General features: G+C 41.0%; 4 protein-coding genes and 2 long non-coding RNA genes across 6 annotated transcripts; 2 read left to right on the top strand and 4 right to left on the bottom strand.

Annotated features, from left to right (window-relative positions):
• Positions 1–11,014: 11,014 nt before the first annotated feature.
• LOC120461354 (uncharacterized) lies at positions 11,015–15,968 on the bottom strand. Its single transcript, XM_089120143.1, is given in 7 exon segments — positions 11,015–11,142; positions 11,474–11,624; positions 13,239–13,275; positions 13,277–13,453; positions 13,741–13,792; positions 13,994–14,414; positions 15,804–15,968. Coding segments are annotated over 7 exon segments (1,131 nt in total).
• A 65-nt stretch (positions 15,969–16,033) lies between these two features.
• LOC148997593 (uncharacterized) lies at positions 16,034–17,077 on the bottom strand. The gene is made up of 3 exons (XR_016147452.1): positions 16,972–17,077; positions 16,330–16,383; positions 16,034–16,087 (listed from the first exon to the last, which is right to left on the bottom strand). It is a non-coding gene; the product is annotated as an uncharacterized LOC148997593 (long non-coding RNA).
• A 1,511-nt stretch (positions 17,078–18,588) lies between these two features.
• Positions 18,589–29,745, bottom strand: LOC148997592 (uncharacterized; the record flags this gene model as incomplete). Its single annotated transcript, XM_089120136.1, has 4 exons — positions 18,589–20,344; positions 20,492–20,523; positions 29,205–29,320; positions 29,703–29,745. Coding segments are annotated over 4 exons (1,947 nt in total), but the record flags the coding sequence as incomplete, so codon positions are not given.
• A 20,634-nt stretch (positions 29,746–50,379) lies between these two features.
• LOC148997591 (uncharacterized) lies at positions 50,380–51,355 on the top strand. Its single transcript, XR_016147443.1, has 2 exons — positions 50,380–50,718; positions 50,959–51,355. It is a non-coding gene; the product is annotated as an uncharacterized LOC148997591 (long non-coding RNA).
• A 110-nt stretch (positions 51,356–51,465) lies between these two features.
• Positions 51,466–58,415, top strand: LOC120469700 (uncharacterized). The gene is made up of 2 exons (XM_089122915.1): positions 51,466–57,778; positions 58,019–58,415. The coding sequence occupies exon 1, from the start codon at positions 51,509–51,511 to the stop codon at positions 57,395–57,397; it is 5,889 nt and encodes a 1,962-aa protein (XP_088979041.1). The 5' UTR covers positions 51,466–51,508; the 3' UTR covers positions 57,398–57,778; positions 58,019–58,415.
• A 3,442-nt stretch (positions 58,416–61,857) lies between these two features.
• Positions 61,858–65,224, bottom strand: LOC120494825 (uncharacterized). The gene is made up of 5 exons (XM_089123135.1): positions 64,876–65,224; positions 64,076–64,778; positions 63,084–63,979; positions 62,737–62,896; positions 61,858–62,651 (listed from the first exon to the last, which is right to left on the bottom strand). Exons 3-5 carry the CDS (start codon positions 63,468–63,470, stop codon positions 62,536–62,538), a joined length of 663 nt encoding a protein of 220 aa, XP_088979261.1. The 5' UTR covers positions 63,471–63,979; positions 64,076–64,778; positions 64,876–65,224; the 3' UTR covers positions 61,858–62,535.
• Between the last annotated feature and the right edge of the window lie 6,865 nt (positions 65,225–72,089).

Below are 72,089 nucleotides of genomic sequence, written 5' to 3'. Positions count from 1 at the left end.
TACTTTATTAACTGCGAAATAGTTAAGTGAATGTTTGTTTTTACTGTAATTCTTATATTTATGTAACAAATTTGTTTAATTCCCAGGATTTAAAGATTTAGTGTAGCATTTATGATTATTGTGTGTTTGTGTGTGCTTTCTTAAGAGCATAGTAAAGCTATGGGTATCATGTATAAATAGGTAGACATGAATAAGACCAGCATGCAGGCTAGACCATTATTGTTATTGAGATAATACAAATGATATAACAAAGTTTTCGTTTTTACATACAATTTTTCCATTTTTATTTTGATTCAGACTAAGTTACTTTTTAATTGATTGCACTTGAGCAAACGTCACCAAACCTATGCACCAAACCAACCCCACGTCAATCTGATCGTACACCTCCAGTGATTTCCAGACTCGGAATTGCTCACATGTGTAAAAACTCCTCACCAATACCTCGTCATTTTTTCATACAGGACATTATACAAACTGCAATGTGTTAACTTATATTTGTTTACACTCGCAATAAAACACAACATTGTGCTTTTGTCAAACAAATTCGTGCGTGTTTTGAGTGAGTTTCTTTCCTGTTTATGCTCGCCAGCCATAATCTCCGTCGTTGTTCGGACAAAAGCTTAGTCTTCTCACATCCATACGGCGTCTAATGACGGGTATAGTGTAAAATCCCGATTTAATTGAACATCCGGCACGATTTTATCATCCATTGACCCAGCAGGAGATGAGCATTTTCACTTTATAGCACGAAACTCATTTCACTTCAGGTAAAAGCTCCAGGTTTACACAGGCTATGAATGTTTGATTGTCGGCCTAGACAATTTATTTATTATCAGAGGAGTTTTCGCAGGAGTTCCATCAGTCGCTAAATAAAAAGAGCATACTTTGTTCTCTTTCTTTATAATATATTCACACTTTAAATAAAATAGTTTTGTTTGTCATAAACGAAAAAGTGAATCCAAACTGTTCTGTGGGTCAGTAATTTCCTATTTAGAAAGTGGAGATGGTCAAATAAATGCTGCTCTGCTGCCACCTACTGATTAAAGTGTTCATCTCATCTTATTCTGTTTAAAGTGTTTGTTTTTCCTGCAGGCGAAAACTATGCAGCATTTGCTCCTCTTCAGGGACGTGCACAGGGGGGTTGCTCAGGTTGCCCGGGCAACTGCCCATATGCCCTTCTCGACTCATGTTGCCCTTCCGAGGAAAAAAAAATCGTACAATGGATGTAGAATTTCACGTAGGCCTAGACAAAAACATAATATAAAAATCGCAAAGCCTCATTCACTTCCATTCGGGCACTGAAAGGGAAAGTCAAACTGTTTACGTGGCTGCAGTGCCGCACGCGACCATAGACTGCACGCGACCGGTGTGTATGGTAAAGGCACAGCAAATTACTCAGGCCGCGCCTCCATCCCGTGTTGCGCGCTAATTAATGTGTACGAAGTCCATGACAAAATGAAGCGAAACTATCCTTCTCGTCACGAAAAGAGGAAGAAGAATTGCGGGAACAGCAGTAAACTTGTGTTCTCTCCTCTCTAGTTTGATGTCAGCAAAGTTTGATGGTTTTTGGTCTTGCTAACCTATCTGGGCAGGCAGTGCATCTCTTGCATCACTTTTTGCCTGACAAAAGTGAGAGTAAAATACCATTATTTATTACGTTTTATTTTTTATAAACGACAAAGTGCAACAACACAACACAACAGTGTTTGTTTACTGCAGCTCGGAAAACATAACCGCGTCGCGTGTGTTGCGTTCATATGCGCGTGCACGAAATGAAACTCACATTTTTTCAAGCAGAAATGTGGAGACCAGAAATACTGTACAATACGTGAATGATGGCACTCCCAATCAAAGTACACATTATAAAGACACTGATTATCTAGTCTCAGTGTAGTTAAAAACTCTAAACAACTGCACTAATTATGCAAGATAGAAACCAATGTATTGGCAATTTGACATTGATTGACTATTGATTTATAGGCTATATTGAATTTAAAATGATGATTAGCTGGACATTCTGGTCAATATGAATGCAAATTTCCTTCAACATGCATAAAAAAAATAAATAAATAAAAATCATAGGCTACTGATTCCGAAAATACCCTGGCTGTAGAGTGAATCAAAATTAATCCCAAAAGCCAAAGTTCAGGGTTGTACTTTATTATTTTCTTCTTATTTATGTTTACGTTAATATTCACTTGTTATCTTAACATTGTATAAAAATGCTTTATTCAGTAAATATTGTTTGTTTGAACCTCATTCTGTTCTATATTGTTGTACTTGTTCTTTGACTGTTTTGTTTAAAGGAGGGAGGATTGTATTGGGCGGTATTGAGTGGCAATGGCAAATGGTTTACATGGCTCATGGCATCACAGATCAGGTAGAGGGCCCCTTAGCAGAATTTTGCTTAGGGCCCGAGGGGGAAGTCAGGATTGGCAAAAAAGGATTGTATTTTTTCCCGGAATCTAAGCGTTTTTTATTTTTTCAAGTTTTTCCATTCAATCCAGATTATTTCTTTTCAAATAAATAAATAAAAATAATTTAAAAAAACAATAAACAACAATATGAGGAACTCTTTTGCTCATTTGTCTCATCTCTGACATTTTGCAATCTTTATAAATAATAATAAGACCATAAGATGAGGCATTGCGTTTGGACATAAACACGGCCAGATAAGACAATTTGGAAGGTGACAAATTCAACTAAATATATATTCCTTCATATCGCCCGTGAGGGGGGGGGGGTGCCCTTTTTTCAGGTCAGAGCAACTGCCCCTCAAAATTCCTGTGCACGTCCCTGCTCCTCTTACTGTATTTATATGGGCTGTCAACTGTTTTGCCTGACTTGGGCGAGATTTTTGTATGCTCTCAACAGTAGCAAAAAATGTGTAGTATGACTAGACGACATTTATAGGCTTTATAAAAAACTTTAGTGCAGCTCTATTAAATAGTACATTTAAAACATGTTTAAATTGAATGATTAATTACTTGTTCAGAATAAGAATGGCAGTAGCCTGATCCAAGCAATCACAGGCTAACTAATTTTAGTTTAAAATCCAATAAACTCTAAAATGGTTTCTGATTAATGCTGGATGCAGCATGAGTGAACTCAAGGCATGCAGACTGTTGCTGGCTTGCTGCAGAGCATTAACACATCTGAAACACACTAATATATAATGATAAGACTCAGTTTTTCTGAAATTTTTTAGCCCATTTTATTTTTTTTATCTCTGAAGATCGAATAATCAAAATAGCCTACATGCCATAGACTTTTATTAAAAAGTTACATCTATCATTGGGATTGGGATACCAAATGTATGGTACATTACCAGACATTCAGTATTATAGAAATAAGTGTCCTACATAAAATGTGCCAAAATAAGTCACGTTTTTAAACTTAGATTGTGGCAGACGTGCAGACGTTCAGACGTGCAGACGTTCAGACGTGCAGACGGGCAGACGTTCAGACGGGCAGACGTTCAGACGGGCAGACGTGCAGACGTTCAGACGTGCAGGCGTTCAGACGGGCAGACGTGCAGACGGGCAGACGTGCAGACGGGCAGACGTTCAGACGGGCAGACGTTCAGACGGGCAGACGTTCAGTATGGCGTTCCGATAGGCTCTTTAATATAACTTTGCAACATGCACTCGTCTCAATGAACGTGACGTCTGCGTCTGCCGAACGCCTCGTCTGCGTCTGCCACATCACTCGTTCGTCTGCCGAACGTCTCGTCTGCCGAACGTGACGTCTGCGTCTGCTGCGGGTGGCGGGGTGGCTGGGTGGGGGGCGGGGTGTACCAAATAGCTCATAAGGAATGCATAGGCCCTCTTCAATTATGTTTGTTTATAAATTAAGTGTTTTTACCTTGCTTATACATATATTTTTTTTCAAATATAGCCTAAATATTCATTCACACAAATTATTTTATTAAAACTTTTGTTTGACATTGTTTCTTGTCAATATTCCCAAAGAACAAGATGTTATTGCATCATGTATAGCCTATTTGAGAAATGTAAGCATATTTACGGCATTTATTTTAAAATAATGAAAAGGGTAATCTAAGACATAAGGACAGGGTGACCCTGATATTTACGGAAATCCGTCATATAGCGACGCATAACTTGAATCCCTGAATATGAAGTGTATCACTGAATATTACATTATATATTAGTAAATATATTGTCTCACATTTTTAAATATATGAAAATCTCTTAGGCCTATGTAATATGCAATATATTGTACTAAGACCTTATAATTCTGTATATTTTCAAATATACTGTCAAACCATGCAGCGTTTCTCAAAGTGTGGGGCGCGCCCCACTGGTGGGGAAATAGAAACGTGACAATTCGGGCGCGACAAACGGGAGAAAATAAATGTGGTTATTTTTTTTGTCCATCTCCAATAATTCTTTTATATATTGAGCGTAAACTCAAAACACAACAACGACATAAAGACTATAACTTTTATTTTTATTGTAATATTGAATTGTTTCTGTAACGCTTGAAATGTATTTTTGTTGAATTGTTTCATTTAAAGACATTTCAGGCTTTAGAAAGCTTGAACTTTCTTTAAACGAAACAGTTCAAAACTAGAATAAATAGATTACTCTTTAGGCTAGGCCTATTTCTCATAGTTTCGTTTAATTTATGACGAGATGTGCTTCAGTTAACGAGTTTCCGCGGCCGTGTGCAACTCCATGCTTATGGCTGTCTGCTATATTTGCTTTATTTATTAAATCCAGGCAATTGGTTGATGAAAAATGTATTAAAATGAATACAATTTAGGCTATACAAAACGAAATTTACTTTAAATAAAGCCTTTCTTCTAAACAAAACTTAATGAAGTGGTCAAAATCATCTCTGTCGACCCACGTCTCTCGATATATATTGCCTATCTATTTTCATAATCACAGATGGAAAAAAATAACATTATAACAAATATGAAACTACTTGCAGACTCTTTTTTTATTAGAAATGGCTGCACATTCATTTAATTCTGAAGTTTACAAACAAGTTGAAAGGCATTCTTTTGTAATATCTGCAACATTTATCAAGTACACAGATAATTTTGCATGCATTTATAAATTATTATGTTAAATCACAATAAAGTAATAAATAAATATGAACGCAACTCGTTTAATTACACGTTATTAAGCATTTTACTCCCATAGAAAATCATTAAAAGAACGTTTAAAGTGGTTTAATGCAGATTAGACCAGGGGTTTGTGTGTGGACCACTATTTAATCAAGAATTTTTGCATTCAGTCTGGTTGAAGTCCCCATTAGGATAGAAAAACATGAACACAAGTCCTATCACAGACGCAGACGTGACGTTATAAGACAGACGCAAGTGTCACGTTCATTGAGGCGAGTGCATGTTGCAAAGTCATATTAAAGAGTATGGCGCTCGCTTTGTGTCATTCGATTCCTAGCCAAGCTTAAAGACGTGTTAACGTGCGTGTGGAGAACGTCTGTGCGCTTTAACGACTGCCTATCTGGACGTCTGCCCGTCTTAACGTCTGCCCGTCTTAACGACTGCACGTCTTAATGTCTGGAGCTAGGCTATCTCCATTCAGCTTTTTTTATTATTCAGGCAATGGCGATCCGTCTTAAGTTCTGGTTTTCTATCGTTGTTAGGACTATGTTGTAGCCTAGCTCATTTCGTTTTCATATAAGGGGGCCAAGAATTTTTTTTATTATGATCTGAGAAACAGACTTCTCACCAAAACAACGTAGGCCTATTATTACTCAAGTAGCTAGATAGTCCATCATACAAACTAGACCACAGCATTATAAATATAATAATGTTTCAATGTTTCGTTTTGTGTAATAAAGCATAGCATAGCCTATCTTTCTGACAGGCGGAGGGTGAACCAAGACGCTCTTCCCATTTAAAAACAAGTTTCAAGTTACTTTTCACGTGACTGTCCGCTCAATATCCACTCTTTGCCAGTTTCACATTTGTCTAAATATTACAATAGGCTTTTGTTATTTAATTTTCATTTATGTTGATTATGAACACAGTGAACAGCTTGAGTACTAAGAGCAACATCATAGGATGCAATATGACGGGAGACAAGTGGGTCAGACATGATTTTGACCACTTAATTAAGTTTTGTTTTGTAGAAAGACTTTCTTTAAAGTGAATTTCGTTTTGTATCAATTATGCACGAGCATGCATGGGAATAGGCTATATAGGCTAATAATAATACAAAAAATATAGATATAGCCTAGTAGAGTGGCAGTGGGTGGAATTATATTCTGAAATTCTATGTTATAAAAAAATCGTTATAACGAGTTGTAGCCTAAATCCCGAAATAAAGGAGCTCGGCCAAACAAATATGAAACTACTAAATATAAATATAAAACCGCCAGTAGATGGCGGCAAGGCACTGTTCTATTGACATTACTGGTTAATGTTCAAACTATTCTTTCAAAAAAAACAAAAAACAAAGAGGCTATATATTTAATATCCACATAACTACTCCTTTAAGACAATTGCAATTGTTCTGCTGTGGTGCTGTTTGGAAAAAAAAAAATTATTGTGTGAAATGTCATTAACATATTGTTTATTTACAGGCATTCTGGTTTTCTGTTTTATTAAAAGAAATATTTACAAATGGGTTTTTACTTGGTATTTTTTTCTCAACTTTTTGTCTCAATTGGCAGTTAATTTTCATATATTGCGGGTTGATATTTTCCTAATTATGTTACCCAGAAGTTAAACATTATGTGAATTTAAAGTGACTGCGTTATAAATTGAAATATAGCTAGCCTAAATATATATGCCGTTATTGGTTCCAATGACATGCTACATTTTAATGTTTTAATGACAGCAAGCATGTCTTGGCTATACATTTTGCATTTCACCAATGAAGGGGAATGTAAAGCATTAAATCAACCAATGATCAACCAGTTCTCTGAAGTAGCTCAGAGGTGCATCTCATGAAGCTTCATCTGGATATCTGGGAAATACTGAACAAGTACTTTCATATCGACAACATCAAATAAGCATTTTGAATATCTTGTTTGTGAGCAAATACACAAGGACTATTCAATGGTACTGATATGTTCATTGACATAAATACCACTTTTGAGAGATGAACTAAGGATTTGAGGAGGTACAGGCTTTTGCAGGCAATCCATGGACTGCTATTAATTATTTTGAGAAATGCATTTACTGGTTTGCAAAACTTAAGGATGATTCAAGAAACTACCAAAGTGACTGAGAAAAAACTGTAAAATGACATTGAAGGCAGTATGTGCAAAGGGATTTAGTGAATGGATGAACATGATTTCATGAATGTTCCTGAATCAACATCCTTTTTGATCATTGAGCAATATTACTACAACTATTTGAGGAATAAGTTTACAGTTAATGTCAATTTTCAGGATAGCTATAACCAGCAGTGTGAGGTTTACACAGCCTAAATGTTTGATTGTCGGCTATAGACAATTTATTTATTATCAGAGGAGTTTTCGCAGGAGTTCCATCAGTCGCTAAATAAAAAGAGCATACTTTGTTCTCTTTCTTTATAATCTATTCACACTTTAAATAAAATAGTTTTGTTTGTCATAAATGGAAAGAGTGAATCCAAACTGTTCTGTGGGTCAGTAATTTCCTATTTAGAAAGTGGAGATGGTCAAATAAATGCTGCTCTGCTGCCACCTACTGATTAAAGTGTTCATCTCATCTTATTCTGTTTAAAGTGTTTGTTTTTCCTGCAGGTGAAAACTATGCAGCGTTTGCTCCTCTTACTGTATTTATATGGGCGGTCAACTGTTTTGCCTGACTTGGGCGAGATTTTTGTATGCTCTCAACAGTAGCAAAAAATGTGCAGTATGACTAGACGACATTTATAGGCTTTATAAAAACTTTAGTGTTGTAGCTCTATTAAATAGTACATTTATGTTAAAACATTTTTAATTTGAATGATTAATTACTTGTTCAGAATAAGAATAGCAGTAGCCTGATCCAAGCAATCACAGGCTAACTAATTTTAGTTTAAAATCCAATAAACTCTAAAATGGTTTCTGAATGGTTAATTAATGCTGGATGCAGCATGAGTGAACTCGAGGCATGCAGACTGTTGCTGGCTTGCTGCAGAGCATTAACACATCTGAAACACACTAATATATAATGATAAGACTCAGTTTTTCTGAATTTTTTTAGCCCATTTTATTTTTTTATCTCTGAAGATCGAATAATCAAAATACATGCCATAGACTTTTATTAAAAAGTTACATCTATCATTGGGATACCAATGGTACATTACCAGACATTCAGCATTATAAAAATAAGTGAATGTCCAAAATAAGTCTTGTTTGTAAACTTAGATTGTGGCAGACGGGCAGACGTGCAGACGTTCAGACGTGCAGACGTTCAGACGGGCAGACGTGCAGACGTTCAGACGGGCAGACGTGCAGACGTTCAGACGGGCAGACGTGCAGACGTTCAGACGGGCAGACGTGCAGACGGGCAGACGTGCAGACGTAATCCACACGTTAAACTTTTAACGTGACTCCGCCGTGACGTCTGCATAGATCAACAGCTACACGTTATTGACGTGTCTACGTGACGTGATATTTGCGTGTACGTCTCCATTTGTTTTATATGGAGACGTACACGCACGTATTCACGTGTGTTATCTGTCTTGCTTGTCAGTCTCGTCGCCGAATGGAACATTCCGAGCGCCATAAAAGAGCCGATCAGAACGCGCAATACACTCGCTTCACTGAGCCGTGCTGTACTGTGGATAGCGTGTTAAATACGTGTAACAATAAATAACTTCACTGCCACACGTGAATAACGCGTGACGTCTGACTCGACACTTCACTGCCACGCGTGATTTGCGTGACGTCAGCGTCACGTCAGCGTCACGTCTGCGTCTTAAGTTGAATAGAAATAAATAGCAGAATAAAAAAAAAAATAAGACGTTGAGTGAGACGTTCATTGAGACGAGTGCATGTTGCAAAGTTATATTAAAGAGCCTATCGGAACGCCATAGTTCAGACGTAATCCACACGTTAACTTTTAACGTGACGCCGCCGTGACGTCTGCATAGATCAACAGCTACACGTTATTGACGTGTCTACGTGACGTGTGTCACAGTCCTCCGTCTGCATCAGTCTGTCTTGTCTTCAGCACTACACTTCCCAGGATCCTCTCGTCACCCTATCCCGTGTTCACTCCCTCATCAGCCACCTGTTCCTCGTCATCGTCATCTGTTTCACCTGTCTTCACCTCATTATGTTTGATTCTTCTGTGTATTTAGTTCCTTCTGTTTTAGTCAGTCTTTGTCGGTCGATGTTGTTGTTATGTTAATGTTACCCCGTGTTCCGCCTGCCTGTATCCTGTTTATTTGTAATAAAACCTTTCGTATTGGACCTTTCTGGACTCTGCCTGTTCGTCCTTCTGCCTGAACCCGCACCGTGACAACGTGATACTTGCGTGTACGTCTCCATATAAAACAAATGGAGACGTACACGCACGTATTCACGTGTGTTTTCTGTCTTGCTTGTCAGTCTCGTCGCCGAATGGAACATTCCGAGCGCCATACCGATAGGCTCTTTAATATAACTTTGCAACAAGAGTAAGATTAAGATTGATCCTATAAATGACAACTATAAACCTTCGACTTTTGATGATGGAGGTAATCTGTATATCACATCCCAGTTTAACTCTCCCTCAGTTGTCTTCCACTATTTTATCTTATCTATTCCTACAACCAGCACAGCTGAAATCCTGTTCCAAGTGAGTTATGATCTTTCGAGGTCTAAATCAACCTATAAATCCTGCTGCAGTCGAAATACAAAGACAGAGTTTTTGTAACCAAAAAACAAACAAACAAACAAACAAAAACAAAAACGGTCAGTTAAACTGGAAAGGGAAAAAATAAACCCTAAGTAGATTTACACAAACTGAGAAAGTCAAAAATCTTTAGGTTGTGCCCCGCTCTCCCCTATGTATACTCAAACAAAGATCTGCTTGTGATCCATCTTCGCTGTGTTGACGACACATACAAAATTCGAGAGTATTTGCTAAAAACCGATGCTCACATAATTTTCAGTGTAATTAATGACATTTTGATCCGTGGTGTCACACACACACAAGTGAACTTGATTGCCGTTGCCTAACCACCGACGAAGAATATTTTTTTGGGAAGTTTGTTAAAATACTCTTCACAAAGGCTCGGTCTTCTACCGGTTGATATTTGTTGCATGCAGCATGTATAATAGGCAGTGGGTTAAATGTTGGCCTGTTGGATTCGGTCTCTTGACTGTGGCAGCTAATGTGAAACTCTTCTAAAGAATTCTAATGATAACTGTACTCCCACAAAGGATATTGTATTGGAGATATACATTCAAAACATATTAAAGGGTAATATGAGCAAAGACTAAGCTAGATTCCTGTAAAAACAAAAAATAATAATACATATTATAATATATATCATGCCTGACGTTGTTGAGTGCCTGAACCACAATCAGCAATAATAAGTATAGTTCAGTAAAAAATACATGCATAAATACCTTTAAGTGGAATGAATAACTCTGCTGTATGGCGTCAGTCTCATTGTTGGCAGATACCTCAAAATAGACCTATAGAGAAACAAAATGAATAAAAAAAAAATATATTGTTGACCACAATATCATGTTATCATAATAGTTAAATGAATTTTTATAACTACAAGCAATGTAACATTATATTTGTAGCCTACCTCATTTAGCTGATTATTTATCTATAGTCTTTTTCTCAATGAAACAGCCTGGGGCAATTTAAAAATGTTTTAACCTTTAAATATTTCAGTAAAAAGCCGAGAGTGTTATAATACTGTAATATTACATATATTTTAATATAATTTTAATAAACGTATAGTATATTGAACAACTTAAATTATACACAATTTATCAGTATTTTAAGAATAATTTAGAAAAATGTACGGAGTAGTTATTACAGATAAACTATATAACAAAACTGTAATTAATTTTGTTTGACACACAAAAAAATCAACAATTAAATAACAGATGATCTTCTGCCACTGCCACCCTCTCGGTCTGGAGCATAACGGAGCCATCTCTTTACTGCCTCGGAAAAGTCTGCCTTGGAGGCCTCTTTTCCTTGGGCTGTATTTCTTAATGCACCTGAAACATTATGGAACAAAATGAAGAGTTCAGATCCAAAAGCCTCTAAGTGCCATTTGAAATTTTCTTCTATAATGATACATTTTATCAAGCTTGTATATTTAAGTTCAGTAATTTCACTCAAATTGAAATGAAGATTACCTATTAATTGTCATTTAAGTGAAATTACTGAACTTATACAAGCTTGGTGATAGAAGAACATTATAGAATAAGATTTTCAAATGGCATTTAGAGGCTTTTGCATCTTCAAATATAACTGACATGGTTGCACCAAAATGAACATATCTTATAGGGCATTTTCAAACCTGAACTAAACCAATCTATTACTTACGGAACATTATCTTTGAGAGATTTGAGGTCTCGAAGCTCCTCTTCTCTCCACGTCCTGCCCAGTTCAATGACGAAGCCAGTTTGTTGCTTAAAATGTGGCTCAACATTTTTCTTATAGTGCCTTCCAATTTATGCCCACCTAGAAGTGACAGCTGGTAAATCTAATAAAAAGGGGATCAGTGTTAAAAAAATTATGCCCAATTAAATGCACACAAAAATACATTTTCTATTAACCTTTCTAAATAGACTTTATCTGAGCCATACATACAGTATGTTTCTACAGACTTTTTTTTTTTTTTTTACTTTTCTGTTGATCTCTCTTCAAAGTGCATCCACAGACTGGACTATGTTTATATATTTATTTTCAAACATAAATGGTGTCAAATTCAGTTTTTTCTGTTTCTGGGTATATTTCCTGGGATGTCTCTAGAATTTACTCAGATTAGTGCCAAAAAATAAAAACATGAGAGGACAACAGAGAATGGTCTGACTCGTTCAAACTGACAAAGTATACAGTAAATTAGAAACCCACTTTACAACTGTAATGAGAAAAGTATCTTAGCATGGTATTTTTAGATTTCCAAACCTCTCTGTAGATTTGTTTTCAGACCATATGTAGTATAAATGGTTGTATCCTATTAAAGGGATAGTTCACTTTGAAATTAATTTTTGATATGTTTTAGCTTACCTCAAGGGCCTCCAAGATGTAGGTGTCTTTGTTTCTGCAACAGTTTAAATTTTGATATTTTTAGGTCAAAGCGTTCTTGTCTGTAAGTCATATAATGGAGGTCTATGGTCACCACCTCAAAGAGCATGCACTATGGGATGAATATAGTATCAAAATGATCAACACGTGCAAGCACAATTATCAATGAACTTGATACATGTTGTAGAAATGTTTTATCCATGCCTTTCAACTTGCGTGTGCAAAATTCAAAATTGAATGAATGTGTAGCAATTTGTACAAATAGAGAAAATTGTGTGAATACATGTTTTCTTTTGTGGTGTATCATAAATTGCGCATGCGCTGGAAGTGATCTCTCTCGCGTGTTGTGCATCACTCATTGTTTACACAGAGATTTCGGAAGTTTTACCTTTCACTGTGAAGATCTAAACATATTTCGATATACAGGAAATCGCAATGGAAGATTATTTCAATATATATCAACAGACAACGTTGAAGTTTTTCCGCAACCTTGCGAGAGATCACTTCCGGCGCTTTCTGGCGCTTGAGCAGACCGAAGCGCCCACGCCCTCAGATCACTTGGACGTGGCTGTGGTTACAAGAGGTAAAAACATCAATGTGTACTAATACATTTTTACGAGTAATTAAATCATGTTTAATTTGGACTTCTCTGTGCATGCTCTTTGAGGTGGTGACCATAGACCTCCATTATATGACTGACAGACAAGAACGGTTTGACCTAAAAATATCAAAATTGAAAATACTGTGGAAACAAAGACACCTACATCTTGGATGCCCTTGAGGTAAGATAAAGCATATCAAAAATTAATTTCAAAGTGAACTATCCCTTTAATCAAAATGGTAGCATTATTTTCAGGATTATATTTCTACTGTATATAGTACAGTCATCTCTAATAGTTTCTGTTTTTATGAAAACTGAATGGGGCAATCGTTTAGAACCATAAATATTTTTCAGTAATCTTTATGTTATTTTTTCCATACTTATCAAGACCTGGAAATTAAATAAAATTCCATATTTTTCCAAACTGCGTAGGAACCCGGTTAAATATAATTGCATTACAAGACATACCAATCTATTTTTTTCGGTCTCATCCAATCTCCAATTCCTCAAAATCTTCAAGAGATTGTAAAGGTAACTGCAAGCCACATCTTATTTCCTGAACAGGTACAGCAGGCACTCCCTGTAAGTTTTGTATCATTGCTCTCTGCTCTTTTAGCTCTGCCTTAACTTCCATGAGAAGTTTAAGCACATTCCTCTTGAAAGGAGACAACTCTACAAATAAAGTAGACAAGTAAATAAATATATTAAGAGAGATAAACTCTACTAGTTCAGTAATAACCCTAATCAGAAATTACTAACAGGTTTAGTGTTTAAATTAATACTTGAACATGGAATTTTTGTTTTTGATTTATTACCGTTGGTATGTTCATTCCCCTGCGATGTTAGTTGTGCTCTTGGATTTTCTGAAGAAAACACAACAGTTTTTTTAAACTTCTTATAAGTTCCTAAAACTCATCTGTAAAACAATTAGTCTTGAAGAGGTTAGCAGTTTGAAGAATCAGCTGAAAAAATGTCTGAAACAGTCAGACTGGAGTTTTGGTTCATGTATTTTTCTTTAAAAAAAAAAGAGTGACAGTAAATACTAGCAGCAAAAGATAGGATGGATGTCAACATTTATAGTATAATTATATTTTAGCCTGTAAGTCCCACCTAAAAGGACATAATAATAATTAAAAAATGACATAAAATCAACATAAAGGCCAAATAAAAAGTTCCAAATAACTGTTTTCAAAATAAATTAAAAAAGTCATTACCATTGACCAGTTCAGTCAGTGTGCCCTGATGTGCTCCGTACTGTGATCCCTGGTGTGCTCTGTTGTTTGCGTCTTGGTATGTTCCCTGGTGTGCTCCGTTGTGTGGTCCCTGGTGTGCTCCATAGTTTGATCCCTGGTGTGCTCTGTTGTGTGATGCCTGGTGTGCTCCATAGTGTGATCCCTGGTGTGCTCCATAGTGTGATCCCTGGTGTGCTCCATAGTGTGATCCCTGGTGTGCTCCATAGTGTGATCCCTGGTGTGCTCCATAGTGTGATCCCTGGTGTGCTCTGTTGTGTGGTCCCTGGTGTGCTCCATAGTGTGATCCCTGGTGTGCTCCATAGTGTGATCCCTGGTGTGCTCCATAGTGTGATCCCTGGAGTGCTCCATAGTGTGATGCCTGGTGTGCTCCATAGTGTGATCCCTGGTGTGCTCCATAGTGTGATCCCTGGTGTGCTCCATAGTGTGATCCCTGGTGTGCTCCGTTGTGTGATCCCTGGTGTGCTCCATAGTGTGATCCCTGGTGTGCTCCATAGTGTGATCCCTGGTGTGCTCCATAGTGTGATCCCTGGTGTGCTCTGTTGTGTGGTCCCTGGTGTGCTCCATAGTGTGATCCCTGGTGTGCTCTGTTGTGTGGTCCCTGGTGTGCTCCATAGTGTGATCCCTGGTGTGCTCCATAGTGTGATCCCTGGTGTGCTCCATAGTGTGATCCCTGGTGTGCTCCATAGTGTGATCCCTGGTGTGCTCCATAGTGTGATCCCTGGTGTGCTCTGTTGTGTGGTCCCTGGTGTGCTCCATAGTGTGATCCCTGGTGTGCTCCATAGTGTGATCCCTGGTGTGCTCCATAGTGTGATCCCTGGAGTGCTCCATAGTGTGATGCCTGGTGTGCTCCATAGTGTGATCCCTGGTGTGCTCCATAGTGTGATCCCTGGTGTGCTCCATAGTGTGATCCCTGGTGTGCTCCGTTGTGTGATCCCTGGTGTGCTCCATAGTGTGATCCCTGGTGTGCTCCATAGTGTGATCCCTGGTGTGCTCCATAGTGTGATCCCTGGTGTGCTCTGTTGTGTGGTCCCTGGTGTGCTCCATAGTGTGATCCCTGGTGTGCTCTGTTGTGTGGTCCCTGGTGTGCTCCATAGTGTGATCCCTGGTGTGCTCCATAGTGTGATCCCTGGTGTGCTCCATAGTGTGATCCCTGGTGTGCTCCGTTGTGTGATCCCTGGTGTGCTCCATAGTGTGATCCCTGGTGTGCTCCATAGTGTGATCCCTGGTGTGCTCCATAGTGTGATCCCTGGTGTGCTCTGTTGTGTGGTCCCTGGTGTGCTCCATAGTGTGGTCCCTGGTGTGCTCTGTTGTGTGGTCCCTGGTGTGCTCCATAGTGTGATCCCTGGTGTGCTCCATAGTGTGATCCCTGGTGTGCTCCATAGTGTGATCCCTGGAGTGCTCCGTTGTGTGATCCCTGGTGTGCTCCATAGTGTGATCCCTGGTGTGCTCCATAGTGTGATCCCTGGAGTGCTCCGTTGTGTGATGCCTGGTGTGCTCCATAGTGTGATCCCTGGTGTGCTCCATAGTGTGATCCCTGGTGTGCTCCATAGTGTGATCCCTGGTGTGCTCCATAGTGTGATCCCTGGTGTGCTCCATAGTGTGATCCCTGGTGTGCTCTGTTGTGTGGTCCCTGGTGTGCTCCATAGTGTGATCCCTGGTGTGCTCCATAGTGTGATCCCTGGTGTGCTCCATAGTGTGATCCCTGGAGTGCTCCGTTGTGTGATCCCTGGTGTGCTCCGTTGTTTGGGTCTTGAAGTGCTCCGTGGATTGCCTCTTGGTATGTTCCCTGATGTGCTCCATAGTGTGATCCCTGGTGTGCTACATAGTTTGTGCCCTTGTGTGCTCCGAGGTTTGTGTGGTCTGACCCCTGGTATGTGCCCTGGTGAACTCTGTGTGAATTTTCTGAGAGAAATGTGCACAGTTTATTTTTAGGCATGAAATGCTTGTGTTAAACTGACAAGACAACCAATGTTTAATAGACTACATTTCAATAATATATACCAGCTGAAGTGATGTCTGATGCAGGACTGGAGGCGTGGTAGTTCATGTGTCTCTCTGAAAAAAATTAGCAAAAGACATTAAAGGTTATGAAACAAAGGGCAAACTTTTGCGCAATGTTGCAGGGTAATGTTTAATCAACTGGTAACCAGGTGAGATACAGGGCCCACAAACTAAAGTATCAAGATAGAAATTTAATTAAAAAAAGATATTTCAGAATTTGTGGAGCTGGAAGTGCATTTATTACAGCTGTGATACAATGTAAAAGAGGCATTGAATTGAATAACATAAACACATACCAAGTGAAGAGAGGTTTGAGACAGCTGGACTGGTCTCAAAGTTCATGTGACTTTCTAAAAAACAAAACAAATGAACAAGTGTAATTAACAGCAGGGTTTTGAGTAATGAAATTGTGTGCTTTGAATTCATTCAGTCATGTTTGAAAATCACTAAAGGCGGACATTTGTGAACTTTCTCAATTGTTAGATTTTAATGATGTTGCTCTTAAGGACATTTTTATAATGGGTTAAATTAACCATACGTTCAAGGATGCAAGGGAGAAGAATACATTTTTCCCTGGCCCAATATATAGATTATGCCATGCTGCAGAGCCTGTTCCTATCATGCCTGCCACACCAGGGCCAGTTGGTGACGGCTCCAGCATCCCTGACCAGCGTCCAGTGACTTATACAGTCCCGTAAGGCCGCTCCATTTCACAAACCCATAGCTTCTCCAAAGAACATTTTGGGGGGAGCTGTATGTTCATTCAATTTTATGGCAGGTTCAGTGCATTCCAAATTAAATTGAACTAAATTTTCTTGTGAAGTTTTTTGGGGAAAAAGTTTGAATCGCCTTGAAATTCAGGGACATTTGATCATGAATACCTTTTTTTTTTTTTTTAAAGTAACCACAAAAACAGTTTAATTATACTTCCACAATACCTGGAAAAACAATTGCGGGAGGAGCTGCGAGCCGTGATTTTTTTGGTGCATCATCATCCTGGTCAGATTCATTTTCTATAAAGTTTAGGAAGCGTGGATTAGGCCTGTAAAGTGAAACATTCAAATTACTTCTCAATAGGACAACACTTATAAAAAAACAAATCATCGGTATTTATTATCATTAAGTTAACCTTTTCTTCCTTTTCATTCTTTCATGGCCCTCTTCATCAGAAGTTATTTCTGACGTATGGATATCACAGTCCACATACTTTTTTAGCATCTTCTGTGCTTTTTCTAGGGTTTCTGTAATATAGATATGAATAATATAATATAAAATTGAGCAAAGCATGTAGTATCAGTGCATAGAGATAATAATAATAATTTTTAAAAAATCGTACCACACTTTTTGAGCAATCGGACAGGCTCAAAGACTTTCCATCCATCTTGGACAGGCTCTTTTCTCTTTACTGCTGCCTTTAATTTTGCTTGGTTGTAATTTGGCCAGTAGCACTTTTGTTCAAAAAGCCAATTATCTGGGACAACATCTGTGCTTTTGTCTGGAAATTCTATTAATGAGTAACATGGGTTCACTTTATCCATTACTGTCTGGGAAAGATAAAAAAAAATTGAGAAATGTTGACCCCAGCTATGATTAGTTCTGGGTTGCTGCGTGTTCAGCTCCCTTACCCATACCAATCACAGTGGAGTAAGAGTCATGCATGAATTAATTTATTTGTATGTAATGTAATGTAATGTAATGTATTTATTAGTATACAATGAAAAAAAAAACAGAAAGAGTGGGTGTTGCATCACTTAGAAAACAAGTGAAATTTGTATTTTCTCAAAGTTCAGTCACTACAACAAACTACCCATTAGTTTACTCGAAAATTAATATTCTGTCATCCTTACTTTATCTTAGAAAGACATATTTAGATATTTTTTTTAAAGATTTTGGTCACTCCAACGACAGTACTACAGATAACCAAAACGTTATAGATTAAAAAGCCTAGATTAAATCTTTCCATCGTATTCATATTTATACTTTGTTCAAGAGTTAGATTACACCTCTCAATTCATTTGGATTTGTTTCAATGTTATGACATTTTTTGATCTAAAGATTTGGTGTCTGGACTGTCAATGGAGTGACCCGAATCTCTCAGATTTCATTAATATGAAAATGAACGAAAATCTTATGGCTTTGAAGCAACATGAGAGTGATGATAGAATTTTCATTTTTTCAGGTTAACTAACTCTCTATGATACGGTACTATATACAGTATTTTGAACAATTTGTTTCCACTTTTTCAATATGTTATGTTTATTTAACTGTAAAAACATTTCCAGAAGCCTGACACTACACCATACGTGCTCACTCTGCTGAACAAACACTATCTGCAATGGAGAAGGGGTATTGCAAAAAAAACATTCTCGTTTTCAGGAAGAAGTACATACTTCTGTTTCACACTGGACAAAGGTACGATTTCAGTCTTTTCTTGCAAGACAGAAACTCTGTAACATCCAAGTGCAGAAGAGTCGCATGGGTATGTGTAAAATGATACTCGTTTTAGGAACCTCTGGCACACTATATGAATGCTTTCATTCTGTTTGATTATGTCCTTAACGATGGCTATGTCTGTGTCGATTTTGATACAGTTGTCTTCTTTTATTGGGTGACAGAACACAATTTGACAAATGCACCTTTTTTAGCTCTTTTGAACTTGATGAGAGAAGTAGATCTCCATTTGGTTGGTGAGATTCTTTTGGAAGCATTTCTGAAAGTCTTTTGACAACCTGCTGTAAAGGTCGATCTGGTTTTCTAACCAATCGTTTCAATCCACCCAGGTAATTCTCATATGGAAATGCTGAAATATTATCAAGAGGGCCGAACGCTTTATACTCGTCTGCAAGATGGATAACCTGGTGGACATTGTAAACCACTTCATCTGCGCCGTACAATCTGATGAAATGTGTTACAAATGACAACAGAGCCTTGTTGGCAAATTCAATCATTGAATCAGAGAGGCCAGGACTAAGCAGCTGAAACATGCCAACAGAAAACAGAAGAAAGTTGTCATAAATTTCGGATTCAACACATCCTTTTAAAACAACGGGACCCGTGTATATCATGAACTGGCGGAACTCTGTGGCCTTCCATCTATCCACATCTGTCAAAGAACGAGGTTTCCTGGCAAACTCTTGAGGCATAAACGAACGGAGAGCAATTAGTCTGTCAGAAATCTGTGTGATACGCTGTGATGACAACCTTGTTCTAAGCTTTTTCCCTTTCATCCACATTTGAATTAATCTCCTCATCACTCCAAGACAGCGGGTGTGCATGTAGTCTAACGGGAATTGGGTTACCATTTTTACTAGTTCGTGCAAGGGGCTTAAGGTATTGTTCAAATGGTGTTCTTCATTTGTCATCATTTCATAATCCATGTCAGTACGCAGTGGAGCATCTGTTTCAGGATATGTCATTTTATTAGACCATACTCCAGTCTGGGAACATTTGTCACAACCAAAGTAGCCATTGTGAGACTTGACATTTTTGAGGAATGCTCGTGCAGGGGCGTCGCAAATAAAGGAGGAGACAACAACTTTGAAACGAGTACCATTCTTTACAATGCCTTCTCGCAAAACCACTTTTAATTCTGCAATGAATTCTCTCAAATACTCCCAGACTGAGCTCGGTTTACTATTGCCACAGAACAAACCGATTACAAATGGGGATCGTGTTTTATCACAGTCAACTGTTGCAAGAATTGGCCAAAATTGTCTTCCGGAGCTTTTAAACAGGGGGATGCCATCAATATTAAACTGCAATGCAAGAGTTTGGACATATTCAGAAATATTGGAGATCCTACCTAATATGTTTTGCAAGCCATTTACCAGGCCAAAATGGTAATATTCGCCATTGCAAATGTTTACCACGGGTACATTTGTCTGTGTATCAAGAAGAGTCCTTGCATCCTTGGGCAAATCAGGAAATTCTGGTCTTAAGATTGCCAATAGTGCTGTTAGAGCTACTAGAGGGATGCAAAAAGATGCTGCCCATGTTTGCAGTTTAGTTTGCAACTGATTAAGTGAATTGTTGCTACTGCTGTCAGATTCTACATTTGTTTGGATGCTGCCAGGATCGGAGAGATTGTCAGAATCAGAGATGAAATCAGACTCCGTGTTTTTTTCCAGGTCACATGAGTTCTCATGTGGGGGCAAAAGAGAGGAAACTTCATCACAAGAGGATATATCACCACTTTCAGTGTCTTGACGTGTGTGACCATGAACACTAGAGTCATCAGTGTTTTCAGTTTGTGTTTTGTATTCATCCAAAATCTCTTTTTCTATCTGTTGTACACTGGCCAAAGTCTTTCTCCTTTTAGTCCAATAAGACATTGAGTGTTATTGTCAGTATCATATATTTCGTTTTGTAAAAATTAAATGTACAGGTATTTCGTTTTCATACAATCTAGTTGTTAATTGATGTGTTGTCACGTGTAAAGTGGTGTTTATAATTATTTACTTCTCTAGCATCTGTTCCTTTGGAAAATCCTCCTGAAAGACAAAAAAAGAACTGTATGTTGTAGGGATGATACAAATTACAAAAATATATTTTTATATTTATATAAACTTTATTTTAAGAAAATTAGTCTTCCAGGTTTTGATGCACTCTACATTTTGATGCATTGATGCACATACTGAAGAGAAAAAAATGTGATGGTGTTGGTCCAAAGAATTTGTTTAAAAGTTATGTTAGGTAACATTGAGAATGATTAACATCAGTACTTCTTTTAAAGCTTAATTTCATAAACAAATTAAGTATTTTATATTTTGTGTTTCACAAAAGAAAGTCACATGGGACCATCGACTTATCGTAATTTTAAAACTTTTAAAGGGTTAAGCACCTGAAGGCAGGGCAGGATTAACCATTGGGGCGGAGCGGCAATCGGGAGAGTCGAGAGTTTCCCCTTTTTTAGTTCGAATCCGCCTTTTGCCGAACATATGAGATGTAAAAGTATAACCTTACATAAATGTCTCTAGCGTTATGTTTTGCCACTGAAATAATGATATGGCTTTGTTCCTTTATAAAACAGCACAAGACTTAAAGAATAGGCAACCTGTTTGTGCTGTGATTTAAAGAAAAGTGTGCACTTTGCTCACGCGATCAGCATGGTCATCTGGTGAAAACAAGCTCAAGAATTTATTTCTTGCAAGTGAAGAAATAAGGACAAAAGTATTTTAATTGTCCTTTATTAAAGTGTAATATAGACTAAAGTATAATTTAGAAATATTCATTTATATTGTACATTTAGGCTAAATGGATTTTACGTCATAGGAATAATTCTATAAATCATTATTACATTATTATAATACTTGTTTGACATCCTAAAACACCATTGATGATGTAACGTAGACAGAGACTCTCATAACTAAAAAGATGTTTGAGCCCTCTTTATTGTCCTGGTACAATTCAATGCTTTATCTTTGTTCAACGAGCAGTTTATGGGTTGAATCTCTTAATTTGATATCTCAGAGAGCACGAGATTGATGCATTTAATCTTAAAATCTACAAAATTTTCTTGCGGGGGAGCATGGCCCCGAACCCCCTAGAGGCACAGAGGTGCACCCAACATAGTTTTACAAAGTCCTATGGGAAAGAACGACCATTTATGAACTTTACTCGAAGCATAATACAAAAGCTCAAGTCAGTAAAACTGTAAATGCCATATTAAAATGTCCTTGGACAAAACATATATTTTGCCTGCCTGAGAGGGGGCCTACAAGACATTGTGTCCAGGGGCCTCTGAACTCTTAATCCGGCCCTGCCTGAAGGTCATTCTTTTTCATAAATAAGACCTGAAAAGACTTCATGGACCAGTCGCTCATTTATTTATCTGTAGGCACTTTAAAATGCAATTGGTGTCAAGCCCGAATTATCATTCGGAGTCAGAAGAAACAGTCTTCTGCATCTCTGAAAGACTCCAAATGATGATTAAGACTATATGCCATTAATGTCTTTATCATAACATCACTATTGACTAATTGCTGCATGATGTAGCTTTAATTCATTTATCAGCATTTATCAGTAAAAATATACTTACAAAGCTAATGACGATGTGTTTGGATGGCTCTTAAAAGAGCCTTTGGTTTATTCAGCTGCTAAAAGGAGAAACAGAAGAAATATCACTGAATATGATTTGGATATTGCATGTCTGTACAAATTAAAAAAAAAAGTTTAATAAAATGATTTGGTCATATGGTTTGAACATGTCAATTCAGAAGATGACTGCACTTACAAAAATCAGATGGCTCAGATGGCAATCGGCACTAAAAAAAGAGAAAGGGATAATTATTTTAATGGTCCAAAGTTAAAAAGTGATTCATGAATATATAAAATAACATTTGAAACTGCACAGAGAGATCAAAGAATGTAAAGCCCAATGCATTTTATTAGACTTTCCAACCCACCAACAAAAAATAGATCATAAAAGTCACAGTTAAGATACATTATTTTATTTTTATACACTGGCCATATTGTAGGATGTTTCATACATTATTATTATTATACATTTTAAAACATTTCATTATTATTATAAATGATGGATGACTAGAAGGCAGCGCTAGCAGCGAAACCTGTGAATGACGTCACATAAATATAACGACATTACGGTGTTGAAGACTGAAATGATGGTAGCAGAAAAAGACGGAAAGCCACTGTTTGTGTGAATTATGTTTTAGATGTAGGCCAAGGCCTGCTGGAAGGCAGTCCATCAATTTTATGGTAATTTATTATGGTTTCATATCCGAAAACTGCCTATATTTCATGATACAAATAGCTTAGAAAAACGAACGGTTTCCGGTCTGATTGTCCTGTTTAGTAACTCAATTCGTTTTATTAATTACATTCTTAACATTTTTAAAGGTCAATGATACTTGTATTAACGGTAAATGCTAAATTTCAAACAGTAATTTAAATAAATTTGAAAGAAAAAGTACTTTACCTCAAATAAAACTTTGTCAGGCGTAGTCCTCTCACTCCTCTCACTCGCGCGGGGTGTGCGCGCGATGGGCACAGACCTCAGCTTATACCCACTGCTAGATTCTTTCGCGGGCTTTGCACGGGAGTGTAAAAGTAGCAAAGTTTATATATATATATATATATATATATATATATATATATATTATATTTTAAAAATATAAATCAAAATAAAAAAAATTCTATTTATTCTATGTAAAAAATAATTTTGTGTATTATTTGTATGTAATTTATTTTTAAAAAAAATAAAATAATAATAATTTTAAAAAAAATCTAAGTAGGGAGAGGAGCAGGGCACAACACATTTTGGTTTTGGCTCAATTATTTAAAAAAAAAATTAAGTTAGATTCAAGATAAGCAAAAATACGTCCGAAATGGAATAGCTACAGTGGCGTAGGTGGTAGGACGATTGCATATAAAGCTTTTGATGTGCTCCACGCGAGTTCGAATCCGGCCTTTGCCGAACTCTCTCTTCTCCCTTTTCCCAACACATAGGCCTATGTAAAGATGTAAAATGTGTAACCTAACATTAAGGTCTCTAGCATTATATTTTGCCAACAAACTAAAATTGAAACCATAATATGGCTTTGTGAATTAATAAAACAGCACAATACTTTAAGAATAGCATCATGTTTTTGCTGCATGATTACTTGCTCACGCGATCATCATGGTCATCTGTTTTCTCCTAAATAAAAGCTGAAGGGTTTTTTTTCTTGCAAGTGAAGGAATTAGGACAAAAGTATTTTAATTTTCCTATATTATAGTGTAATGTAGGCTAAATATATACTTTTGAAATACTAATTTTCACTTATATAGTAGCCTACATTTATAGGCTAAATGGATTTTACGTCATAGGAATAGTTATATAATAAATTTAATGTACATTATTACATTATAATAATTGTTTGGCATCCTAAAACACCATTGATAATGTAATGTAGACTGAGACTCTCATAAAGATGCTTGAGCCCTCTTTATTGGTATGAAGAAATAGAAATTTATTCAATGTTTCATTAAGGTTTAACAGTATTTTCAACTGTAAAATGTATACAGTGTTTACCATTTTGAGGCCAATAAGATTAAGCCAAGCATTCCAGGTGTCACACATTAGCTTTTGTCTTTATGCGCTTCCTGGCCATTAAGTTCAAGATTCAGCTTTGCTTTTGTAATGGTAAAAGTGTGACCACGCTGGTCAGACTGATTAGATTAGCGTCTCTGGTAATCTGCTGAATCATTTACATTTGCTTTGTTTCAAGAGACTCCTCCTCAATGTAACTCCTCCAGATTAGCATCTCAAGGCACAGAAAACTGCTATGCTGATGAACTGAGGTGCCTGTTGAATCATATTCATTTGCATGCTTTGTTTCAGTTTCTCCCCCCGCAATGTAAACTCCTCCCCTCTAAATGTATAAATTGTAAGGGAATATTTTCCCTTAGTTAGACTATCTTTGAGATGACTACAGCTACGCAATAAAGAACTTCTGCGTGTAAGATACCTCAAGAGTCTCCTGGTCTGTTGCGTGGAAGAAGAAAAACTTCACTACAGATGGTGCCGTGACCCGGATAGAGAAATCTTACCTGAATCCAAAACTTCAAGCAACAAAAGATTTCAACAGAGAAATCTTACCTGAGTTCCAGAACAAGATCAACAAAGTGAACTGAGTTCCAGAACAAGAACAAAAAGAACTTTTCTGACTGAGTTCCAGACTGAATCTTTTCATACAAGCAACGATTCGGTGAGTTTCACTCTATTCAAAGAACCAGACCAGTACCAAAGTTGTGCCTCTGTGCCGTCAGAGAAAGAGTTATCAGGCAGCTGTAGTGTTTGATTAACTAAAGTTATCCTTTAAAAGTGGTCTTTTAAAGATGATAGATATCCTCTGTTGTCAGGCAGGGAAGATTGACATTAAATGTTAATATTTTTGGGATCCTCTGAATAAGTCAGGGAAGTTGTAAGATATCCTCTGAATGAGTCAGGGAAGTTTTGTTCAACGGAATAGTGCCTCTACGTTGCTAGAGAAGGTATCCTCTAAACTTAGGGAAGATTAACATTACGTGTTAATATTTGGTGATAACCTCTGTTCACAGAGAAGGATTAGCATTTTTGTGCTAGTCATTTTTGGTCATCCTCTAAAAAGTTTTGGAAGGTGAAAGATCCTTTCCATTTTCTTTCAGGGAAGATTAGCGTAACATGCTAATAGTTTGTGTTGTTTTTTTTTGTTTGGTGATACCCTCTAAAAATTTACTTTAGAGATGAAAGTTTGATCCTCTGTACAGGCAGGGAAGATTAGCATAAAGTGCTAGTAATATTGTGGATATCCTTTGGTCTGCCAAAGAAGGTTTAACAGTCGATCTGTGTAAACAAGTGTAGCCTCTGTTTGATCAGAGAAAGTTTAGGTTTTGTGTGTAAAAAAGAAAGAAACTCACAAAATGGTTAGGAAAAATGCTAGGTTGGTTCCTACAACTGAGAAAAGTGGCCTTGCCGCTCCATTGTGGTCAGATAGCGAATTCAAAGCACTGTTAGGAGAACAAATGAACCTAATAGTTACTGAAAAAGTTAGGAAAGAACTAACACAGAAATATGAGATTCATCCAGACAAGACTTGGTCGGTAGATGACTGTAAAAAAGTACTAGGAGCATGTATCAGAAAGAAAAACATGAAAGGCATAATCTGTTGCCATAGAGAGTTTGGTTTAGCACTAGCTTCACAACAGTCTGAGCAAAAGTCAGAGCTAGAGAAAGAGAACAAAGAGCTACGGGCTAGAGTTTCCGCATTGACCAAGAAATTGAACCGCAACAAAGATGCAGAAAAAACTGATGTGGAAGTAGTAAGTCAGCCTGATAACATCTACCCTGATTTACAAGCATTCTTTGAAAGAGATGTAGACATCCCATCAGTAACTGATAAGCATGTAAATTCAGTGAATGTGTGTGGGGCTAGAAAAAGATCGCAGGGAATTGAAGAGTCAGAAACTGTTCCTTCCAGTGCATCTGTTGTTCATATCCAAACTGTTGCCAAAACGCTTGGACCTAGAGATATAGAGAGATTGTCACAGAGTTTGCCTTCAGCACGCACACAGTTTTCTGAATTTAGAAGAGTTTTGATCAGCAAAATGCGTCTCTACGACATGTCGTTAACAGAGGTCACACAGTTAATGTCTCAAATTTTAACTGAATCCGAATTCAACAGTTTTGAATCTGCAGTGACCTCTGAACTACAACGTGCCAGTAGAAGTGATATGAGAGAGGGTGTTTTGAAAATCCTAAAGAATATTCTAGGACCCAAGATAGATTGGTCTAGAATTACTAACTGTGTACAAAAGAAAGACGAAACGGTGAATGAATATACTGAGAGGTTTTGTCAGTCAGCTGTAACGTACAGTGGAATAGTGGATGATTCTGACAGTGTACTCGATGACAAAGGACCGCTGGTCCGCATCTGGTCAGATGGCCTTGTAGTTGACTACAGAAGAGCGTTGCCATTTTTAGATCTGACTTGGTCTCACAGAACTCTAAGAAGTAATCTGGAAAGGTTGGCAGCATGGGAAAAAGATGCGGATGTTAAAGCCAAAGTGAGAGTAGCAGCAGCAGCTACGTTTAGCACAACCCAAACAGAAAGCAGGTGGCCTAAAAAAGAAGGCAAATGTCACTATTGTGGAAAAGTAGGGCATTGGGAGAAAGAATGTAGAAAGAAGTTGCAAGACACAAAAAGAAATGCCATGCATAATTCTGGTCCTCCTCAGCCTGCTTATAACCCTGACGCAGTTCCACAAGTGTCCACTGAGACTTTAGGACAGCTCGTTCAGGCTCTTCTAAGAGCACAAAAAGACCAGGAAAAAAACTAATTGTTGGGGCTGTGAATAGCTACCTTTCACCTGTAATCCACCATAATGACGAAAGAATTTTTGTGAAAGGTAGCATACAGGAGAAAGAGATTGATTTTTTGCTTGATACAGGTGCAGAATCTACAGTAATTCCTACAAAATTAGCTAAAGGTTTAAACATCCCGTTCAAGAAAACCAAATTTACATTAACTGGTGTAATAGGTGAAGATTCTGTTTTGTATGAAACCCCGCCCATTGAGATACAATTTGGCCCGAAAACTCTGACTACAAAATTGTTATGTGCTCCATTAAATACAGGTGCAATTTTAGGCATGGATCTCCTGAGACAAGTACATCTAACTTTAGACTTGTCCCCAGAATCTGCTAGCATCCAAATTTCCTCAGCCCAAATTTCTACCAGTGGGGAGATCTCTCCAGAATATGCTTTCTTACAGAATCATCCAATTTGGGCTAAAGACAAGGATGATTGTGGTTTGTTGACAGGTGTAGAACCAGTAAAATTAACAGGAAATGCACCTCCGGTCACCAAACAATATCCTATCAATAGGGAAGCTATTCAGGGGATCAAACCTATTGTAGAAAAATTGCTGACACAAGGAGTGCTAGTTAAAACCAACAGTCCATGTAATTCCCCCATATGGCCCATAAAGAAATCTAATGGGACATGGAGACTCACAATAGACTACAGAGTAGCCAATAAACATATTGATAAAATCACCCCCCTAGTGGCGGATCCTTCCACAATCTGTAATGGTTTGCCATTGGAGTGTAAGATTTTTTCAGTAATTGATATGTCTAATGGATTCTTTTCTGTACCGTTGCACCCTGACAGCCAGCCATGGTTAGCTTTCACCGTTGACTATGAGCAATACCAGTGGACACGTTTGCCACAGGGATTTCAAAACTCCCCAACCATATACCATCAGGCTGTCAGACGTGATTTGTGTGACCCAGAATGTCCGGTAAAACAGTCCACTATGATTCAATATGTTGATGATATTTTGATTGCCTCAACTGATCACGAGGTACATCAAACTGAATTGGCAGCATTGTTGGACTATTTGCTTAAATGAGGACACAAATGCAGCTTTGACAAAGCTCAAATTGCTAAACAGCAAGTCACATTTCTGGGTCAAACAATTGGTGCAGGGAACAGATCCATTACACAGGATAGAGCGGCATCAGTCAAAACTATAGCTCCACCTACCACCATTAAAACACTCCGATCATTTTTAGGAACAGCAGGTTACTGTAGACCGTGGATAGAAGAATATGCCTCGATTGCTCAGCCTCTTTATGACTTGTTGAAAGGTCATGGTAAAGATTCAGATACTGTTTGTATGGAAGATGTTCACCTCAAGGCGTTCAATGATTTGAAGAGAGCACTATGTCAAGCACCAGCATTAGGAATTGCCCAATCTGATAGACCCTTTGTGCTTTATGTTCATGAACACTTAGGCTTTATGACTGCATGTCTAATGCAAGATCATGGGGGCAGTTTACGCCCAATTCATTATTATTCTGGTAAACTTGACATAGTCGCTCAAGGTATGGGCCCATGCCTCAGAGCAGTGCAGGCAGTTCATCTAGCTCTTCAAGCTTCATCAGTAATGGTGTTAGGTCAGACTGTACATGTAAAATGCCCACATGCAGTGTCCGCACTAATGAATCAAGCAAAAGTCACCTCTGTAACCTCCTCCCGTTGGGGAAATTGGTTAGCCACTCTCACAGCCCCGAACATTGTTTTACAGCGTGCACCTGTCACAAACCCATCCTCATGTATGATGTCTGCAATGACTGAAGTTTTGTTAGAGGATGAAGGAGAAATGACTCACGATTGTGTTACGCTTACATTCACACCTACGAGTGAAGTAAAAGAAACTCCCTTAGAGAATTCAGATCTAGAGTTGTTTGTTGACGGTTCAGCTCAAGTGATTGAAGGTAACAGACGAGCAGGTTATGCAGTAACGTCCACCACTGAAGTGGTTGCTTCAGGTCGTCTTCCAGATCATTTTTCAGCTCAAGCTGCAGAAATAGTAGCCTTAACAAGAGCATGCATGCTAGCTTCAGGATCAGTTGCAAATATTTACACAGATTCCAGGTATGCTTTTGGGGTAGTTCATGATTTTGGTGTCATTTGGCAAACCAGACAATTTCTAACTTCTGCTGGATCCCCCATTAAGCATGCTGGATTAGTGAAAGATCTAATGTTTGCCATGAAACTTCCAAAGAAATTAGCAGTGATCAAAGTGAAAGCACATCTCACAAGTAATACTACAGAAGCTAAAGGTAATTCTCTTGCTGATGTAGCGGCTAAACAGGCCTGTTTCTATGAAAAGGTACAAGTGTGTACAGGTAGTACAGCACAGAAAACAATTTTGCCTCCTGAATCAATAATTGATCTGTACAAGAGCGTTCCGCTGTTTGAAGCATGGACATGGTTAGACAAAGGAGCCACAGTGGATTCATCTGGTTGCTGGACCAAAGGGGGAAAGTACGTTGCTCCTGAATCACTGTTGCCATATTTGGCTCAACAAATACACAGTTTGGGGCACAGTGGTCCAGCAACGATGAACCACAGGTTCTCAAATCAATGGTGGAATCCAAAATTCAGAAATGTAGCCACAGAAACAGCCAAGAGGTGTGTTACATGTCAGAAAAATAATGATGTTCCAGCAGCCATTACACCAGCAGCACATACTCCAGCTCCACCAGGGCCATTTCGTCACCTGCAAGTTGATTACATATCATTGCCTCGTTGTAAGGGAAAAACTGATGTTTTGGTAATAATAGACAAATTCTCAAGATGGGTAGAAGCTTATCCAACAGGACGTGCTACAGCTGCACATACTGCTAAATGTCTTGTCAATGATTTTATTCCCAGATGGGGATTGCCAGATTGCATTGATTCAGATCAAGGTACACATTTCACTGGACAGGTAGTCAAGGAAGTGGCTAAAATGTTGCAGATTAAGTGGAACCTTCACTGCCCCTATAGGCCTCAAGCATCAGGACAGGTTGAACGTGCAAACAAAACAATCAAAACCAGGCTAAGCAAAATGCATCAGGAAGGAGTACCATGGGTCGAAGCGCTGCCAGCAGTATTGTGTAGTATGAGAGCGTCACCTAACAGAGCAGTAGGACTGAGCCCTCATGAGATTATTACTGGACGCCCAATGCAGATGCCAGGTGTGATTGATCTTAGAAATGCTGATGTACACATTGCCTCAGATGCCCTGATCGCTTACTGTGAAAACCTCACAAAGGCAGTACAGAGTGCCAAAGAGAGAGTTGAGTCATGTTGGCAGACTCCACCAGAAGGTGGACACGCAATTATTCCAGGTCAATGGGTCATGATAAAGTCATTCAGAAACAAGCCATTAGAACCTAAGTGGCAAGGACCACATCAAGTAATGTTGATTACAGCAGCTGCAGTATTGTGTCAAGGAAAAAAAACCTGGACTCATGTATCACACTGTAAGGTTGTTCCGCCACCGACAGGGGTAGGATAGGACACGAACAAGTGAGGAACCCAAGGGAAGAACCGAAATGCCATATGCGTCGGGGGTCACCCCTTGGGCGAAGATTCCCTCATAGGCTTTCCCCATCCATTTAGTCCATCCCCACCTCACTGTGTTTTCTTTAGGTGTCTAAAAATAAGAAACAGGGAAAGAAGGAATAACCATAGCAGAACAACAATAGCAGACTCTGAAAAGTTTACAACCATTGTGTTTGAACCAATACTGCTCTCCTGTCTTTTGTTTTCCTTTTCTTCCTCTGTGCAGATACCACTTGATGGCTGTCCTGAGACCCATACACACCGACCCTTCACCTGTGTAGGAAGACACCACTTCCAGAAAAACAACGAGACCCACTGCCGGGCCAACTAGCATCAAAGAAAAGAAGAAAAAAAAATACACAACGCAGAGAAAAGACTTACGGAACCTTCAGTCATCCAACATGATCAAGATTGTCGTACTACTAACCATCCTGGACATCACACAGAGTGTGGACGTCAGAAACAACATATTCCTAGAACTCATGAATATGTCAAAAAAACGCCTTGTTTGCGGGAAAGAACGTGTGCATGCCACACGCACCTTCAGTAGGAGGAGGAATCCCATGGGTGGCGCATCCTATCTCCAAATGTGACACGTGCACCTTATTCGATCATCATAGCAGTGGATTATACAACAAGGACACATGCCACAACATAACACTTCCTCCAGTTTCTTCATGTTGCATTCCAGGACTACCATCCTGCAACCTAACTTCAGCTACTCCCATCATGACAGATGTACTTCTGCCAATGATGTTCTACTGGTGCATGGAAAATTATGCTCCAGCATCGACTCCACTGGGTGAAATTCCTCGTGAACGCTGCAGATTTGTGATTGAAAGAGGAGAAGAAGAATCCCATGTGTATGTTCTAACAACCGAGGAGAAACAGGAAAATGACTTAAAAAGTTGTCTCTACAGGAACCCATCTCTACCAAATTTTTTTGCCGTAAATCAGTTGTGTAGGATCCCTCCACCACCTGACACTTTTTGGTTATGTGGAACTTCTGTTTACAGCATCCTCCCCAGCCAGTTCAACGGAAGGTGCACACTGGTTTATGTTCTACCAGCTATCAGAGAGAATACACATTCCACCTCAAGCTCCCCACAGCTAAAAAATTCAGCTCCCACCACAAACCAAGAAGATGGGTGCATTCCTGGACTCACTTGTGCACAAACATGGTGGTCAAGAACTCTTGGAGCATTAATACCGTCTTATGGTGTCATGCAGGCCTTGGATCAAGTCAGAAGCTTATCGAATTCTGTACAAAAATTGGCCAATGATACAGCATTAGCACTGGGTAACATCACAAACACTCTCACTTCACACAAGATAATGATCTTACAGAACAGAGTGGCCTTGGATTACATTCTAGCATCACAAGGAGGAGCCTGTACCATCATCGGTCCTGAGTGCTGCACCGGGTTAATGGACCCCACAGAAAACTTGACCAAAATCCAACAAGACATTCTTGATCTCTCAACTGGATTAAAGAAGATGACTGAAGACAATTCGACATGGTTCGGAAACTTGATTGGTAAACCGTGGATGTGGATGAAGGAAATAGCAATTCTGCTGTTGTTTCTCTTATTAGCGTACAATCTATGTGTCCACAGTATCAAGTGTTTCATCCAAAAAATGAATTACACCTCTCACGAGAAAATCACCGTTCCAACCAGTAAAGACTATTATCCGTAAGAACTTCACGGACCCTAATTGCATGTTTGTTTTCTGTGTCAGCACGCAATTATAGAAAAAGCAAACACAGAACATAAGTATGTGCCTGTAACTAGCACAAGTTACATGAATTAACTTTCTTAAGTGTTTAAATTTGTACATAATGTGAGAGTTATTAATACTCTCAAAAGGGGGGACTGAAGAAATAGAAATTTATTCAATGTTTCATTAAGGTTTAACAGTATTTTCAACTGTAAAATGTATACAGTGTTTACCATTTTGAGGCCAATAAGATTAAGCCAAGCATTCCAGGTGTCACACATTAGCTTTTGTCTTTATGCGCTTCCTGGCCATTAAGTTCAAGATTCAGCTTTGCTTTTGTAATGGTAAAAGTGTGACCACGCTGGTCAGACTGATTAGATTAGCGTCTCTGGTAATCTGCTGAATCATTTACATTTGCTTTGTTTCAAGAGACTCCTCCTCAATGTAACTCCTCCAGATTAGCATCTCAAGGCACAGAAAACTGCTATGCTGATGAACTGAGGTGCCTGTTGAATCATATTCATTTGCATGCTTTGTTTCAGTTTCTCCCCCCGCAATGTAAACTCCTCCCCTCTAAATGTATAAATTGTAAGGGAATATTTTCCCTTAGTTAGACTATCTTTGAGATGACTACAGCTACGCAATAAAGAACTTCTGCGTGTAAGATACCTCAAGAGTCTCCTGGTCTGTTGCGTGGAAGAAGAAAAACTTCACTACAGGTACAATGCTTTTTCTTTGTCCAACGAGCAGTTTATGGGTTGAAGCTAATTTTGATCTCTCAGAGAGCACGAGATTGATGCATTTAACCTTAAAATCTACACAATTTTCTTGTGGGGGAGCTTGGCCCCGAACCCCCCTATAGAGGCACAGAGGTGCACCCAACATTTTACAAAGTCCTATGGGAAAGAACGACCATTTATGAACTTTACTCCAGCATAGTACAACAAAGTTTCTTTTTAATCAGTAAAACTGTAAATGCTAAATTAAAATCCTGCCGGCGACGAGGGCCAGTGCTCTACGAAATTTCCCGGAAATTTCTACGAAATAGCTTCATTATTCATATAGGTGTGGTTTGGGTGTAACATGAAATAAACCAATCAGACAGAGCATCATCCAACGTACCCTTTAAGAGCAGGTGGCATGTTGCATGACAGATTGTTATTATAAGGGTGGGTTTTCCAGGCGCGCCAGGAGCGTTTACAGCCGATGAGACCGACGTTCTTGTCAGGGCAGTGAAAGATAGAGAAGTGACGTTGTATGGGGATGGGAGAAACCCACCCAAATCAGCGTCGGTTAAGCATCATATACATGTTTCTTGCCACTATTGCAAACATGTCTGATCCTTTAGTACTACAATTAGTCTTAAAAAATTGGGTAGCCTAATTAGGTTTTTTCATCTTCGTAAACCACAATGATTTCCCTCATGTGTTAATATTTTTCCTTGTTATAGGCCTAATGTATGATTTGCAAAAATAAAAACGGCTGCATCTGTGTTGATGAGAGAATCAAAGTGTATGCGTATTGTGCACCTGTGCTAATATCTTCTGATTAGTAAGGTGCCTTTCTCAATGTGCATCCGGGGATGGAGATTTTTAGCCGAAACTTAGAAAACAATAGTTTATTAATAAACAATTAAAATGCCTCCTTATTTTTACAGATTTATTATAGCCTATAACTCACCTATAAATCCCCTTTCTGTAGGCTGTGTAAAATGTTTAATAAAGAGGCAAAAAGTCATAAACAAATATTTGAAAATTATACATTTATTCACATATATAAATATATAAATATATATACATTGATTTATCTTGCGCAGCATTTAGTGGCTTACAGGTCAAACAAAATGTTGGTGTTCAACTTTGTGTTTTAAAAATAAATATGTTCTATGCATTTTTTTGCGCTATGGGTGAATAAGGCTATATAGCCTATATTTATAATCCTATCATGTGTTTTTCTCCCTTGCACAGCAATCTTGGATAGGCCTATGAGCTTTGCATTAATAGATTAAAAGACATTAACGTCCTAATGGGGCTTTAGTGCATGCTGTCCGATTCTTCTAACCAAGTTTCAACATTATAATCTTAAGATTTCGAACATTGTGTTTTGGTGGTATCTACTGATGAATCAACCCCATTTCAACGTTGAATCGATGTTGCATTTTCAACGTAACAACGTTCTGATGTAACGATCAAATAGTGAACGTTGATTCAACGTTGAAATTTGATCGACGACCGATACTAACCTTTAAAACTAAAAATCAACGTTGAATCGACGTCGGTCTGCTATCTGGGTATCCTGTGCTTGTTCCTTGTAATTGTTACGCGTGTTCATTGTGTTTAGTTCCATGCCTGGGGCCTATACCATGAAGCCAGTTTAGGTGGCTAGTAGGGCTGGGTAAAAATATCGATTCATCAATGCATTGCAAATTTTTGCTTCTCAATTCAATATCGATTCATCAAATCCTATGAATCGATTCAGCCATCCAGGCCAGTGGCGGCGCTGTGGGCTACACTCTAGTGAGAGCGTTCAGCGTTGTACAAGTCGCGCTTTAGCCCTTAGCAAAACAGCGCGATGACGGACAGCAGCTGCACTCCGTTCAAGCCTGATTCAAGCCTGCACCGCCAACATTAAAAGCCGACGTTTGGGCTCATTTTGGATTCCACTGTAAGCCGGGAACTATGCTACTTGAAAAACACTTCTATATTCTTCATATTTTTGAAGAATAATCTCTTGCTCCTGCGTGGAAAAATATATAGCCCTCGCTCTATCCATATTGAACCGCGATTGGTTGTTCAGTGTCGACGTCACTCTTTTATGTGCACGCGCGTGTGGAGTAATCATAGCTTAAGGATCAAAGCCCGAGTTGACAGAGAAAGTTGATGAGCTGCGTCATGGTTACCAATAAAGCCTGATTGCATCGGTTTGGTTTTGTCGACCCAAAACCAATCCTGTAACCCCGAGTTTGTTCAACTATCATCATGGTACAGGCCCCTGGTCCTGCCCTGCCTTGTTTGTTTTGGATTTATTATTGGTTTGTTTATTTTATGTTTTGTTTTATTAAATCACTCATTCACTCCGCACTTGAGTCCACGGATTATTCTCCACTACCCACCGTGACAGGTCTAGGTCCACCAACTCCCTTCTCTTTTCCTTGAATCTTTTTCTCATGGATTTGGATTTAGTTCTGCAATCTTTGTCCCTGCTGTATTCTCAGCCTTCTCTGCCAGGCCTTCTGCATCCTTTTTGAGAGTTGAGTTTCACACACAGTTGAGATTGTTCTTCTTTTCTTGCGTTGCTCTTCAAGCTCATCTTTAACCCCTTTTCTCTTGTTCGTCTGTTTTGTCTTTTCCTTTTTCTTCCTCTCATCTTCCAAGAAGATCCTGTACCGGTTGCGTGCAGATGCACACTCATTTAGCAGCTCTTTAGTTAGAGGCACTTTGAACACTCCACCACTCATCCTCACATAGTCGCAGATTAGTCTCTGTGAGACTAGTGTCTTCGTTCATATTGCACATCTACACCTCCTTGTTTATGGAGAACCCACGCTCCACAGTAGCTTGTCCATGTATTAGATGGACAGGGAGACCTTGTCCTCAAAGGCTGAAGGAGATTGGCCTGTCCAGAGCGGAGTTGGCGTGATGAGGAAAGGGGGGTGATGAGTTGTTTGAGATGGGACTGATGGGACATGAGAAAAACTTTGAATTCAATCCTGTACTGGACAGAATGCCAATGGAGCGATTTAAGGATGACGTGTTTTGCATTTCGAATGTGAAATTTGCTGTTAGAACAACTTGCTGCTTCAGACAGCTCCTCAGTCATTCATTCTCCTGTAACTGAAGCGCTTTCTCGTACTCCGTCTCCATCTTACTGTACAGCTCTAAGCGATGCAATAACCTTTCCCCCTATGGAAGAGACAGAATGGGTGACTGACTGGATGTTGAGAGTAATGCTAAAATGAATTCACTTAGTTCCAGAATTACATAATCTCTACTTCCAATAAATATACAAAATGCATCCCTGTTGCAAGAAAAAGAAAAAAAAAAGTCTGGTCTACTAATGATATAAGACACAGTTTCTCCTGTTTCAGCTTGACTGCGATATTAACTAATAAGGATATATCTAAACTAAATAAAGTTGTATGTTTTATTATGTATAAAATGTTTAAATGTAAATGTATCATGAAATTATTACTTTTTGGGTATGATTGTCATTTTAAGCATGACTTGAATCCCTGTATATGAAGTGTATTACTGAATATAAAATTACATACCTAAATATATTGTCTCAGATTTTTAAATATATGAAAATTGCTTATGTAATATGAAATATATTGTATTAACACCATATAATTCTGTATGTTTTCAAATATACTGTTAAACCATTTATGATAATTCACATTATAGGGAATATAGGGCCCTATAGACGCTTTCAGCAGTGACAACATAAACAAACGGTACTGCGCATGTGCATTAATCTGGCCCAAACTTAACTTCCGGCAGACTTGCGGAGACAATCCATAACAAGTAAATAACCTAGTAGCTGGTATTTCTTGCCAGTCAAAGAAAATAAATGTTACCTGGCCAAACTGAAATGTGACACTACCAGACCCATTGAACAAAAATTGGAGACAAGATGTTTTTCTACCGACGTGTCTGAGTTACCGCAGTGTTAAAAAAAAAACTGTGGCGAGCGCGACGGCGGGGTTTGATAAGGTTGACATAGCTCCTTATTAGCTAGGCTACTTACATGCTTGCTAACCTTTTTTTAAGGTGAGTCTCCACATTGACAGCATGTTGGATGGATCTGTGCAGCGCTGTTTATGATACTAACCATTCAATAGACGAATCCGACGAGCGTTCTGTGTAGGCTGCCATCTTGTGGCGACGCCATTACTGAGCTGTTACACAGGCATATAGACATATGCACCGGTATGTAAACAAACCTCGGTGATAACGCGAACTCACCCTCGATGACAGCTACAGCCAGGCAGAATGACTTGTTGGTTTGATCTGTGACTGCAGTGGCCTCCAGTCACAGATGAAGGTACAAACGATCTTACAGATTAACGTTATTTATGAAAATAGCTTGGCAAGCTAGCTAGGCTAACGTTTGCTAACGAGGAAACTATAAAAAGATCTGTCCATTTGGCAACAACAAATAAATAAATGAAATCAAATAAACAAATTCATGTTTTTCATTTGTGTCCATTATTTATCTCATTTTCACATTGCAACAGGCAAGGGTAAGGTAACGTTACAGATAGAAAGTATACATAATATCGACCAATTAGTGTTTTTAAACCATGGAAAGAGGTCAATATAACAGCAGGAAAACAATTATGTCACATAACGTTACATTTAGCTCAGGAAAGCCATTTAATGACCATAGCATGTTAATTTAATAGAAAAAATAGCAAGAGAGGAGATTTTGCTGATCACTATATCACATATTTATTATATATTTTTTTTACTTTTATTTATATTTATTACATTAAATAATTGTTATTATACGCGAATGTCCACGTCTTGTACTCGCCCAGGAAATCTGTAAACCGTACGGCACCAGACAGGGGCAGTCGACCCGGGGTATTCACAGTGTTTTCTCTTCAAAATTTAAAATTTACTGCCATCATTGAAACAATTTATAACGGAAACTGTTTACCCACTCGACATTATACAAGGGATAACGTTGTAACGTTAGTGACAGTCGTAAATCGCGAGCTGTTTATTCCAGTGGACGCAAGTTGCAACTAAAACAATAGGAGGCAATGGCGCAACGCTACCCAGCAACAGCTCAGTAATGGCGCCCCGCTTACTTCCGGTAGTTTCGCCGGATTCGTCTATACACAGACTGGTCCGCTGTCAATGTGTTTGCGAGAGAGAGAGAGAGAGAGAGAGAGAGAGAGAGAGAGAGAGAGAGCATGCGGATATGCGCTGCACGCAACTCTGTAGCCTAGTCAGTTACAACTTTTCCCATCTTAAATTGTTAAAAACACGGAAATCAATATGTGGCGGTCAGCGCTGATAATGTGGTGGGCTGCCTCTAATAAATGTATGGGAAACAAACACTGTACCGGTTATCACTCAGATAAACATAGGCTATTTTTAATTCCGCCGTCTCCCTCATAGGAAACTGTAACAGGGTTCTTACTCAATATATAGGAAGAAGGAGACAGGGTCGGCGAGACTGGAACTCGAACTGTATTTTATTCTTTCAAACACAAAACAAAGGTGCGCACACAGCGCGTTCACCGTAGCCTCTGCTACAGCAATTCTCATTCATAAACTCTTTCCACGTCGTTGATGACAGCTTCTCAGTCCACAGCGTCTAAGTCCACAGGGAGTTTCAGGTCCCACTCCTTCCCGCTGATTCACAGCTTTACACCGACAGCCCGAGTTCCAGCCTGTTCTCTCCCCCCGTCCTTCTCCCACTGTGCCGGTTTTAACCGTCTCCCCACACCAATCATTGCAATCAGACACAGGTGTTTATCATTTGTCCTTGATCCACTTACTCATCGCACAGCCCCTTGACTCATCTCTCCGTGCAGACAGTGCGCCAACCACGCCCCCCTCACCACAGAAACCTTGACATTTTTATTTTTAAAAATTGCGTTTGCTCCCTAGGTCAGGTTGCACCCCACAGCTCAACAACCTGCTCATCACCTTAACTTTCACTGCATTTGTAGTCAATGCCATATTATCCAGTAAACACTAATAAACGAACAGAACGGAAGTTAACTTTGGGCCAGCTCATCACCATGGCAACGCGTCTGATGAAAGCGTCTATAGGGAATTATGTTTTCTTTTCATTAGGGGACCCCAGACAGTAAAATATTGTGTAACATCATGCTTTTTTTTATCACTAATTAATCCAGGAGATTGCATGAATGAAGCTCCCTGAAAACTATCAACAAAACTGAAAACATCTGCTATTCTTACTTTTGTCAAATATATGAATGACTGAGAGAAAACAAGCTGTTCACAGTCCATTTTGAGAATGAATGTCGATCGTAGCTGGTCGTATTGTCGTCTGTGTCTGACGTGATTTAACTTCTCCCCAGTTGTTCCATGAAAACACGGAAAGCTGTGAAGTGATAAATTAGGTTGTTTCTTTTTTGGGTTGACATAAAAATCATAAAAAGGTAAGCAACAGGACGGAGCGCTTTTAGTCTCCGCATATTTTTCCACCGAATGCAACTGTGCTAGGGCGCTTTCACCGGAAAAAAAGTTTACCCTACTTACGGTCTCGGTCGCCATCTTGTGAAATGGGCCTATTGACACATGAAAGTAAAAGGTTAGGCCTTAACAGAGACTTTGAGCTATCTTTCAAATAGTGTAGCTCAGATATAGAGAGAGTTGCAATATGCTTTGATTTCGTTGCGACGGCTGTCACGTGTTTCATGGAAGCCCCAATAATTCCAAAACATATGCGGGCTGTCATGTTCTTCTATGGACAGACAGCAGCGATTGCATTATTAAACGGTAAATATAAAATATAACGCACACCCAAATGCTTTTTAAACTGTTATTGCATTTTGTTAATGTCCTCCTATTTAAGTTCAGTAATTCAGTAATTTCACTTAAATGGAAAAGATTACCTATTAATTGTCATTTAAGTGAAATTACTGAACTTAAATATACAAGCTTGTTTAAAATGATCATTCTAGAAGAATATTTCAAATGGCACTTAGAGGCTTTTGCATCTGAACGCTTCATATATAAATATATGTGTGTGTATTGTATATATGTATAAATATATATATATATATATATATATATACACACACACACACACATATATACGTTTATATATATATAATATTAAAAAAATATTATATATTATTTACATCAGGTTACTGTAAGTTAGCTAACGTTAGTGAAGTGTTGGTCACCTAAGCTATCGCTGCAATTAAACTATTATCTTCCAATAAACATTTACTAAACCTGGCGACATAACATTTAACTACAGACTAGATTCACGAAAGGTCGGCTAATATGTAAAAGTAAAAAAAAAAAAACAGTAATTTCTTGGGGTGGGAATCTTTGGTCACCTCACGATCCGATTCGGATTCTGGAAGTCACGATCCGATTCCAGAACGATTCTTTATATACCCCCCCCCCCCCCCCCCAATTAATTAGTTTATATAATTAAGTAGGCCTACTTTATTTATAATTACACATTTTCTACAAAATAATTAAATCAGTTGTATGTTAAGAATTTAAACTAATATAACTTCAAAACATACAAGCAAGTAACAAATAATAAAGAGGAGCATAGAAACATAAGCAACAAACAAAAAGTGCTTCACGAGCCTATAGATTATCTGAACGTTTTCTGTTCAAGAACTGTGAGGGAATTTTCTTCATCTTTAGCCTGTTATTTTTTTACTATGACAACATAGACTGTGGGAGATCTATTAAGCTGCATTCACACATGCATCTCTTTTGAAATATAAGAAGTAATGGGGTTTGTCCTGTCTGTTTAATCCCTTAAGACATAACTGGCTGTGTTTCCGTTAATTTGGCACAAGTACATTAAACCACGGAGACGCACAGCTGCATGCGTGAGCAGTCTACACAAACAAAGCACGCGTGAGGATTTAAAATTGAAAGCAGTCTTCCGTTAGTGAGGTTGATATTTTAAATATATAAGTCCACTGCATTCCAAACCACATAAATGATGACTCCGTAGAGCATTCGTAAGGAAAATATACCGACGGGTGAGACAGCACACTTCAAACAAAGTGCGCGTCTCTCAAAGCAGTGCAATGAAGCCTGTGAATGTCCTCGTAATTCGCTTCAATCTTTCCGAACTTTATGAAAGATTATTTTACGGAAGGTTCGAGTGGTGTATGTAGGCCTACAGTAGCCTATGTGAGGAATTGGAAGCAAGCAGAATACGGGGTGTTTCTAAAGCAAACTCAGCGTCATCGCACATCTGGTTAAAAACTAGGCTCAGAATCGATTCTGAAATTCTCAGAATCGATCCAGAATCGGAACTATTGGCGGCTCCACGACACGCGTTACTTCCTCATTCCTAAGTTCCTGTGTCGGTCTATGGGAGTGTTGTAACTCTCTTTCTCCATGGCTCTGGTGTAGCCCACTGTAAAGGCTACTAGAAGAACTGTTGGTGAAACCAGCCACATTAATACCAGCTTTAACAAACTATATGATTTGCAATTGCACTCTATAGTTTGTCATTTCCAAACCCCTGTATTCATAACTAAAAACTAAAATGCTTTTTATTTCTTTTTTTTCTCCTTTTTTTAGAGAAATAATGGAGTATTCAGAGAGAACTAAAAGGAGGAAAATATCAGCAAAAGTGGAGGAACATTTGCGTCTCCTTGAAAATGAGTCTATGATTGATGATTTGGTGGCACATGAATCTGATAAAGAATGCCCACTGGATGATTTGTTAGAGCATACTGAAAGTGAAGATTCCACAGACACTTTCTACGATGCTTGTGATCAGAACTGTTTTGAGTCAAATGATTTAGAGGAAGATTTTTTCTCAGATTCTTTTTATGATTTTAACCTTTCCTCATTCGATGATTTGGATTCTGAAAACTGGATGCCAGGTGATATGCCTGGGTGTGATAGTGACAGTGATTTGCATGGAGATGAAATGGAAGAAGACAATAATAATGATTCGCTTGGGCTTGCAGAGTGGGCTGCAGAATTTAACATACCACAAACAGCGCTGTCTGCACTTCTTAAAATCCTACGGAGGAAGGGCCTTGATATCCCAATGGATGGCAGAACTCTTATGCTACGTTCACACCGGACGCGAATCGCGCGTCAAATTCGCGCCTGACGCGTCTAGTTTGACGCTTGACCACTTTGTGTTAATTCGCGTGTCAAGAGCGAAACTGGCGCGCATAAAAACAAAAGTTTGAAGCGAAATTTACGCGCGTCAGAATCGAAATCCGCCATTGTTTTTATGTCGACCGAGCATTCATCAAGAGTTACCGCTCTGTATTTACTCTGGAGAGCAGAACAGCGGCGTGGGGATCATCGTCGCCGTTTATTTGTGTCCACCGGACCCTTCGGAGCCGAACCGTTTGACGAGTTTCACCATTTGCTCGCTCCAGGAGCTGCGCTGGATGACGGCCGCTGTCAGCGGTACTTCCGCCTGTCCCGCGCCCAGTTTGATGACATGTTGTCCCGCATCGGAGCGAGGATCACCCTCGCCCTCATCCATCTAATCTAGCTGTCATTTATTTTTGTTTTGATGATAAATAGAGCCAGCCTCCAAAAGTTATTAACCTGTCCTGTGATTTTTTTCTCTCTCTCTCTCACGTCCAGACACGAATTTATGCACATATTGATTGTCTTTACAACATAATACTATTTCATATAATCTAGATATGGAATGAATAACATTCAATACAAAATGATATGTCTCGTATATAGAAATAATGTTTTAAGTGATAAAACATTTGCTTTGTTGTGCATAAGAATCCCACCATGCATTTAGTCATATTAACAAAATAATTTATTTAAGCATCCAGACACTTCACCACGTGAGCAAGCAGCTAGGCTCCTGATTGGTTAACGCGGCGCGAATTCACGCCAAAGTTCAGATTTTTCAACTCGGGCGGCAGACGCGAATTCGTGTCAAACGCGTGAATGCACAAATGGCACTAACTGAATCATTCGCGTGTAATTCTAGTGACCAGTTTTGTGTTAGATTATATGCACCTTGTGTGTTTGGGGGCAATGCGCAAGTTAATATTTATTGGCTAAAGGGGCCACTAAAATAGCCTGGCTGCGCCCTCCTACGCACTTCCGCTCAATTTCATTTTACTTCATTACTGCGTCTGGGATCGCTCCATATACTTAGGTTTCCAGAAATCAATTTTTTGTAGGACCAATCAGCGAATAGAGGGAGTGGCTGAGAACGATGACGTTGATGTAAGCGTGTCAGTTTCAGTTCAGTAATGGCAGCGGAGAAAGACATGAGAAAAGCTATTCGGTCCGTTGTTGGAAAAGAAACTGCCGAATATACAGAATTTAAAGCCGGATTGTTATCGTCTCACCTCTTGTTGCACAACTGAGGACCAAGTGAAGGAGGCAGAAAGTTTGGAAGTTTGTGCTGGGCAGTTCGTGTACGATGACCGTGACATTTTGGACGGACGGTTTAGCCTGGTGTTCGCGGTGTTCGGAAGCCCCGAGTCCTGGCTGCTAAACTATTGTTGAAGATCCGCTCAGGAGTCATGTCAGTCGCTCATATTCCCAACTGTAAATTTACTGATTCTTGTGATGAATAGAACATTTTGAGCCCCTTTGTGCACTCGTGCAGGAGGTTGGTGTGTCAGTTTTACATGTTGTAAATCATACAAATTGGTTGTGATTTAAAAAAAAAATAATTGTCATAAATAAAAATGTGAAAAACCATACTTTGAAGATATTTGATTTTCAGTTTTAGATGGCAATGGTTGATTTGTTTTACTAAAAAAACTAAATGCCATATAAAAATGTACAAACACATACTTTGAAGACCAAAATTAAGGTAATTAAGAAACAATAAGACGTAATATGAAAAATTGTTGTTTATTACACATCTGCAGATACGTTACAGCATTTGCGGCAGATCAGAAAATGACCACAGCGGCGTATTTGTAATAATTAGACACAGCTTCCACCGTTGGATGTATATATCACTGTCCTTCGTGTCAAATATACATTTCGAATTAATAATTGTTCCTAGATTAACAAAACCTGCGGCACTCGTTGACTGAAATCCTATTGTAAACATAATCCTCTTCGGTGCGTGACATACGTCACTCACGACACCCCGTTAGCGATTGGCTATGGCAGATCGTGAGTGACTTTGGGCAGATCAAATAGATTTGAACTTTAATAGTGAACCCGCCTACAAGGAAGGAAACGTTTCTTAATGGAGCGGTTCCAGACTCTATGTGGAAATGAAATGAACTAGAGTCTGGTTGAACCAGGCTACCACTAAAATGCAGGCAATCTATGACGTTTTTTGTTGTAATGTCAGCATTTATGGTTTCTATCAGGCAATATTTACCTAGCAATTTTGCAAGGAAACCACAATCCTTGTTCGAATTCAGCACATGGAAAGCTACAGAGCTGCGTCAATTTTTACTTTACACTGGTCCTGTTGTTCTCCTCAATAATATAACCACTATAATGTACAGAAACTTTTTACTTCTATCGGTATTTATGAGAATTCTTCTGAGTCCTGCCTTATGTTCTTCTTCTGACAATTGTGACTATGCTGAGGAGATTTTGAAACTCTTTGTAACAGACTTTGCTGCAATTTATGGCAATGAATTTGTCAGCTATAACATACATTCCTTGATCCACCTAGCTCAAGATGCACATAAATTCGGCCCGTTGGATAGTGTTTCAGCTTTTCCCTTTGAGACATTGTTAGGTAAACTGAAAAAACTTGTCCGTCGGCCTCAAAACCCTGTCCAACAACTCGTCAGGCGAATCCACGAGAAGCAGAAAGTGGAAAGCCAAAAGACCACATCAGTTTTCAGCCCACTCAAACAGCTCCACTTTTCTGGACCAATGATTAATTCAGAAGATGACGGTGATTCTGAAAGTGAAACTACAGCACACCAAGCACAAACGGTGAATCCTTTGCCCAATATAGATGGTCCTTTGCCCGATGTCAGTGGTGGGAACAATGTTCTCGGGGTCGGAGTGTTCATCGTGAAGTTACCAGACGCGTTAGTGTTGTGGGGAATGAGGCGGGAGATTTTTACCGCGCTAGCCATGTAGCTTTGTCTTCTGACCGTGTGCGTCTCCGCAATTGCGGCGACAGTATTATGGAGCCGGATAGGACGCGCGCCGGATAGGACGCAGGCGGGCGGCCGCGGGGCGCGCCCGGCGTCCCCCTGACCGCCTTTCGGGGAAATTCCCTGACCGTGCTCACCGCCCACGGGGCGCCTACACGTCCCGCCCGCGACCTACTGTGGCCCCGAGGCCCCGCCCACGGACGGCCTATCCGTCCCCCTGACCGCCTACGTGACCGCGGACCGCCTATTAGTCTGCCGCCGACCTAGTCGACGGCCTGGGGCCCTGCCCACTGACCGCGAACGGCCTATCCGTCCCCCTGACCGCCTACGTGACCGCGGACCACCTATTCGCCCCCCTGACCGCCTATGTGACCACGGAAGGCCTATTCATCCCCCTGACCGCCTACGTGACCACGAAAGGCCTACGTGTTCCCCTGACCACCTATGTGACCACGAACGGCCTATTCGTCCCCCTGACCGCCTACGTGACCACGAAAGGCCTACGCGTCCACCGCCAATCTAGGTGACGGCTCAGGGACCCGACCACTGACCACGAACGGCCTATTCGTCCCCCTGACCGCCTATGTGACCACGAACGGCCTATTCGTCCCCCTGACCGCCTATGTGACCACGAACGGCCTATTCGTCCCCCTGACCGCCTATGTGACCACGAACGGCCTATTCATCCCCCTGTCCGCCTATGTGACCACGAACCGCCTATTCGTCCCCCTGACCGCCTATGTGACTAAGAAAGGCCTACGCGTCCACCGCCAACCTAGGTGACGGCCCGGGGATCCAACCACTGACCACGAACTGCCTACTCGTCCTCCTGAACGCCTATGTGACCGGCCTATTCGTCCCCCTGACGGCCTATGAGACCACGTCCCGTCAAATAAGTTACGGGTGGAATGCTGTTTTACGTTTTGAAGTCATGACTGATAAAAATGACCAAATATCGATTTTATATTTCAATCCCTGGGCTCCCCTGAGCGATCTGCAACCTTCAGAACCCCGAAACTCCGCTGTCCACGAACGGCCTAAATTTTTGAATGGGATAAGTTGCAGGTGGGACGTCCAGATCTCAGCCTCTGGACAGAATTTGGATATGAGACCTGCGCTCCTCTGGACATGCCCTACCCATGGTGTGAATTTGGAAGAGATTGGAGAAACTTGAAAATTCGACCCAAAAAAAACTCAAAACCCTTTGAGATTTTTTGGGTAAAATTTTCAAGTTTCTCCAAACTCCCTGAAATTCACTGCACTGCCTGAGCACGTCCAGATGAGCGCAGGAGCGCAGGTTTCAGCTCCGAATTCTGTCCAGAGGCTGAGATCTGGACGTCCCACCTGCAACTTATCCCATTCAAAAATTGAGGCCGTTCGTGGACAGCGGAGTCCCGGGGTTCTGAAGGCTGCAAATCGCTCAGGGGGGCCCAGGGATTGACGTAAAATCGATATTTAATCATTTTTATTCACTTTTGTCAGTCATGACTCCAAAACGTAAAACAGCATCCCACCTGCGAAATTTGATGGGACCTCTTTAGGCTGTTGGTGGTCAATGCACTTTTAGGTCATAATTCGTGATTGTTAACGTTTTATCACTTAAAACATGCCGTGCAGTGCACAGGAAATACAATCAGACGTGTTGGGGTACTTTTTCAGTCCGCAATGATGCATGACATTCCTTGAAATGACACGTCCACAGACAGCCTACAGGGACCCTGTCAAATAAGTTGCAGGTGGGCACAAGAGAGTCCCAATGGGACTACATATTGTGCCCACCTGCAACTTATTTGACAGGGTCCCTGTAGGCTGTCTGTGGACAGTCCATTTTTAGGCTAAATAGCACACAATTAATGGCTGTACTGTACATCAGTGTGTTGTATTGTGACGCCTGTGAGCAGTGGACACCATATAACCGCTGTATTTATGTAATACGAGCCTTTAATGTGCTGTCCACGAACAGCCTATAGGGACCCTGTCAAATAAGTTGCAGGTGGGACAGCACCCCACCCGTAACTTATTTGACGGGACCTCAGGGACCTCAAATAAGTTGCAGGTGGGACAGCATCCCACCTGCAACTTATTTGACGGGACCTCTTTAGGCTGTTTGTGGTCAATGCAGCACAGTGGACAGGGCAACATGTTGGGGTACTTTACAGTTCACAATGATGCATAACCAGCCTTAAAATGACACGTCCACGGACAGCTTACAGGGACCCTGTCAAATAAGTTGCAGGTGGGCACAAGAGAGTCCCAATGGGACTACATATTGTGCCCACGTGCAACTTATTTGACAGGGTCCCTGTAGGCTGTCTGTGGACAGTCCATTTTTAGGCTAATAACACACAATTAATGGATGCACTGTACATCAGTGTGTTGTATTGCGACGCCTGTGTGCAGTGGACACCATATAAGCACTGTTTGTGAAATATGACCTTTTAATGTATTGTCCACAAACAGTCTATAGGGACCCTGTCAATAAGCCATAGTTGGTATGTTCTGGTGAAATAGATGAGACAGTCATAGTTTGAACAATTTTTTTTATTATTATTTATTATTTAAACATGATTGAACTGCTTTAATTAAGTATAAAATCACATGATTTAAACATAATTAAGTATATTTAGAAAATCACATGATTACAGAACACAGTTAAGAACAGTACAAATAAAGGGAATGAACAGGACACAGAACAGAAAAAAATAAAATAATAACAATATAAAAATGTGGATAATATAAAACTATGACATCAAATATTTAAAATATATACAGTAGTAAATTAAACTATTTACAAATTAAACAATTGACTGAAGTCGACAGTGGTGAGGTCTGTGTCCCCTTGGCAAATGAAAAAAAAAAGGAAAGGGGAAACAAAGAACAACAATTCATTAAACAAAATAATAACACAACAACAAAACTTGGTTCGGTGCATGTAAACTTATGACCTATTGCTTACCTTGTGGCCGTGAACAAAATTTTTCACGCTGTCTTTCCTGTTGTTCGATTTGTTTGAACAAATCGTCTAAGAACAATAAAAAAAAACATTATTTTTGTATCTATATATTTATATATTAATGTCCTATTCATGACAACACAGTACAAGTTTAAACAATTGTTCACCTGATACCTACCAAAAGCTTTCACCTCCTGCTCTGGCTCACTTGCCATCAGTAACTCTATAATGAAAAAAAAAAAAAAAGATATTAATGTATTGTTCTTGTAATAACAATATAGCATAATTACATGTTGATCACTTACCCAGGAAGCTAGGAGCAGTCTCCATTTCAAAATCTTCTACAATAGACACACACACACACACACACACACACACACACACAAGACTCAATAATTTGTTCAACATCTTGTAAAAAAAAAAATGTCATATTCCCATTGCAAACAAAAAAAAAATCATTCAAAACCTACCCAGCAGTTGGAGGCATTCAGGCGGAACAGCCACAGGGCTCTGAACACCTGTGTGAACAGGGCTCTGTGGCTGCTCTCCTCCTTCAGGGCCATCCGGAGCTGACGAGATTGGAGGGTCAAGTTGTTGACCATCCCTCAATTCTTCCAGCTGTCTCTCTGCAACCTCCTTTTCCAGTCGTCTGGTCAACAACTTGATCCTCTTTCTCTGAAAAGAGAGTTTTATTCAAAACATTTTTTGAATGAATTCAATAAAACAAGAATGCTAGTTTGAGATTATACTTACCGTCAGCTCTGCATGGCCCGATATAAAATGCCTCTCGACGTTTTCGTAAACCACCCCGCACTCTGGGCAGCCCAGGTTCCTCAACCTAATGCAGCCCCTCGCCAGTCGCAGCAGGATCCTCCTCTCCTCCCCGTTTACGATACCATGCTGCGACCGGAGGTGATGCCGCAGGTGACGAACCTGGGCCAGGCAGAGGGGGCACGTCAGCAGCATCTTTAAAAAAAAAAAAATGGCAACAAAGTCAGTTCACACAGGTCTATAACTTATTTGACTGGACCTCTTTAGGCTGTCCGTGGTCAATGCATTAATAGGTCATAATTACAGGTCACGGGTTTCACAACAGGTTATAACAGGTAAAAGATATATAAATGTTTTATTTTATTTTTTTTTTAATTAAAAAAAATAAATACCTGTAACAATGGTTCCAGCCTGACCGTGGAAAGCCTATTCAGTTGTGGCTGGGATGATCCACTCCATTTACAGGCAGGTGTACATTAAATTACTTTAAATTGCACTCCATTTTTAGGTAAGTGTACAGAAAATTACTTTAATGTACACTAACGCTAACGCTTTGCTCTCTCGCCGTCGTCTCTCTCTCTCCTCTCTCTCTCTCTCTCTCTTTTGTTTTTTCTTTGCAGACGAGATCGTGGAGGAGTACAGGCGCCACAGGGAAGGCCCGGACCCCGGCACCAAGCTGAAAGAGAATGTCAGCTGCCAGGTGTACCGGATCAAGAAATTTTTGGCGGCCATGGCGAGGGGAAAACAGAACTTGGCGGACTTCCGTTTCCTGGACGACACCGCCAGGATACACGGGTGAGTGACACGTCCCCCGTCGCGGGCACGGCCTTTGAGCGAGCTCTGCCGCCTCTCTGACGGTTTTTGTCTCTGTTTTCGCAGCTGGGTCAGCTCCCTCTGGCGGGCGAAGATGACCGTGACCACCATACAGCACTACATCCTGAACGTGGGATGTTTCATGCGTTTCCTGTCGGAGACCCCTCCGCAGTCCTGCCGCTTGACCAAAAAAGCCCTGGTCGGCCTCCACAGGGAGATGGGGGCGCTCCGCAAGATGGGGGCGCTCTGAAGAGGGGCGTGGCCGTCCACCAGACGCAGGTCAACGAGGGCAAGGAGGTCAACATCATACAAAAGGCCACCCTCCGCAAGTGCAGGGAACTCGCCGCCAAGGCCATCCCGGACCTTTTGAGTGAGTGGTCTTTCGTCCCCTCCCCGCGCCTCTCACCCGCCGGCCAACGGACCTTTGAACTTTGTGCTTTTCTCTCGTCTTTAGCCCTCCTGGAGAACGAGCCCACCCAGAAGACCCTGTGGAGGTTCTTCGAGCACTTTGCGGCGCTGCTCGCCTGCGTGTACGGCCACAGAGGGGGGGTTCTCCAAAACATAACTATGCAGGAGGTTCTGGGGGCCCACAAATCGACCTCGGAGAAGGCGTACCTGATAAACGTGAGCGTCCGACTCTTCTTTGCCCGATGTGTTTTTGTGTGGATTTTTTTTTTAATTGATTTGTTTATTGATTGATTTATCTGTTTATTTTTATTTCTTTCCCTCGTGTGTCCACAGGTCGCCAACCACAAGACGAACATGGCTTTCGGGTCGGCCCAGATCGTTTTGACGGAGGAGTTCAGTTGGGTCAATCGACTCCTCCGAGTCAAAGATCAGCCCCCCGGCGGACCCTCCGCCAAGTTCCTGTTTTTCACTTCGACTTTTTGTACAACGTGCTCTGGAGTAATTGTAAATCCTCAAGTGCATCGTAAAAAGACTGTAAAAAAGCCCATGTTCAGTTTTTGTTCACTTATTATAAAGGCTGTGCAGCTGTCATGTTGGTCATTGATTTGAATATGAGGGGGTGTGGTTTAATCTGAGTTCGCGCGAAAGCAGATCATATTTCTTCGGTTCGGATCCTGAGGGAAAGTTTAGGTCCTGCAATCTTACCTGTAAAGCAGTGAAATAAGATAGATTAACATCACTTTCTGCAGCGCCTTCACTTTGTGAACTGCAGAATAGGATATTTGTGCTCTTGATCGGCAGTGGACGATATTAAACTTTGCACTGAAGTTTCCATGGTGACGATTCCTGAATGTGCGTCATTGAAGATTGTGAGTTACATTTATATTATTATTTAATGGTCACTTATTCACTGTTTGCCTTTATGTACGGCTGCTACATTATATTTTATGTTAAATGAGAGTGCAGTTACCTGATTGTGGGAAATATTATGTTAATAGTGACAGATGTGATCATCCATTATATAGAGCTGTAATGTTTCAGCATTTCTGTCGTGTTAATTGCACATCTATACAGTTTATGTTGCTGATTACATTATTTGTTTATTGTAGAACCACGTTTGAGAGTCATACATCAGCGAGATAAATATTCAGTAACATCTTAGATTATACACTGGAATTTATCGTCGCTGAGGATTTACCATACTTCAGGGCATGAGACTGCATCTCAACATCAACGTCACAAAGCCTTTTGGACACTTTAAAGAACTGTAGAGACCACACGGACTGTTGCAATCTTTGTTTCACTGCCTAATCACAGGACCAACTGTCATCTGTATCCTTGAATCTGTTGAAACAATTCATTGTTTATTTCTGTTGATTATTTTGCGTAGGCCTACGTTTTATTTGTACATTTTCTTTACATTTGAATACCTTTTGATGGTGAATATGTACACAGTGTATTTTATTGTTCAACAATATTCAGAGTAAAAGGTACAATTTAGTTCAACTGCTTTATCTTCATTACTCTCATAGTCATTGGACATCGAAATGTGGTGATCGACCCTCTGAAACGATTAGCATCGTAAAAGTAATTAGCGAAGTACAGTTCCATTTGTACATTTAATGGTCCTTCGAGCCGGATGCTTTAACCGTTTCAGCGATGATGTCCAGACCCAGAGAGGGAATGACAGAAGATGAGGTGGTTCGGCCACGCAGAATCACTCGCCAGCCTTTGTATCTTCAAGACTATGAGGTCAGTCATCCTCAGAGGCAACTCACATTTGCAGATGAGCAGGTTAATACAGTAATTAATGCTGATGTTCTCTCATGTATTCGTGAAATGAGAGAGGAGAGCAAGCAGCTGCGGCAGGATGTTAGACGCATCTCAGATATAATCGCTAGTTCTCCTGTGTTAGCTCCACTACAGGTTTCATCACCTTCACGACAATCACTTAGCGTTGAAGAGGGGGTATCTTCTACAGCGATGGCTACAAGTATGCTGGCCTCACATCAGGATGATCGAAATCCAGGTCAATCTGAGCATGTGCCATTGGTGCCTCTCAGGGATGATTCTCTGCACGCACGTCGTGATGGTCATCAAGATCTTATTGAAGATCTTACTAATCGTCTAAAGGAAGTAAGTGGACTGAATGGTAGCCAATTACACTCAGGCCAGTCAACACCTCAGTATACTGAACCTCCTCATAATGTGAATGACTTACCGCAACATGTTCCTGATCGAGCTGCTTATGTTCGTGACCAGCAGCAGAGTCAGTCCAATCCGCCTTATTGGCAGTACGATGATACCATGTTGTTGCAGCCCAATTCGCCAACCCCCCCCCCTCGAGTTTTCAGTCGCTCTCCTGCAGAGGCACATGCTTGTCATTCGCATTCAGAGTATCGGCCCATTCGAAATCTTCAGGATCCATACTATGGGGGCCGAGTGCACACTTTGCAAGAAACTGCCTTAGCTGACCGTTCTAGTCTTCAATTTCAACGTGATCCTAGAACTGAACACTATCATAGCAACGGACGGCTGTATCCGCCTGATCGTTCATATCCAATTTTGGATCAAGATCTTAACCGTCCCTTGTACCCGCTGCCAGTGCAATATCGTGGACCTACACCAACAATCCCAAATTTCATTCATGATGATCCACGGGAATTCGCCAGACTTAAGCTCGCTTTAGACAATGTACTGCCAGCCGACGCTTCTGAATCTTTTAAGTTTCAAATACTAATGGATCATTTGAAATTGGAAGATGCTTTACTTGTCGCAGATTCTTACAGTCACAGTCGTTCTCCCTTTAGTGACACTATGCGAGCCCTAACGGACATGTATGGTCAACCGCATCAGCTGGCATTGCAGCGGATCACTACTTTGATGGATGGACCCACAATCAAGAGTGGTGATGTGAAGGCATTCAAAGGATTCGCTCTTCGTGTACGGGCATTAGTGGGAATGTTGAATCAGTTGGGTAGCCCAGGTTGGACCGAGTTGAAGTGCGGTTCTCATGTATCCCGCCTCTTAGCTAAGTTACCATATGACCTAAGAGCCAACTTTAAGAGATTTGTTAACCCTATTCAGACTCCGATTCCTACTCTGCTTGACTTGGCTGATTGGCTTGAATATGAGGTTCGAGTGCAGGTGGATGGAACCCAGTACGGTACTTACCCTGATTATGAGAAGCATGGCCCCCGCAAAGATAAGAAGCATGGTTTCTCACCTCGAAAGCTGACTACTGTTCTGCATGGAGGAGAGCATAAGGGAGAGTCAGTAGATAACTCAAACACAGGGTCAGTGTTCTCAGATAGGATGCAGGAGAAGCCTAAGAAATATTGTCCGTTTTGCAATACCATCCAGCATTACATGAATCAGTGCTCAAACTTTAAGCTCTTGACTAAGGAGCAGGTTGAGAATTGGATCAAAACTGGCCGTAGATGCTGGAGATGTGGCCGAAATCATCAGACCTCAAAGTGTACTTTGAAAGCGAAGTGCAAGAAATGTGATAGGAAACATCTCGAAGTTCTCCATGATGTTAATGCCAGCTCAGATTCAGGTGGGAAAGACAACAGCAGACAGTCAGAGAGCACAGGTCCCATGAGCTCCACTTCCCAGACCTTGTATCTGGACCGTCCCACAAGCGGAAAGCAAGTGTTACTTAAACTGAGTCGAGTTGTGATTCAGAATGGAGACAAGTCGTTAGAGACCTACGCGGTACTGGACGATGGCTCCGAGCGAACGATTCTGCTCCATGAGGCTGCTCAACGTTTAGGTCTTCAAGGTACAGTTGAAGATCTAGCCCTTCGTACTGTGAGGCATGAGGTTCACACCATACGAGGAAGTTCGGTGTCCTTCTCTATAGCTCCAGCTTCGCAACCGGACAGATCATTCCAAATTCATGGAGCTTTTACAGCCAAGGACCTAGGTCTTGTTCAGCATACTTACCCCATTACTGACCTGCAGCGAAAGTATCGCTATCTTAGAGATCTGCCCTTGGACGAAATCAACCAAGCACAACCATTAGTGCTTATTGGTTCAGACTATCCACATTTGATCACACCTGTAGAGCAAGTGATATTGGGACCCAAAGGAGGACCAGCCGCTGTGCATACAAGGCTTGGGTGGACATTGCAAGGTCCATCAAGGTTCTTTCGTCCTCGCCTTCAGCCGCAAGAATGTCTCTTTGTTTCTTGTGTGACACCTGATTCTGAGCTTTTTAACCAGGTTGAAAGACTGTGGAAACTGGACATTTTACCTTATCGATCAGATAAGGTAGTCACACGCTCGCGTCAAGATTCAGAAGCCCTCCGTATTCTGGAAGAAAAGACCATTAGGATTAATGTGGATGGAGTCAACCGATATGCTACACCATTACTCTGGAAAGAGTCACTTCCCCCATTGAATGCGCCAAAGGAAGCTGTCCTGGCTCTTCTATGTAGTACGGAGAGACGGTTGTCCAGAGAGCCACAAAGGGCAGTCACTTATGATGCTGAAATCCAGAAGTTGCTGCAGGCAGGCTATGTCACCCCGCTATCATCCAAGGAGTGTGAATTGAGTCCTCATTCGTGGTACATACCACATCATATGGTCCATCATAATGAGAAGGATCGTATCGTATTCAATTGCTCCTTCGAGTTCCAAGGCCAGTCTCTGAATGAGTATCTCTTACCCGGGCCTACTCTCGGTGCAAGCTTGTTGGGAGTTCTCCTCCGTTTCAGGGAACACCCTGTAGCTGTTTGCAGTGATGTGCGGGGCATGTTTCATCAAGTCCGCCTCCTTGATGAAGACAAGCCATTCCTCAGATTTCTGTGGCGTAATGGCAATACTGCTGAGCCTCCAACAATCTATCAGTGGGAAGTTTTGCCCTTTGGAACCACTTGTAGCCCCTGTTGCGCTACATTTGCCCTTCAGTCGCAAGTAAGGAACTACCTTGGACCAACAGATGATGTGCGTCAAACTGTTGAACACAGTTTCTATGTAGACAACTGTCTAAAGAGTGTACCAACCGAAGAACAGGCCGAGAAACTAGTACACAGACTACAGCATCAACTAATGGAGGGTGGATTCGAGTTGCGTCAGTGGGCCAGTAATGTTCCTACAGTCATTCAACACATTCCATCCGAGCTAAAATCAAAGAGCAGTGAGATCTGGATTAACCAAGAAACAGCCAATCCTCAAGAGCGAACCCTCGGACTGATATGGCACTGCAAATCTGATACTTTGGCATACAAACCATACCAGAAAGAGGAAGGTGAAACCACCATGCGTAAGATCTATCGCACACTTGCAAAGCAATACGATCCCCTTGGGTATCTGATCCCTTTCACCACAAGGGCTAAGATCATTGTGCAATTGCTCTGGGGCAAGAAACGAGGCTGGGATGACCCTTGCCTCCCTGCTGAACTACTGGGTGCTTGGCAACAGTGGGAGAATGAGCTCCATCAGTTATCAGAGATCTCTCAGCCCAGATGTTACAGCTCAAACAGTCAGGATGCAATCAAAAGTCGCAGCATTCATGTATTCTGCGATGCGTCTGAGAGAGCCTATGGCTCTGTTGCCTACTTGAGGACTGAAGACGATCAGAACAACATCACGGTAGCCTTTTTGGCCGCAAGATCCAGAGTCGCTCCAAAGAAGCAGCTCTCAATCGCACGCTTAGAACTTTGTGCTGCAATGACAGGAGCACAGCTGGGTGCTGTTTTGAAGAAAGAGCTGACTTTAGACATCCACAACTTTGTGTATTGGTCAGATTCTACCACAGTCCTCGCGTGGCTGCAATCTGATTCTTGCAGGTACAAAGTATTTGTTGGAGTTAGAGTCTGTGAAATACAAGAGTTGTCTGACCCAGAATCCTGGCGGTATGTCGATTCTTCGAATAATCCTGCTGATGACATCACACGAGGTTTGGCACTGACTCAACTGGCTCAAGACACTCGCTGGAGCCAGGGTCCAGCCTTCTTGATGCAACCCAGCTGCAATTGGCCAAAGGCACCCGAGGGTCAAATCCTTGATGATAGTCAAGAGCTCAAGAAACCTGTATTCAGTGGGTTGCTTAAAGAGACTGCAATACCTGCCATTCCAGATTTCCATCAGTTCAATAGTTATCAAGAGCTTCTAGAAGCCACAGTGCAGTCCCTGCATGGGGCGGCTGGCAGTAAAGAACCACCAGATGCAGATGGATTTCATGATGCAGAATTGACTCTTCTGAGGCATTGTCAAATGCAAGACTTCCCTGAAGAATTTACCTCGCTTAAGGAAGGAAAGACTCTCTCAACCAGCAGTCGGCTGGTAGGACTTACACCTGAGTATGACAAAGATTCCAATCTGATTAGAGTGGGTGGTAGACTTAGAAGATGTGACAGCCTGGCCAAAGAAGTTCTACATCCTGTGGTTTTATCCCCGACTCATCCAGTGGTGAAACTCCTCATTAAGCACTATGACGCCAAACTACTTCACCCTGGACCTGGACGGGTGTTTGCCGAGCTACGGCGAAAGTTTTGGATTCTAAGAGGGAGAGAGGCAGTTAAGAAACATCAGCGTAGCTGCCCTGAGTGCCAGAAGTGGAGGGGTCGACCAGAAATTCCAAGGATGGCAGACATTCCACCTTCCAGCCTTAGGTTATTCAAACCTCCCTTTTATTCCACTGGGGTTGATTGCTTTGGTCCCTTTACAATTAAAGTAGGCCGTCGTACAGAGAAAAGGTGGGGTATCCTCTATAAATGTCTCACCACTCGAGCGGTTCACCTCGATCTACTGGATCATATGGACACTGATTCATTCTTGATGTCCCTTAGACGCTTTATTTCACGTAGGGGAAAGCCATACGAGCTTCTATCTGATCAGGGAACCAATTTCAGAGGGGGGAGTCGTGAATTGGAAGAAGTCTTCAGTCAAATACAACCCACTCTCAGAGAACAACTCTCCAAAGAACAGATCAGGTTCCGTCTTAATCCTCCCAGTGCTCCTCACTTTGGGGGATCCTGGGAAAGAGAGGTGAGGTCTGTGAAAACAGCCCTACGGACCACACTGGGTGCTCAGGTTGTCACTGAAGAGGTATTGAGGACGGTCTTAGTAGAGATTGAAGGAATTTTAAATTCAAGACCTTTGGGTTATGTCTCCAGTGATGTGGCCGACCCAGATCCTGTGACTCCGAATTCATTGCTGATGGGGCGGCCTGACTCCTCGTTACCTCAGGTGGTCTATCCTGAGTCTGACCTGCTCAGTCGGAAGAGGTGGAGACACAGCCAGATTCTCAGTGATCACTTCTGGAAGCATTTCGTGCATGATTTTCTGCCTACTTTACAGACACGTCAGAAATGGAATCAAGAGAGAGAGAACATTACAGTTGGAACTGTAGTCCTTATAGCTGATGAGCAATTACCGAGAGCGCTCTGGCGAGTGGGTACTGTTTCCTCCATCATTCCTAGCTCTGATGGTAGAGTTAGAACTGCTGTTGTTAAAGTGAAAGATCATACTTACACCCGACCAGTTGCTCGATTGATTAGATTACCCGCTTTACCGCAGGGCTCAGATGATATGCAGTAGTAGATTTTACTACAGACAAATTTGTCTACCAAATTTGGGGGCGGCTGTAAAAAAGCCCATGTTCAGTTTTTGTTCACTTATTATAAAGGCTGTGCAGCTGTCATGTTGGTCATTGATTTGAATATGAGGGGGTGTGGTTTAATCTGAGTTCGCGCGAAAGCAGATCATATTTCTTCGGTTCGGATCCTGAGGGAAAGTTTAGGTCCTGCAATCTTACCTGTAAAGCAGTGAAATAAGATAGATTAACATCACTTTCTGCAGCGCCTTCACTTTGTGAACTGCAGAATAGGATATTTGTGCTCTTGATCGGCAGTGGACGATATTAAACTTTGCACTGAAGTTTCCATGGTGACGATTCCTGAATGTGCGTCATTGAAGATTGTGAGTTACATTTATATTATTATTTAATGGTCACTTATTCACTGTTTGCCTTTATGTACGGCTGCTACATTATATTTTATGTTAAATGAGAGTGCAGTTACCTGATTGTGGGAAATATTATGTTAATAGTGACAGATGTGATCATCCATTATATAGAGCTGTAATGTTTCAGCATTTCTGTCGTGTTAATTGCACATCTATACAGTTTATGTTGCTGATTACATTATTTGTTTATTGTAGAACCACGTTTGAGAGTCATACATCAGCGAGATAAATATTCAGTAACATCTTAGATTATACACTGGAATTTATCGTCGCTGAGGATTTACCATACTTCAGGGCATGAGACTGCATCTCAACATCAACGTCACAAAGCCTTTTGGACACTTTAAAGAACTGTAGAGACCACACGGACTGTTGCAATCTTTGTTTCACTGCCTAATCACAGGACCAACTGTCATCTGTATCCTTGAATCTGTTGAAACAATTCATTGTTTATTTCTGTTGATTATTTTGCGTAGGCCTACGTTTTATTTGTACATTTTCTTTACATTTGAATACCTTTTGATGGTGAATATGTACACAGTGTATTTTATTGTTCAACAATATTCAGAGTAAAAGGTACAATTTAGTTCAACTGCTTTATCTTCATTACTCTCATAGTCATTGGACATCGAAATGTGGTGATCGACCCTCTGAAACGATTAGCATCGTAAAAGTAATTAGCGAAGTACAGTTCCATTTGTACAAAGACAGAATTATGAGGTCACCTGCACACTCTAAAAAAAAAAAAAAATCGGATGGACCAAACAAAGCCCAAATTTCAACGTCTTTGTTTGGGCTAAATTTGGTCCAAATGGGACGGACCTCACAAAGCCCAATTTTCAACGTCTATTTTTGGGCTAAATGAAGGCTATGACGGGCCGACTTGATTTAGCCCAAAAAACAACGTCTTAATGACGTCTGGTGCTGGGTGGGTTTTATAAGACAAATCTGAGAATTATGAGCCTTAAAAGAGATCTTACTATTGTGTCCAACGTCTCTTCCATCTCTTGATTATTTCTCTTTAATGTCTTACTGAAGATATATATGGGAATGATATCTGAGGTATATTTGAGAAATACAAGAACAAATCGAGAATGCAATTTAAAGATGAATTGTCTTTGTTAATTAGAAATAATTGTAAAAACAGATAACAGGGTTTGGTTAGAATCCTAACTATAGTAAGGCACATTTGTTCGTAAAGGCTTTCTTGAAATGACTGCAGCTACCTAATTGGAACTGCTGACTACCCAAATAAAACATAACTAAATAAAACATAGTCCCTCACGGACGATTGCTGGCTTACCAAAAGAAAATATAAAATACAAACAAAAGCAGGCCTGTTCCTCTCTCGATCATCCACTCCGTCGCTTCCCTTTTGCGCTTCTGCTCCTCCGTGAGAGATGTGAGACTGGTGTGCTTCACAGATGCTGCTCATTAGCAATCACACCACCGGCCTCGCGACTTTCTCTCATGTCCCCCGGCCGTCCTTCTCATAGGACGGCAAATTGGCTTTGGGCCGGATCTGGCTTAATTTCGGCTGAGATTTTGGCCCACATACCGCATGGAATTACGGGCCAAGGTTGGCCCAAGTGCTGTTTGCCGTAAGTCAACCAGATCAAGGCCGGGAGCAAACCAAAACTCGCCCAGAGCTTTTCTATGTACCCAGATATTATCCAGAACTGGCCCAAAACAACGCCGTAATCCCAATATGTCAGCCAGACAAAAGCCAAACTGCCACCACCTTTAGGCCAGAACTCAGCCACATCTTATCCAGAAGCTGCAGAAAACAGCCATAACTGGGCCAATATTATACCTCAGTCCCCAAAACTAAACCAGAAATTATCCCTGTGTAATACTTATGTATTGTGCAAGGAATAAAAAAAATGACACTACAGAAATGCAAAGAACAATATTTTATTGAGAAGGGAAGAAAATTTCAGCCAGTTAAAAGGAAAAACAAAAAAAGACAAACCAATAGAGTAAGACAAAACAAAATAACTATCATTCACATTACAAGAATAATAAAAAGACACAGCAATGAATTAAAATGTTACAAAAAAAAGTGTAAGTGGCATGAAAATACGGCCGAGAGATTAACGAATTGAAACAAGAAAACATGTAAACAGTAAAAAACACTAGCAAATTAGGAGAACATCTTTATCAGTTTGACAACACACATGCAGCAAATACTCAGCGCAACCACATACAAAAACGCACTGCAAACGGCAAGAGACTTCAAAGTCCTGCAACAGAAGAAAACATGCAAACAAGAAAAACACCAGCAAGTCAAGACATCAGTTTCACAACACACATGCTGCAAATACAATGCAAACAATAAATAATAATAAATTAAACAAGAAACAGCACTGTTGAGTAGATATTTGCATGGTTGGTCAGACATTTGGAGTGCGTTTCTGTATTTGGATGTGTTTTAGCTCATGTGATAAAGATGTTCTTATTTTAAATAGGTTTTTTTTCTGTTTGCATCCATTTTCTTCTGTTGCAGTGTGTTGAGCCCTCTCAGCCACCGTACTAAAAATCGACAGAAACCAAGCAATAAATTAAATTGATACAACCAGTAAAGCAAAAGTGCAAATGTGTCATGCATGCCACACCACCACTGCTATGACATGCTATAGTATCCTTACACTAACAGTGAATATATGATTAAAATGCTAAAAGAAATCTTACATCTTGTTAATCGCTCATCACTTGAGAGGCTTTTTCTCTGTGGTCTGGGTGTTTCATGATGTCACGGTGACTGTATTGCCTGTCCGGGAGACTGTAAAGTTGAATCCTGGTCCCACGTCAATTGACTGTGATGTTCTGTGAGGTCTTGTGAACTTCTCTACTTGCCATGGCTGCAGTAGCCTCCTCATCGGGGTCATTTTCATCCATTAGCCGCCTGTTTCATCTTCGGGAAAGGTATATTTTTTTTAAGGATTACTAAATTTGATTAAGAAAGAGTGGTATGGTCATGTAAAGACTATTCAGTGACAATTTCCCTTTTTGCAATTCAAAAAGAAATGTGCATTTTAATGTGTTAAACTGCACACACATAAGGACCTGTAAGAAAGGTCTCTGTTAATGAATTAACGTTACAAAATAATCAATCTTACTTTATTTTCCATTTTGGTGGCCTCAGGAAGATCAGCTGTTGTTCAGCAAGAGGCAGCTTCCGATGTTCTTCACTATAACGTTAATTTTCAATGAAAAACAGAATTCAAACATCAATTCTATTTTCTCTCCAACATAAAAACAAATCAAATCCAATCACACAACCCCCCCCCCCCCCCAAAAAAAAAACAAAACAATCGTATCTAGTAATGCGCTATAGATTAAAATCCACATGTTAAGATAGTGAAAAACTATAAACTTATCTTGATCATGTATTAAAACTCCAAAAGATAAAATCAATATCATGATTGTCGAAGTTAGAACAACTATTTGAATTTCACCGCGACTGTTGATGAATAGCTGCTACGCAACTTACAGATTCTTTTCCAGATAGCAATGAGTCGGCGGCGCTCCGGAGATAGTAGAAGCGGCAGAATGGTGTAATCGCAAACACGTTTGACGGCGGACCGCTGTTTTAAAAGCGGCTGCCGCCTTCCTACCGCCTTCGTTCTGTGGCCGGCCCGCCGGCGTTCCACCGCTATTATACCAAAGGTGGCCCGTCGGAGGCAAACACTCTTGTCGAGCGAGCTGCCCGCCACTTATTGCACTATATATTTATTTATTTAATTTAATATTTACAGCATGCAGTTTATCAAGAATAATGATTGCTCAAACCAGACAAATTTCCATTTGACATTTTATTTCCACATTTGAATGTACAGTAACTGTCATTAAACAATGTCAGATCGCTGAAATATAACAGAAAAATACAAACACACAGCTTTCCAATACATTTTATAGTTAAAAAACACTTTATATATATATACAGTATATATATATATATATATATATATATATATATATATATATATATATATATATATATACAGTATATATATATATATATATATATATATATATAAAACACTGTATAACACTTACAATACTTGCTAATAACATAAAGAGGTCAGCTCTGGGATGAAAAGAATTACCAGTAAACACAAGTAATGAGGATATTTGGTACCAAAGAAAGTGAAGGACACCAAATAATTTGAGAATATACCATTATAACTGCAATGCTGACCTGTGGCACAAGGATTTACAAGCTATATTTAACAATAGAATAACAGTTAAGCACTGTGACAGAATGAAGTAGAATATTTGGTACCAGGTAAAATGCAATTTCAAGTATAATGAACTTTATGAATTTTATTAAAGTTTTGCCGCTATATACTTTGCCTGCAGAATGCGCTTGTGTAAGGAAAGAAGCTGGCTGAGATTCTTTCGGACATACGTCAGCAGGGTTCGTGCATAGAGCATGTAGAATCGTTAAGCAATGACGGAATGAAATAAGCCAGTACTAAAGTCACGGCAAGTAGAATATTTGATACCAGATAATGTGGAGAAATCAAGTATTAGATGTATAATCTAGGATTTACAAGCTATATTTAAATAGAAGAGTTAAGCACTGTAACAAGCCTTTTTTAGATGTCTTGAAGTTACTGTCTGCAGGATAGAAAAAGGGCTCCAGTTGTCAAGTGATGCTGGGGTGTCAGTAGTCAGCCTAGGTTTAAGGGGTCGGCTGTGGGTCCCACTCAGCGGTGCCTTTTTCCACCTGCACGGTCAGATGCTCCTTTCAGGTGATGTGTAACGTTAACCTGGATCGCCTCATCAGTGGCATCCTGGGTCGCCGGGTTCTTCCGGATGGCTCCTGTAGAAAATAAAGATCTGTCATTCCATTTGAAAGGCATAAAGCCATACACATCTACTTAAATATAAAAAAATATCCAACTTACTTTGAACAATGGTCTTCAGGAACATGTCTCTAAAACATGCTTTATCACCTACACCAGACCAGGTTATATTGATGGAAAGGTGATTAGAGAAGATATTCTGAAGCATTCGCCACATGGTTGTCTTTAGGTCCCTCTCACATTTGATTGTCAAAAACCGAAGCTGAAAATACAAAAAAAAAGTGTAACAAATTACATTTATCTGAAGCTTCTCATACATTTAAAATGTAACAGGGTGTGGATTCAGACTGTAGAATATGCAGTGTACAATCTTAATTTTACTTTTTTGAAAGAAAAAAAAAGTATTTTTTTTTTTACTATGGCGATATAAACGAAATCAAAACACTTACAAATTGTTCCAGGAGTTCTTTATCCTGCCTCATACTGTTGTCAAGAAACGGCAAATTTTCCTGGGTGTCTAGGGGGAGTAACAGATCCCCTGGCAGGGATAACTCTCCAAAAGACATATTGGCACTCAAAATGTTGCAGCATAGGGTCCATTTTGTTGTCCATGCTACGCACAACATCACCAAATTCTCCAAGGGTGTACTCACACTAGCCAGTTTGAACCGTGCCAGAGTGCGTTTGACCACCAAAGCGCGGTTCGTTGGACTATTCTGAGTGGTCCGAACCGTGCCCGGGCGCGGCTCGATTAGCCAGCCCTGGCCAGCTTGGAAGAGGTGGGGCAGAGCACGGTTCAGTTGGACTCGGGCACGGAACAGGACGCGTGAAGTCATGGTTTTAGGAACTGTAGTCCGTAATCAAAGCTGCAAAGTCCTTTCTGCACTTCAGCTGGTACCTTGCAAACCTCCTCATACGAGCAGCACGATTACGTGAAAATTTTCGCTTCGGCTAACTACTGTAAGTAGCTAATTATTACATTTCTACATGTAACGTTACTAGCAACATTGCTTAACCCCAGTGTGTCCTAACAAAGGCAAAACGGCATGTGTTTTAGCTAACACGTGCTAACGTTAGCCACTCTAGCAACAGGACTAGCAGCATATGCAAGAACAAAAAAGACTGTAGAAGAAATAAAAAAAGGGTCAAATTTACAATGCTTACGGATGATAAATTTACTTATTTACAAAATTTTAACTTCACTGTACAGTCTCTTTATTATCAAATTTCTACATCATGTGATTAACACTCCTCGATTTGAACTAACCCAAAGAATGAAGTGGCATCCTCTCTCTGGTGTCTGGCCACCAATAATTCTTGGAAACCGAATTTTCTGTGCATCATACTGTAATGAAAGAAATAGGAAACACATACTGTGCCATTACATGTATAAACATGCAGGAGAGCTTAATATATATTTATTTTGCAAATTGTACAGTACCTCAAGAATTTTCAAATGAGAATCTGAAACTGTTTTTGAAGCAAGCCAGTCTCTATGCCACAAAAGGAATGTGTCAGTTGTCAAGGCTATACACTAAAGAGAGAACAAAATTACATGTATATTGTATAAAGGAAGTGCGCTACATCTGTCACATAACCTGTATGTTGAATAAATCGCACAATAGGAATACTTAATTACGTTTCTGAATAGTAGTGTGAAAAAAAGTTTATGTTCTCAAGTGATTACTTACATTCTGGGTCTCTGCTGCAATTTGTGCAACCCTACAATTTACTGCCTTTAAAGCGCAATACGAAAATAAATTTGAGGAAAATTATGATGTGAGTTTCAATATCTACTGTACATGTCTTAAAAGTTAAACATTACATTTTAGATAAGAAGTTCACTAAAAATATTATCAAGAATATTAAACAAATATTTGTCAAAATAATTGGTACTCACATTATCAGTTAGCCATGGCATCAAAATACCGGTGTCTTTCAAGAGATCAGGTGGGAAAACGCTTTTCAGGTCACGTAGTTCCAATGAGGTGTAGTGAGAGATTTTTGCGATGACAGTGGAGTCTCTCTTCTCGACAGAATAGAGATGTGAGATTTTGTCCTAATGTTGAAAAGTTGTGTTAATATTTTTATTTCCCTGTTATGGTATACAACACCATGGGTGCAGCCCATATGCAACACTCCACCTGTGTAACAATAACAGAAAGGTTATTGAGCAAATGTTTTCTGCAAAATTATGGGTATTAAAACAAGAAAATACGACATGGAATGACAATATCATACCTCCAGCTTTCTTCAGCTTCACGAACATTTTGGGGTAAATCTCAACAGGGTCTTCTTTCCCCGCTGATTCTGCCAAGCCCGTTCCCTTGGCTGTGGTTTCGCTAGATAGCAGGTAGGGACAGTGGGAATCTCGTTCATCCATTCATGCGCGTCACTAATTAGATGACGAGGCATTTGGCTAGCGACACGGCGAGACGCCATTGAGCATGTATCGTCGCCTGGTACGATACAAGGGGTCTCACCTTTCCGGATTGTTAAGGATGCCCGTCACCCATACTACCTGCACGCTGGTAATTCGGTCGAACGACCAGCGCACTTGACGACAAAACCGGCTAACTTTGGAAGGTAGTATACTCGCGTCACCCAGTAGACATGAAGGCCAATCATGCTGCGAATTAGTGTCACTACACTCTAAAAAGAGATGTGTTAAAAAACAACACACATCATGTGTTGATGGTATTTTGACACAAGTTGTGTAGTTTTAACACACAATGTGTGTTAAAATGTAACTGGATAGAATTTTAATGGGTGGAGGGAAGTTTGTGTTTATGAACCTAATTAGAGGTAGTAAATTTTCTATGGTATCCCATAACAAGCTCTAAAATAAATGAAACAATACATTACAATAAATAAATAAAATCTTAATTCATAAAAAACTTCAGATTAATGAGTGTTTTTGGCAGCCAATCACATCATGCCTCGGTTTCAATGTTTTTTTTCAAATGCTGATTTCACTTGTTATTAATAACTAATTTATTATAACAAACAATTTATTTCTGTCAGACGTCTACAGAAACACTTATTGAGAATTACCAGGTTTTGTGTTGACGATTCATTGAATGTTTGTTTTGATGTCACCAGAATCGTGATTAGTGGCAGCTTTATTTAGGCTCTTGACCCTTCACTCTTTATCATTCGTTTCTCTGTTTGCTGTTTCTGTGTATTTATATTGCACATCTGAAACAGTTGAAATTATCTTGAAGAAAAAGATCATTAAATGATCATTTTTCAACATGATGTTTTATAACATAGCAAGAGAAGTTTAATGTTTAAGAGATAACGTATATTTGATCACTTATATTTGATTACAGATACTCAATTTTACATGATATTATGGTGTATGCTACCTTATGCTATAATTCTTTAAAAAAATATGTTTAGAGACAGTTTAAAGCTGCAGCAGAAACTAGTCAAAAACAGACATCAAGAATCAGCATATGACTCTCAACAATGGTGGCAAAGCTTCATGTCTCTAGTACAAAGCTCATCCATAAGTCCCAGCATGCATTGCGGCATGAAACTTTTCGTTTGTCACCATTATTGAGATCCATATGCTGATTCTTGATATCTGTGTTTGACTGGTTTCTGCTGTAGCTTTGAACTTTTTTTGTCATTCTGCACTTTTTGATTGCTGGATGTAATTTCACAAAACTTTCAGAACTAACAATACATCATTAAAATAAAGCACACCATCCATATACTCAAAAACTTGATCATAACTTGTTAATTATGACATCATCAAGAACCTTCTGATCATATTTTCTGTCACCATAACAGATGTATTTTATTAAAATACAGTTACAGCTGGCAGAGAAACACTAAAACAAGAGTAAAGGGTCAAGAGCCCAAATAAAGGAGCCATTAATCACGATTCTGGTGACTTGAAATAAAACTGAAATGAAACATCAAACCTCTGTTAATTCTCAATAAGAGCTATGTAGATTAATGATGTTTAAAACATCCAAATGTTCAAACAAACTCTATTAAACATCACTGGACTACATAAATACAAGTTACCAATACGTGTCAGTGTTCATCCAAACACTTTTGTAAGCACACGGGAAGTAACTCTGGCAAATACTCTCCGACTACAGTCACATGTGACGCATATCTGAAACAAGTTGTGTTACTATAACACATTAGTGTGTAAAAGGTTTCAACAACACACTGCTGTCTAACACATTAGTTGTGTTAAACGTAACACAAAATGTGTAATCCTTATAAACACAGAGATGTGTAAAGAAACAACACAGGTTGTGTGTTAAATTTGACACAACATGTGTTGTCCTTGAGCAAACACACTACATGTGTTAAAATCTGCAAAACGGGTTAAAATCTACACAACATGTGTTAAAATCTACACAAAATGTGTTGTCCCTGAGCACACACACTACATGTGTTAAAATCTACACAAAATGTGTTGTCCCTAAGCACACACACTTTATGTGTTAAAATCTACACAGCATGTGTCATTTTTGACATCTCTTTTTACAGGTTGTGTTATTTACAAAATCATTTTATAAGAGTGCACCAGTGTAAATAAAACTTATTTACACGCAATATTTTGTCAGTTGCTACATTTTAATCTAATTCAAAGTGCAAACTTAGTGAAATCACACTCCCTGTGTTAAGAACAATAACACACTGGTTGAGTTAAAAGTAACAAAAAATGTGTTGTCCTTAACTAGACACACAGGTGTGTTAAGATATAACACAGGTTGTGTTGTTTTTAACACATCCATTTTAAGAGTGTAGTGCATCCGCATTGTTCCAGTGGGCAGCATTATGTTTAATCATATCGAGTCCCGTTTCCGTCCCTATCCTGCCAACCGGCACCGGCCTTGTCCGCAACCGTTGCTCCCCCTCTCCCGCATCTGCACCAGCACCTGTAACAGAACACAAAGAGAGAGATAATTAGTGAGGGTCAAGTTCTGCCCCCCCCACCCCGCGCTTCTCTGCCATCAGGGTGCCATTAGATAGGGACTCATATCCATCTTTCGGGTGAGTAGGTTGGTCATGAGACTTCTTCCTCGCAACATTCCTCGCTCCCTGGGCGAAATGCTCCTGCCCCGTACTGGGGAGGTCTTCCTGCCATTGGCATGTCCCTTCGCTAGGAGTTCGGCCATATTGGAGATGCCCGTCCCATTACCGCCCATGAGTTGGTGGAGAAGCATGCCTGCTTCTAGACAGAATGCCCATCTTTCGGTTTTGTACCTAGAGAGAGGGCATTAGCACTTCAGATTGCCTACCCAACCTGCAAATGACAACGGGGGAGTCATCATACAAGTGATAGGTTCTGAACTCGGGTTCTGCCCTTCCGGTACGTCCGGTTCCTTCCCCTTCCCCTGACCCTACAGGTAACCCATTACCAGATGTGAGCTGATGCGATCAGCCCATTCATTGGCGTTGGGTCCTGTGTCTTTGCCCTCAGGCTGGGTCCTTTCGAGACATTACGCTTGCTACTACTATGGCACCCCTTTGGCAACCGGGCTTGTCCGCTCCCGTCAGTATCGAGGCTGTCATCGTTCAACCGCCCTTGAGTGCTCGAGGTCAGAACCGCAGCCCCCTTCTGTACAATGGGCTCCTCATACCCATCGCCTTCACAGGAGCCGCGACCCCAACACCCCGAGCACTCGCCTTCTGCTTGTCTATAGGGGGCCGAGCAGGTCCCCGCCGAGCCGGTAGTCAGAGATGCAACCTCCTCTCACCGACCCCACGAGGATCCACACCAGCCCCCCATTTCTGTCCATACCTTTATTCTGTACACTGCCGTGTGACAAAACCTATTCAGGCATGTTGACACTGTTAACCCTTCACGGGACCAGCTTGGCACATTACCCCATTCAGGCCTGTACATCACAGCAGGCATGCACAACGGGAATCACGCCCTCGATACCTACTTCCTTCGGGTGGAGGAGAACCTCCGCAGAATTTCCAACGAGTAGAGGAGGCACCTCCGGCTCATCAACTTCGCAAAGGATTTCATCCTCCGCTTCCCCATGCCTACGGTTTCAAGCAGTTTGGTTTTGCCTTTGTGCCATAGGCCTCTCACGCCCAAGGGGAACCCGAAGATCTGTACATGCTTAACACCCAATTTCGATGCGATCACATTCTTATAGGGCCCGTAATAGTCCTCTTTTTGCAGCCCTGCCACCGTGAGAGTGTCAGGAGCCAACTCATATCGGACCGTTACGTCAATGACCAGGGCGCAATCCCCACGGATGAGTACCAGGTCAAGTCGTCTCACAACCACGTTACAGGTTCTGAACTCCCATTCCTGGCGTGCCTCCCACCCGAGGGACTCCGCCTCAGCCCCGAGGAGACGGCACAACTTGTGGTGCCGGGCAATCCTGGCCACGCTCATGGTCGGGCATTGCCCTAGTATGTGTGAACATGACTCCAACCTATGTGGACATCTCCTGCAAGTTGCCTCAGTCTTGCTTCTACCCCGACACCGAAACTCTCGAGTGGGATACACCCCGGCACGTAGCTGAAGAGCCGTAATGTACTGCCTTTCGGTCATACATGCGGGCTTCCTCAGCCACGAGTTGCTGGCAACCGCTTCCCTAAAGCCGAGTATACCCACTCCCTGGGTAGGGAGACCTGCCCACTTCAGGAATTCGTCACGTCTCCAATCGAATGGAGAAACACACGTGTGGGTCAGCAGGCCGGTGGCGTCTCCTCTATCGTTCAATACTTCCTCACTAGCCAGTGGGAAGTTCTCATTAGTGCCACCGGCCCTCATCCACGCCCTTTCGAACTTGGACCGCATTTATGGAGTCAGCATCAATGCCCTGGTAACCGGATCTACAGAGCAAGAAAGGCGGTGAAGCCTTCTTGCTTGCATAGACGGAATGTGCCGAGTGAGCTTGCAAATCCCCAGGCCACCATCCCGGTTTTTCGCTTACAATAGCCCATCAGTGGTGGACGGAGCAAGGTGCAACCACTCCTTGACCGCCCCCCTGATTATTCCGTCCGCGGCTCACAGCACATTATCACCAACCTCCCCCAGGTCGGCTTGATAGTAAAGGCGAGGAAGGGCATACTGGTTAAGGAGAACCACCCTCTGCGAGGGTTTAAGGAGGGATTTCCCGATGCTCTTGACCCATCCCTTCAGAGCACCTGTCAACTCAGGCTCAACCACCCCTCCCCAGGGGTTAACCTTCACGCCCAGGTACTTAACAGCCTCGCTGATGCTGGTTTGTAAGATCGCCTCCCCCCCCAGTACCCATGGAGGGAAGTCGTTGACTGTAAATGATCCAGCACCAGGTTTCACGTAGAAACTTTTGCATTTTCTTGGTTGAGTCCTGAGCCCGGTACTCTGGCAGAACGGGTCGAGCAGATGTAAATTGTACGCCATATCCTTCCAAGATCCTCCTACCAGCACAAGGTCATCAGCAAATGCAAGGCACACTACTGTTTGACCCCCTTCCATAATGTAGCCACGGCCATTGCGTTCAAGGCCTTGGATCAGTGGATCCAAGGCAAGGTTGAAAAGCAAGGGGGATAATGGGTCCCCCTGCTTCACACCAACCCTCACTTTGATGTCGGGGGTATTCCTACCCCCGACCTCGACACAGGTAGAACTGTCCGTGTAGATCTGCTGGATCAGACCTACCATGTGGGGATCCACTTTGATTTGCCCAAGAGCCGACAGGATACGCTCATGGGAAACGGAGTCGAACGCCTGTGCAAAGTCGATAAATACCACTGCGAGTGGGTTGCGCTCTTCTTTGCAGTGTCGGATGAGGCCTCGCTGCACCTCGATGTTCTCCGCACACCCGGGGGTAGCACGAAAGCCCCTTTGTCTAGGGTGAACTGGGCAAGATTCAGTTAGCCGCTTTGTTAACACCCTAGTGAAGAGCCTCAAGATCATAGACCCGATGGTGATGGGCCTCCAGTTGCCCACCTCCATCACCGCCCCTGGGTCAGATGTCTTGGGAATAAGTACCGTTCGACTTTTCTTCAGGCGGGAAGGAACCACACTACCGTAATCCACCACATGTTGAACAGCTCAGTGAGGGTCTCGCACCCGGGGTCCCAATTGAGAATATCCCGCTTCCCAATCCCATCTGGGCCCGGTGCGGAATCGTTCGAGGCCTGCCGGAGGCTAGACTGGATCTCACCCTGGGAGAGTGGCCCCATGAGAGGAGTGTTATCAGCACACTCCTCCGCCCTGAATTGACCCAGCCCACGGAAGGGGGGAGGGTCCCCCATTTTTCCTGGAAGAAGTTGTGAATAACTTCAGCTGAAATGGGACACCGTGTGTCCTGTCTTCCATCAAGAATTTCAGCTGCTAGGCGGGCCGGGTCATGTTTGAATCGGTATTGGGTCTTGTGGTAGGCGCGTTTATGGGCAAGATATCTTTCACAGCACCAATTCCGATACCGAGGGCGAGCTCGCTTGTTACCTGAGGACGGCGGTCCTCTGGGACCACTCTCCCCTCCATGGACGCATCCTTGGAGTATCCGTTGCGTTGCCGCTTCCACCAGTTCGGGTACCTGGTCGCAGCCTTCCAGCCAGGCTGTAAGCGCTTGAATGAGTCCCGTGTCGTCGCCCTCCCCCTCGCTCACCATTTTATGGGCCACCTCTCTGAGGAGAATCAGGAGGCCACCCACTGGCAAGTTGGGTTGAATGGGAGGGACCGACGCACTCGCAGAAGGCTCAGACGTATCCTCACTCTCCCTCGCAGCTCGAGATTTGCGCTGTCGTTTGGCGGGATGACCCTCTGCGGAGGAGTCCAAAGTGCTGAGAGTCTTAATCTCCGCCTCAGTCTGCTGAGGAGCAGAACTTCCCCTTTTCCTGCTCAATTCAATCCTCTTTCTGTTCCTAACCTCTGGGTGGACGTGCAGTTCGTGAATACTCCGCGCTCGTACCGACCCAAACGTAGCCTCACACCCCTCACACTTCACCGCATTTAGACCTTCACTCCACCGCATTTAGGGATGTGACAAGCTATTTTATGGGCCGCTTCCGAGGTTTTTCCGCACGTTCTGCAGCTGTATCTAACAAGCGCCTTTCCATGCTGGATCGCGAAATGTTTCCTGATCCATGCAAGGGCGCCAGCCGACACGCCACACAGGGCACACGTGAAGTCCCGCAGCGGAAGTAAAACCACCACTCCAGTAACCCCAGCCTGCGCCCCGCTAGAGGTAGGGTAGCTCAATCCCGTTTCTTTGGGAGGTGCCAGTTTGCACTGGACCTGAGGCTTCTTCAATTTGACTCTTCGCTCTGAGGTTTGCTGCATTGTTCCCTGTCAGGGTATTGCCTCCAACCCGTCCCTCCGGGAGACGAGTCAATACCACTGAACAATTCTTAACGATAGCCATATCAAGGGTCGATTTGCCAGATGAGCCACCACCACCGTCATGATCCCTGGCTCTGGGACCATGAGGGGACCTTGCCATACTGTGGTCACCCGATCCAGAGGCTTC

Source organism: Pimephales promelas, chromosome 2 (genome assembly GCF_988280905.1).
Source record: "Pimephales promelas chromosome 2, fPimPro1.hap1.1, whole genome shotgun sequence".
NCBI classification, from domain to species: domain Eukaryota; kingdom Metazoa; phylum Chordata; class Actinopteri; order Cypriniformes; family Leuciscidae; genus Pimephales; species Pimephales promelas.
Note: the sequence above shows the minus strand (reverse complement) of the source record. Positions and strands in the feature narration are given on the sequence as shown.

Coding starts and splice junctions, on each gene's coding strand:
- LOC120469700 (XM_089122915.1), top strand. CDS start 51,509: ATGATGTCCAGACCCAGAGAGGGAATGACAGAAGATGAGGTGGTTCGG.
- LOC120494825 (XM_089123135.1), bottom strand. CDS start 63,470: ATGACTTCACGCGTCCTGTTCCGTGCCCGAGTCCAACTGAACCGTGCT. Junction 62,897..63,083: donor AAGAACTCCTGGAACAATTT/GTAAGTGTTTTG, acceptor TTGTATTTTCAG/CTTCGGTTTTTGACAATCAA. Junction 62,652..62,736: donor CCTGAAGACCATTGTTCAAA/GTAAGTTGGATA, acceptor TATTTTCTACAG/GAGCCATCCGGAAGAACCCG.